The 65,071-nt window shown below is 56.2% G+C and overlaps 10 protein-coding genes across 16 annotated transcripts; 5 read left to right on the forward strand and 5 right to left on the reverse strand.

Annotated features, from left to right (window-relative positions):
* Positions 1-388: 388 nt before the first annotated feature.
* Positions 389-12,090, reverse strand: MMP25 (matrix metallopeptidase 25). The gene is made up of 10 exons (XM_036409862.2): positions 11,717-12,090; positions 11,220-11,352; positions 9,642-9,780; positions 9,256-9,548; positions 2,508-2,684; positions 2,304-2,388; positions 2,054-2,136; positions 1,261-1,413; positions 920-1,177; positions 389-680 (listed from the first exon to the last, which is right to left on the reverse strand). The coding sequence occupies exons 1-10, from the start codon at positions 11,834-11,836 to the stop codon at positions 409-411; spliced, it is 1,713 nt and encodes a 570-aa protein (XP_036265755.1). The 5' UTR covers positions 11,837-12,090; the 3' UTR covers positions 389-408.
* Positions 12,091-25,815: 13,725 nt separating this feature from the next.
* LOC118703184 (hsc70-interacting protein) lies at positions 25,816-27,269 on the reverse strand. The gene has a single exon (XM_036409926.2). It carries the CDS (start codon positions 27,166-27,168, stop codon positions 26,701-26,703), a length of 468 nt encoding a protein of 155 aa, XP_036265819.1. The 5' UTR covers positions 27,169-27,269; the 3' UTR covers positions 25,816-26,700.
* Positions 27,270-29,877: 2,608 nt separating this feature from the next.
* Positions 29,878-31,797, forward strand: LOC118703702 (ferritin heavy chain-like). The gene is made up of 2 exons (XM_036410793.2): positions 29,878-29,893; positions 30,957-31,797. Exons 1-2 carry the CDS (start codon positions 29,878-29,880, stop codon positions 31,631-31,633), a joined length of 693 nt encoding a protein of 230 aa, XP_036266686.1. The 3' UTR covers positions 31,634-31,797.
* A 1,980-nt stretch (positions 31,798-33,777) lies between these two features.
* LOC118703182 (prenylated Rab acceptor protein 1-like) lies at positions 33,778-34,553 on the forward strand. Its single transcript, XM_036409923.2, has one exon. The coding sequence runs from the start codon at positions 33,850-33,852 to the stop codon at positions 34,405-34,407; it is 558 nt and encodes a 185-aa protein (XP_036265816.1). The 5' UTR covers positions 33,778-33,849; the 3' UTR covers positions 34,408-34,553.
* Positions 34,554-35,797: 1,244 nt separating this feature from the next.
* Positions 35,798-44,245, forward strand: BICDL2 (BICD family like cargo adaptor 2). Of its 3 annotated transcripts, XM_036409877.2 has the most exons (10): positions 35,798-35,816; positions 36,998-37,284; positions 40,530-40,745; positions 40,905-41,021; positions 41,134-41,274; positions 42,035-42,226; positions 42,325-42,474; positions 43,166-43,296; positions 43,530-43,650; positions 43,748-44,245. In XM_036409877.2, exons 2-10 carry the CDS (start codon positions 37,003-37,005, stop codon positions 43,907-43,909), a joined length of 1,512 nt encoding a protein of 503 aa, XP_036265770.1. In that variant the 5' UTR covers positions 35,798-35,816; positions 36,998-37,002; the 3' UTR covers positions 43,910-44,245. The 3 variants fall into 3 exon arrangements, with proteins under 3 accessions (XP_036265770.1, XP_036265769.1, XP_036265771.1); XM_036409876.2 differs by lacking the exon at positions 35,798-35,816 and having other exon boundaries at positions 36,952-37,284; positions 41,128-41,274; XM_036409878.2 differs by lacking the exons at positions 35,798-35,816; positions 36,998-37,284 and adding an exon at positions 39,945-40,300 and having other exon boundaries at positions 41,128-41,274.
* A 36-nt stretch (positions 44,246-44,281) lies between these two features.
* Positions 44,282-47,629, reverse strand: THOC6 (THO complex 6). 4 transcript variants are annotated; one of them, XM_036409905.2, is made up of 13 exons: positions 47,496-47,629; positions 46,317-46,432; positions 46,146-46,210; positions 45,950-46,053; positions 45,825-45,862; positions 45,686-45,734; positions 45,504-45,575; positions 45,325-45,427; positions 45,185-45,234; positions 45,008-45,070; positions 44,816-44,926; positions 44,593-44,727; positions 44,282-44,515 (listed from the first exon to the last, which is right to left on the reverse strand). In XM_036409905.2, the coding sequence occupies exons 1-13, from the start codon at positions 47,532-47,534 to the stop codon at positions 44,435-44,437; spliced, it is 1,026 nt and encodes a 341-aa protein (XP_036265798.1). In that variant the 5' UTR covers positions 47,535-47,629; the 3' UTR covers positions 44,282-44,434. The 4 variants fall into 4 exon arrangements, with proteins under 4 accessions (XP_036265798.1, XP_036265797.1, XP_036265796.1 ...); XM_036409904.2 differs by having other exon boundaries at positions 44,282-44,727; XM_036409903.2 differs by lacking the exon at positions 47,496-47,629 and having other exon boundaries at positions 46,317-47,019.
* A 258-nt stretch (positions 47,630-47,887) lies between these two features.
* Positions 47,888-49,188, forward strand: HCFC1R1 (host cell factor C1 regulator 1). 2 transcript variants are annotated; one of them, XM_036409929.2, is made up of 4 exons: positions 47,888-48,023; positions 48,299-48,355; positions 48,471-48,599; positions 48,819-49,188. In XM_036409929.2, the coding sequence occupies exons 1-4, from the start codon at positions 47,941-47,943 to the stop codon at positions 48,952-48,954; spliced, it is 405 nt and encodes a 134-aa protein (XP_036265822.1). In that variant the 5' UTR covers positions 47,888-47,940; the 3' UTR covers positions 48,955-49,188. The 2 variants fall into 2 exon arrangements, with proteins under 2 accessions (XP_036265822.1, XP_036265823.1); XM_036409930.2 differs by lacking the exon at positions 48,299-48,355 and having other exon boundaries at positions 47,891-48,023.
* Positions 49,189-49,422: 234 nt separating this feature from the next.
* TNFRSF12A (TNF receptor superfamily member 12A) lies at positions 49,423-51,457 on the reverse strand. Its single transcript, XM_036409931.2, has 4 exons — positions 51,300-51,457; positions 50,467-50,571; positions 50,135-50,269; positions 49,423-50,023 (listed from the first exon to the last, which is right to left on the reverse strand). The coding sequence occupies exons 1-4, from the start codon at positions 51,391-51,393 to the stop codon at positions 49,968-49,970; spliced, it is 390 nt and encodes a 129-aa protein (XP_036265824.1). The 5' UTR covers positions 51,394-51,457; the 3' UTR covers positions 49,423-49,967.
* A 477-nt stretch (positions 51,458-51,934) lies between these two features.
* Positions 51,935-55,205, forward strand: CLDN6 (claudin 6). Its single transcript, XM_036409913.2, has 2 exons — positions 51,935-52,295; positions 53,844-55,205. Exon 2 carries the CDS (start codon positions 53,872-53,874, stop codon positions 54,535-54,537), a length of 666 nt encoding a protein of 221 aa, XP_036265806.2. The 5' UTR covers positions 51,935-52,295; positions 53,844-53,871; the 3' UTR covers positions 54,538-55,205.
* A 221-nt stretch (positions 55,206-55,426) lies between these two features.
* Positions 55,427-56,988, reverse strand: CLDN9 (claudin 9). Its single transcript, XM_036409920.2, has one exon. It carries the CDS (start codon positions 56,560-56,562, stop codon positions 55,909-55,911), a length of 654 nt encoding a protein of 217 aa, XP_036265813.1. The 5' UTR covers positions 56,563-56,988; the 3' UTR covers positions 55,427-55,908.
* Positions 56,989-65,071: the final 8,083 nt, after the last annotated feature.

Here is a 65,071-nt window from a genome sequence, read left to right on the forward strand (position 1 = left end):
CCCCTCAGCGGGAGGCGGTGTCCCCCCTCAGCGGGAGGAGGTGTCCCCCCTCAGCGGGAGGCGGTGTTCCCCTCAGCGGGGGGCGGTGTTCCCCTCAGTGGGGGATGATGGCCCCCCTCAGCGGGAGGAGGTGTCCCCCCTCAGCGGGAGGCGGTGTCTCCCCTCAGCGGGAGGCGGTGTCCCCCTCAGCGGGGGGCGGTGTTCCCCTCAGTGGGGGATGATGGCCCCCCTCAGCGGGAGGAGGTGTCCCCCCTCAGCGGGAGGAGGTGTCCCCCCTCAGCGGGAGGAGGTGTCCCCCCTCAGCGGGAGGCGGTGTCCCCCTCAGCGGGAGATGTCCCCCCTCAGCGGGAGGCGGTGTCCCCCTCAGCGGGAGGCGGTGTCCCCCTCAGCGGGAGGAGGTGTCCCCCCTCAGCGGGGGGCGATGCCCCCCACCAGCAGGGGCAGCAGGAGCAGCAGGAGGGACACGGACAGCCGCCCAGCCGCCCGGCTGATCTCACACTGACAGTCGCAGGGTTCGGACTGGATCGTGGCTCTGGGGGGCCTGGGGGGGCGGGGGCCGGCGCTGGGGGCCGGGCAGTCCAGCCACTGGGGGCCCATGGGCCGGGGGGAGTCCGGCTCGGCCTTGACGGTGCCCTTGGGGAAGCGCCAGTAGTGGGCGCCCTTGAAGAAGTAGGTGTCCCCTGCGGAGGAGGTGGGGGAGAGGGGGAGAGAGAGAGAGAGAGAGAGAGAGAGAGAGAGAGAGAGAGAGAGAGAGAGAGAGAGAGAGAGAGAGATGCTGGGCTGGTGCGGGCTGCCCGAGCCCTGCCCACCCGACGGCTCCTCGAGGTTCCCCCTTTTCCTCCCTACGCCCCCGGGGGTGACCTCTAGTCCCAGCCCCAGGGCCAGCCGCTTGCAAGCCGCCGGGCGCGGGCTCTCCTACCGTCGTTGCTGACGGCGACGTCGTCGGGGCTGGGAGGCGCGCCCTCCCAGAGACTCAGGTCGCGCGGGTAGCCCGGGTCCGGGCGCGCGGCCGCCTCGTCGAACCGCCAGTAGCGGTGGCCCCGGACCAGGTAGGTCTTGCCGTTGAGCGGCCACGAGAACACGGCGTCCACCTCCTCCCCCTGCGGCAGCCCCAGCTCGGCCAGCGGCCGCGCGGCGCCCTCTAGCTGCCGGTCCTTGAACACCCAGAACCAGGGGCCTGCGGGCAGGGAGCCTGGTGAGGGAGGGAGCTGGGTGCCCCTCCCCCTTGGCCCGGCCTCGCCCGTGGGGCGCCCCACTCACCACTGAAGAGCAGGATTCGGCCGTCCCGGTGCCGGGTGTAGGCAGCCTGGATGACATTCACCTTGGGGGGCAGACCCTCCCAGAAGCGGTGGAGCCGGGCAGGCCGGGGGGACACCAGCTGTCCTGAGGGTTGGAGGCGCCAGAACCAGGGGCCTGTGGGAGAAGGGGTGGGCCTGGAGCGAGAGATGGCAAATGGCCTTGTCCCCCAGGGTGTGCGGGCGGCTGGGACTTAGCGCTGGGTGAGAGGTCCATCTGGAAACCAAAGTGTCCAGTGGCTCTAGGTGATGAGACGTCCCGCTTTTCGTGCGACAAACTGTTAAAAATCGGGACTGTCCCGCCAAAAGCAGGATGTCTGGTCACCTTACTAGGGTGACCAGCTGGCCCGGGTCTTTCCTTCTACCGCCACCCCCAATGTGTGTGTGTGTTTGTCAAATACAAGCAAAAGTTTGTGTAGAAAGTCACACAGGTAGAAGAAGTGAGCCCTGGGATAAGGGAGCCAGCTGAGCTGGCTGGGTTCAGGAAGCAAGTTACAGAGGCAAAAGTAGGGCTTAGGAGAAACAGCAAGGCCACAGCCTGGGGGAGGTAGGGGCGGAAAGGCTCCGGGGAGCCTCAGAGAGTGTGCTCTGGGGAAAGAAAGGGGTTGGGGAAGGGCAGTGCCTGGTGTGCTCCACAGAGAGCCACTCCCACCCTCCTTGAAAGTCCGTGTCCTGGGAAACCCCACAGGCCTGGTGGGTCACCCTCAGTGGGCAGGAGACCAACTCTGTGGGGCCGAGGAATATCCCAAGTGACTCACCTTTGAAGAAGAAGGTTTCCCCACGGATGTTGGCGATAGCATCAAAATTGCCATCACATCGATCAGGGACAGGAAGGGAGGGGCTGAGGAGGAAAGGAGAGGTGAGGAGAAAGGGGTCAGGGCTCCTCCTCTCTGTACTTCACCTTGAGGACAGCCCTGGGGGGACTCTTACTGAGCCCCCGCACCAAAGAGGACACCCTGGGGAGGGGAGGCTGCTCACCCAAGATTGCAAAGCTGGAGGAGGACTCACCTTCCTGGGGGCTGGGCGGGGGGCAGAGGAGGAGGAGCCAGGGGTTTCCTTGTGGGCTCATCATATGGGGTTTGGGGTGCTTTCCCTGAGAGAGAGAGTCAGAGAGACATGTGTTCCCCGACCCTGCTGCAGATGCCACATGGGGAGCACCCTCCAACCCCCTCTCACCCCACACTCCCCCCCCCCACACACAACTCCCTGTACCATAGAGCTGCTGCAGGCCTTCACGGTCATCCTGGGACAGCCGGTACTTGGTGGGATCGCCGACAGGACCCTGGTAAAAGGGCCTCATGATGGAGTCAGGGGCAGAGGAGTGGCCCAGGCCCAGGGCGTGGCCAAACTCATGGACTGCCACTGCAAACAGGTCTGTCCCCTCACCATCTGGGGAGGAAGGGAGACTGGGCTGGAGCTGGAGCTGGAGCAGCCAGGAACAGGGCAGTGAGGAAGCCCCTGGGAGCGGGGCCTGCTGGCAGCCAGGAATAGCCAGGAGACCCTCAGAGGAGGAACAGCGTCCTCTGCCCAAAAGCCTCCCTGAGCCACTTCAGCCTTCCTGTAGGAGTTGACTTATTCAGACAGTATTTTTGCTCAGCAGTGCCAGACCCTGGGATCCTGGGCTTACATGGCCGTGGTCGGCAAATTACGGCTCTCGAGCCACATGCGGCTCTTTGGCCCCTCGAGTGTGGCTCTTCCAGGAAATACCACGGCCTGGGCGAGTCTATTTTGAAGAAGTGGCGTTAGAAGAAGTTTAAGTTTTAAAAAATTGAGCTCTCAAAAGACATTTCAATCGCTGTTGTACCATTGATATTTGGCTCTGTTGACTAATGAGTTTGCCGACCACTGGGTTAGGGAAAGGTCAGGAGGAGACAGTCTGGCCCAAGGAAGACTAGCCTCACTGACGTAGGCCTGACCAGAGAGAGATGGGGGAGGGGAAGCAGGAGACTGGGGTGCACACAGTTCCCTCAAGGAAAGTCCCAGCCCTTCCAGTTTCCCTCTCCCAGCTCCAGCCGGTGGTCAGAGGTCCCCCCCACCCCTCGACACCCTCCGCACTCCCACCCATGAGGAATGCTGCTCAGTCACCTTGGCCTCTGCTCCTGAGACCTTCAGAATCCTGCTCCCACCCCCATGGTCCTCCCCCCTCCCCTCCTCCCATCTCTGTGGCCCTTTCCCATCTCTCCCTCCCACAGCCTCTGCCGCTCCCCACCCCTCTGGGGTCCTGGCCTCTCCTCCCACCACTGCAGCCCCCATCCATCTCCTCAGAAGCCGCAGCCTCAGCATGCACTCTCTGACCACAGTCTGCTGGCCTGGGTGCTCAGCCTCACTCCCTGCCTCTCTCTGCACACGGAGGCCTCTTCCTTGGGGACCCAGCCCAGGCGCCAGAAGCAAGCCTCTCTACATTCCCAGCTGCTGGCCAAACCTCAGCTCCTCTTCCATGCGCAAGCTTCCTGCTGGCCCCCCGCTTCGCAGGTGAGAGGCCAAAAGAGACAGAGACAGTGAGAGGGGCGAGGAGCCCCCAGGAGGCATAGCTCCCCCCCCCCCATGTTGATTTACTTCATGGAAACCTCTAACCGGCATCGGCAGTGCTGAACATGGCTTAATTGGACGTGGCCTAGGAACTGAGAAGCAGTTTTCTCTCAGCTGCTAAGTGAGAGTCTAAGAGGGAAATGTGTAAGTCGTAAGAGGAGGAGCAAACACTTGTCCTCATTTACTCCTCACAAAACCCCCACCTCCCACCACCGTTTCCAGGCCAGGACACCGAGGCACTGAGAGGCTGAAGCGCAGGCTGTGCTGGCCCGCTCTCAGCAAGGACCTCCGATGGTCTTGTTCACACTCAGGGGTCCTGAGGAGGTCCTGTGCTGCCTGTGGTTCCCGTTGCTCTGGGTCCTTTTTCTGAGAAATGAGGAAGTTTGGTGGGTTTTTGTTGTTGTTGTTGCTGCTGCTGTTGTCCTCACATGAGGATATTTTTTCCATTGCTTTTCAGAGAGAGTGGAAAGGAAGGAGGGAGGGAAGGATAGAGGAAGAGAAGGAGGGAGAGAGAAAGAGAAGGGAGGGAAGGAGAGAGAGAGAGAGAGAGAGAGAGAGAGAGAGAGAGAGAGAGAGAGAGAGAGAGAGAGAGAGAGAGAGAGAGAGAGAGAGAGAAACATCGATGTGCATCGGCTGGTTGCCTCCCCGACTTGTCCTACTGGGCAAACCCCAAAACCTAGGTATGTCCCCTTGACTGGGAATCCATGCTTGGGCCAACACTCTAACCACCTAATAACACTGGCCAGGGCGAGTGAGGTGTCTTAATCATGTAGGACTCTTTCACCTTTCACTGCCCCCCCCCCCCCCCTTGCCTCTCCTTTGGCCACACCCCTTCCTTGCACTCTTCTCATGCTATGCAGCTGGGGGAAATTACCCAACAAAGTCAAACATCAACAGCACAACGATTGAAATTTCTTTTGAGAGCCAAATTTTTTAAACTTAAACTTTTTCTAATGCCACTTCTTCAAAATAGACTCGCCCAGGCCCTGGTATTTTGTGGAAGAGCCACACTCAAGGGGCCAAAGAGCTGCATAAGGTTCGAGAGCCGCGGTTTGCCGACCACAGGTCTATGGTCGTTCTCAATACCTTCTCTTAACCTTGCCCTGGGCCTCGGCTGGAAGCTGCTTTGCTCTCAGGCACTCAGCCTCAATTCCAAGCCCACCGCCCCTCAAGTTACCACCCAGGTCCAGCCCCCAGCTCTTAGGCGACAGATGCTGACAAATGCATTTCCTATTTCAAGACAGGCCGCCCTATGTAATTTCCTGTGTACCCAGAACGGATAGCTTCACCACTACCACCACCATCCCTGCTCCCCACCCCCGCTCACCTGCTGCCCTGCCCTGTTCCAGGACCCTGCCTTGCTCAACTCCTCAAGGACGAGAACAATGCCCCACCCATTCGTCCATGCCTGCACCCTCCCCTGCTTCCATCCATCCATCCGTCTGTTTATCCGTCCATCCACCAACCCTTCCTTCCTATTAACTCAGTCGGCATCCTGAGTGCTCTCAAGAGCCCCGCATCCTAAGACACTCCCTAGACCTGTCCGTCCACTCCCTCAGTTCCTCTCACGCCTACCCCTCCTGTGGTCTGGACTCTTCCCCCATCCACCAAGCCTACAGACACCAAGGTCACTTCATTCCCACATGGCCAAATCCAAGTCCATGTCACTCACGGGATCGGTTTGCCATGCTGGCCACTTCCGCTTTCAGTCTTGTTCTTGATCACCTTTTGGCCTGTTCTTTCTTTATTTCTTTGATTTCCCCTCCCCTGATGCCTTCCCCTTTACTATGGGGCTCTCCACAGCTCTATATTTGACCTTCAAATGCCACACTCTCCTCCTCACCAACCCTCCAGGACCTCCGACTCTCAAATCTGCCAGCAGGCTCAGACCAGACAGCAGCCGGCCATGAACAGAGCACGACTCTGTGTCAGGCCTTGTGCAGAGAGCAGGAGGCGAATTACTCACTTAATCCGTAAATCCACACTACCAACGGGTAATGTTATTCTCATTTCTCCGTGCAAAAACTAAGCACAAAAACTAAGCACACTGAAGTCAAGTAACTTACACACATAGCAAACAGAGGACTATAACCCAGCCTTGAGTTCTGCTTCAAGCTTGCAATCTTTTGTTGTGTTTTGTTTTTGAGAGGAAAAGAGAGAGAGAAAGAGAGGTAGGGAGAGAGAGAGAGAGAGAGAGAGAGAGAGAGAGAGAGAGAGAGAGAGAGAGAGAGAGAGACATTGATAGGCTGCCTCCTGCATATCCCCAACTGGGGATGGAGCCTGAAACCTAGGCATGTGCCTTGGGTATCAAACCTACAACCTTTCAGGGCAGGGGATGACACCAACCCACTGAACCACACAAGCCAGCAAGAACTTGTGTTGTTAGCTGAGGCCGGTTTAGCTCAATGGATAGAGCGCCTGCCTGAGGACTGAAGGGTCCCAGGTTCGATTCCAGTCAAGAGCATTGCTTGCGGGCACATCCCTGGTAGGGGGTGTGCAGGAGGCAGCTGGTCAATGTTTTTCTCTCATCGATGTTTCTAGCTCTCTATCCCTCTCCCTTCTTCTCTGTAAAAAATCAATTAAATATATATTTTTTAAAAAGAGCTTGTGTTCTTAAATGCTGTGTCACACAGTCTCGCTATTGTGGCTACTAGCTGTACCTTGCCCAAAACCTCTCTGAGCCGGTGTGCCGATGCCCTGGCTGCCCCCGCCTCAGAAAATGGCTCTCTCTCCCTCCCAGGCCACCTCTGCCCAGCAGGTCACAATGGCGGGCGGATGCAGGACGAGGAGAGCTGGGCACGTGGCCTCCAGGGAGGGCCAACTATGAGGCACCCCTAGTGCTCCAGAGCTCCGAGCCGGGTCAGGCTCCTCTGGCTGAGACCACATCCTTGCTCAGCTCTTTCCCCAGGCTCCTGCTTCCCGTTCCCCTGAGAACGTACCCCTGAGAAACTGCTTGCCTAAGAATTTACGTCGAGCTCCCATTCTGGGGAACCTAACCTAAGTCACAGGAGCCCAAGCTCATGAGCCACATGTGGCTCTTTGGCCCCTTGAGTGTGGCTCTTCCACAAAATACCACGAGCGGGTATTTGATTGAAACTTCATGGCCCATGTGCAGAAGTCGGTTTTCGGCTCTCAAAAGAAATGTCAATCCTTGCCGAAACTGGTTTGGCTCAGTGAATAGAGTGTCGGTCTGCGGACTGAAAGGTCCCAGGTTCGATTCCGGTCAAGGGCATGTACATTGGTTGCGGGCACATTCCCAGTAGGAGGTGTGCAAGAGGCAGCTGGTCGATGTTTCTCTCTCATCGACATTTCTGGCTCTCTATCCTTCTCCCTTCCTCTCTGTAAAAAATCAATAAAATATATTAAAAAGAAAAAAAGAAAAAAGAAAGAAATGTCAATCCTTATCCTGTGGATGTTTGGCTGTGTTGACTAATGAGTTTGCCGACCACTGCTCTAGAGCAATATTCTGAACCACCAAAGCATGCACTGGCTGCACCGACTGCCCATAGCTCTACAGACACATACCCACGTAAACTTACCCCTACCTTCCCGCAGCCTGCTGCTCCTGCCCCCACACTTCCCACCTGCATTACCAGGACTGTCCTCCAGAGGCCAGCACGCCAACCTCCTATACCCTTTGTCCCCAGGATCCAGTCAGACCCCAACCTTGACCCATCCTGATTAAACGTCCCTCAGAGCCACCCACTGCCCTCCATTCACCAACCCCCATCTCCCACCACCATCCTCGAGTTGGCTCTGTACCAACTGTCCGCCTGCCTGCCCTATCTTGCCCTGCACCTCAGCCAGTAGCACCTCTAGAATGCAAAACCTTCCACATCGATTCCTACAGAACCCTACAATTCAGATGCCTCCCAGTGCTCCCCAAGGCCCCTTTGTGTGATATGAAACCTCCCACCCCCCCTCCTGACACTGTGCTGTTTGCCTCCCAGCCCCCAATGTCCTTGGCCACCTCTCACCCCAGTGCTCTCATCCCTGACCACATGACCATCCTGCACTCGGCCAGCTCACTGGCTTGTGCTTCCATATTGAACCTCACCCCCTCCCTGTATACTCTAGGAGAGCAGGGCCTGGTGTGCTAGTTGGCACTCAGTGTGTGTGTGTGTGTGTGTGTGTGTGTGTGAGTGAGAGAGAGAGACAGAGAGAGAGAGACAGAGAGAGAGAGCAGAGTCACTGCTTCCAGGAAGTCTCCTGCAGCCCAAAGCCTCAAATCAGTCCTCTCTCTGAGCACCCGCAGGCTTGAGGACTTCCCTGTTGTAACTCCTTGTGGTTGTGTCATGATGTGTAGCAACCGCCTCTTACTCTTCTGACTCAGGGGCTGCACAGAACTGCGTTTTTGCCTTTTTAAGTTCTCGGCCCCAGCTCGGAGCTGGGCACTCACAGGCCTCTTGGATGGGTCGTTTTCTGTGTCAGAGTGGCCAGATGATGGCGCCCAGTTGCTTGGTCAAATGCTAGCCTCGATGCTGCTCTGGAGGTTATTTTGTAGGTGCAATTCTAAGTAAAGCAGATTACTCTCCATTCTGTGGGCAGGCCTCACCTAATGAGCTGAAGGGCTTAAGAGCAAAACACTGAGCTTTCCCGGAAAAAGAATCCTGCCTTCGGACTGCAACATAGAAAGCCTGCTTGGGTTTCCAGCCAGTTGGCTGGCCCTACAGATTTTTAAAAATATATATTTTATTGATTTTTTACAGAGAGGAAGAGAAAGGGATAGAAAGCTAGAAACACTGATGAGAGAGAATCATCGATCAGCTGCCTCCTGCACACCCCCTACTGGGGATGTGCCCACAACCAAGGTACATGCCCTTGACTGGAATCGAACCTGGGACCTTTCAGTCCACAGGTCGATGCTCTAGCCTAGGGGTGCCGAACTCAATCAGAGAAGGGGCCAAAATCTAAAATCCAGCCTAAATCGCGGGCCGAATGGTTTACTGAACAGTCATAAACTGTCATTGTGATGGAAACGCAGCGGAGTGCAGTGATGACAGCGCGGTGCGGGCCACATTGCAAGGCCTGGCGGGACGGATTTGGCCCGCGGGCCTTGTGTTTGACACAAGTGTCTAGCCACTGAGTCAAACCGGTTTCAGCTGGCCCTACAGATTTTGGACTCAAAATGGCAACATCAATTCTCATCTGAACTTCCAGCCTGGGGACTTGCCTTACCGATTTTGGACTTGCCAGGACCACAATTCCGTATACCAATGCCTTAAAATGAAGCACACCCATGTGCTTGCGCGCGCGCGCGCGCACACACACACACACACACACACACACACACACACATCGTATTGGTTCTGTTTTCCTGGAGAAGCCCAACGGATACCGCCTCCATCAACAAATGTAATTTAAACCTAATTCTTAAAGGACAGACAGACAGACCTGAGGAGAGGACTTCTCAGAAGAAGGGACATTGTACCTTTTGACCCAAAAGTCCAGATTTCTTCATCGTCGAAGTGAGTGTCCCCGGAGATGGAATGCTCCCCGGGGAAGAAGGCGTGGGCGAGGGTGCCCCCCTGCCCATCGAAGGGGTAGCTGTCCTGGTGGTAGGCCCGGACAAAGTCGATGAGGATGTCCGGCTCCGGTGAGCCCTGATGACCCACCTCCTGGAACTTGAGGCCGGACTCAATGCCCCAGGTGGTCAGGGCGTGGTGCATGAGAATCCGCACGGTCTCCTGGCTCAGCGCCGAGCTCCGGGGGAAGGAATCTATCCTGGGGAAAGAGGGATGGGGGTAAGGACAGCCGGGGAGACAGAGACCGGGGCCCAGCAGGCCAGCCCAGGGCGGGGCAGGCACCAGCACCTACCTCCATGTCAGGGTCTGCTTCTTCCAAGTACTGCCGCTCAGAGCATAGCGCCGGCGCCGCCGCCTGACCAGCTCCGCCACCCCCAGCACGTCAGGCAGAGAGCAGCGGGGCCTATGCATGGTGGCTATGGTGACTGGGTCTGTGGGACGGGTTGGGGGAGCGGGATCAGCAGGACAACCTGCCATAGCCATGATGCCAGCTAACTTCCCACATGGGAAACGGGTTCAGGGAGATTAAGACATGTGCCCCCACTTGGATTGGAACCCAGGCGGTCTGATTCTGTAAGCCAGCTCATACCAACGGGCACCTGGCCCTGGAGGGCCTGGCTGCCTCCAGTGGTGCTCAGAGCCTCAGGCGGGGAACTTCCCGGAGCCCTGTGGGTGCAGTGCAGACTCCTCTCTGAGGCTGGAAACCCCTAGGAGGGTGCCCACACCCACACCAGAGGCTCCAAGACCCTATCTTGTCTAGATAAAATCTGCCCAGAGTCCCCATGCCGGCTGGGCCTCTGGTTTCCTGTGACTAACCACCCGCTCCTGGGTGAGAGCTGCCTGGAACCCCCTTTTCCAGCTGAGCTCATTTTCCGGCAGACTCCTCCGCCTCCACAGACGGTCAGACCTCACCTCGATGGCGGAGGCCACGACGTGTCACTGAGCACGTGTGGATGCCAGCTCTGCTGGGCAGCGGCCAGGGCAGGGGAACACCCTGCCTTCCCTCACCGCCAGCCAGGAACCCACCACTTCTCTCTTCTTCCCCATTCAACCCGACAGATGAGCCTCTTAGCTCCGCCTCCAAAAGGCACTCTGGAGTCCACCGTGTCTCATCACACGTCCCGCCATCAGCCCTTGCCCGCACCCGGCACGACCTCCTTGCCGGCCTCCGTGCTCCCCACCCACCATTCTCCATCAGCAACCAAAGGAAATAAATGTAAAGCTGCAATACAGACCATGTTGCCTTCCTCCTTCAGACCCTTCCATGGCTTCTGGCCGTGCTTTGGAATCAAACCCAAACCCTTTGAAGCCCCCCCACCCCACCCCCAACCAGGCCTCTGCTTAGCTCCTTAGCCCTCTCTCCTCACAGGTGCACAGCCTGTGCCAGCCACAGAGCCTCTGCATTGGCCTGGTACCCTCTTCTCCCGCATCTTCCCCGCGGCTGGCTGCTCCTCGGGATGTCCTGTGAGTTCTCTGTGTCATAGGAATTCCTCTCGGCTCCCGTGACTCCTGTCAGAGGACCCTGACCTGGCCAGCCCAGCCCCTCAGCGCTATTAGCGTTTTATTTTCTTCGAAAACACCACTCTCTGAAATTGTCCTGCCTATTTCTGTTTCTGGCCTCCAGAATGTGTCTGTCTCCGGAAGGTTAGCTCTATGAGAGCAGGGACTTATCTACTTTGCTCACTCTGGGTCCAGGCCTGAAATGGCCTCTCACATAAGCGATTCTCATACATTTTTGGTATTTCTTGGGTGAGGGCCTGAGTTCAGCAGCGTCCTAACCCCCTTGACTCTGCACAGGCTGAGGTTTAGGAACAGCTGGGTAATGGTCAGGCTGGTGAGTGCGGAGGGAGGCAGGGCTGGGGGCACCTACCCAGTTGGCCGGTCTCGGGCAGCCCAGCAAACCTCTGCATCACCTTGATGGCATCCTGAAGCTTCTCAAGGCTCTGCAGCTGGGCCTGGGCTGGGTGGGGAGGTGGCAGGTAGCCATAGCGGGTCAGCCAGTCCTGGGCGGTAGGAGTGAGCAGGTGAGGCGGGCAGGGCGGGAGCGGTGGGACTCTGCTTTCTGCAAGCCTCGCCGCTCACCAGTCCGGAGCCGGGGCGCCCCTCTCCAGGCCCTGCCCTCCCGCCCTGGGTTGGCAGTCTTCTAGCCCCCGAGTCCTGGTGCCCAACTCCCCCGCCCCGTCCCATTCCAATCTTCAAACCCTGGTTCCAACCCCGACGCTTCCTAGAATCCGGGATCCCAGACCCCATCCGCACTCGGTCACTGCGGACACTGGAACCAGCGCTCAGCCTGACCTGGTGTCCGGCGCCAGCTCCCCTCTCCCCCCCCGCCCCTGCGGATCCCAGAGGCCGGGAGACCCCACTCACCAAGCCCAGGCTCACGTCCTGCGCCGCGGGCTCCGGGGCGAGCGCGGGCAGCGGCGGCGGGAGCAGCGCCAGGAGCAGCAGCGCCGGGAGCCGGCGCCCCCGGGGCCGGAGCCGGAGCATGGCGCGCTCCGGCCGGGGCAGCGCGGGGCTCCAGGGGGCCCGACCGAGCCGCCCGGGTCCGGGGAGGAGAGCGGAGAGTCTAGGGTGGGGCACCTGGTGCTGGGTAAGGGGGGTGGGAGGAGGATCGGGGACCGCTCAGGGGGCAGGGGTCCTAGGGAGCAGGGGGCAGGGGTATGTGGAGCCCAGCGGAGGGTCCAGGGGCGCTGGGCCTGTAGTGACGGATCCGAGGGGTCCCGGCCGGTCCAGTGCCGGCGGCGGCCCCTCCCTCGGCGGGGCGGCGCGGGGCGGGGCGGGCACACCCCGATTAGCGGTGAAAGCGCGGCGGGGAAATGGCCCAACTTTCTGACATCCAGCGAGACGGGGCGGGCCGGTGAACCCCCTCCAGCTCTGAGCCGGCCCGGGGGCAGGGCGAGGCGGGGCGGGGCAGGGTGAGGGGCTGGCGGGGGGAGGTTGGCAAGGAGCCCGGGCCGCAAGTTTCTCTTCCAGGTCCGAACGCCAGTGGGGCTCGGGGGCGCGGCTCACTTCTGCTTTCTCAGGGGACAGCCAGCTCGGCTGCACGGGAAGGAGCGGCTCCAGCCCCCTCCCCTCCCCCAGTCCCTCCCATCCCCCTCTCCTCCCCAGCCACAGCCCCCCAGACCCTACGCCAGGAGGAGGCGTCTCGCCTCCGCGGTCCGCGCGAGCCAGGCGGGTCGCAGCCGGTGCCCACTGTGTGCCCGGGGTGGGGGTGGGGGCGCCTGCTGGCCCGGTTCATCCCCCCAACCGCCTGGGCTGCGCGGGTCTCAGCCTCGGCGCGCGGGGTCCGGGCACCCCGAATCCCAGCCCTGGAGCTGCCCGGCGGGTGCGCTTCCCCCCTCCGCTAATCGGAGCTTCACAATCTAGTAACCGAACGACTGGAGCGCCTGGCCTGCAGCGTGCCGGGAGCGCGAGGGGAGCAGACCCTAGAGCAGGGATGGGACACACACACACACACACACACACACACACACACACACCCGCCTCGCCATGCCGCCGGGGAGCGCAGGGCTCGGAGGCCCGGCAGCTGGAGAAGGATTAGGAGGAACCACGGCACCTTGCGGGGAGGGACCGGAGAGCCGCACAGCTCTGTCTCTGGGCCGGGCAGCCACGGACCCAGGTGTGTTTTAGACAAAGAGCAGGCGGGACAGGAGCCAGAGGCACAGCCACAGCACCTGAGGTCCTGCACTGATCCTCCGGGCTGCCGTGACCAACTGCTGCAGACCGGGTGACGTCAGCCATGGAAATAAAGATTTTCTCGCAGTCTGGAAGCTGGAGGTCCAAGGTCAAGGAGCAGGCAGGGTGGGTTTCTCCTACCATCTCAAGGCCTCTCTGCTTCGCTTGAAATGGCCACTTCCCTGTGTCCTCGTGTGGTCTTTCCTCTGTAGCCCAGATGCCTCTGTGTGTGTCCACATGTCCTCTTCCTTAAAAACACACCTGTCCGCCCAGCCGCAAGAGCTCCGTGGTTGAGCATAAACCAGGAAGTCTCCGGTTTGATTCCCTGTCAGGGCACAGGCCCAGGTTGTGGGCTCTATCCCCAGTAAGCCGTGCAGAAGGCAACCAATCAGTGATTCTCTCTCATCATTGATGTTTCTGTCTCTCTCTCTCTCCCTCTCCCTGTCTCTCTCTGAATCCAATAAAAAATATATATTTTTTTATTTAAAAAAAGACACCAGTCAAGCCCTGGCGGATGTGGCTCAGTGCTTAGATCATGGGTTCAATGGGGGAAGGAGGGTGCATTCAGGTGGCAACCAATTAATGTGTCTCACATCAATGTTGTTGTTTTTTCTCTCTTCCTCCCTCCTTCCCTCCTTTCCACTCTGTCTGAAAATCGATGGGGGGAAAAAATATCCTTGGGTGAGGATTAACAACAACAAAAAAGACACCTTAATGTTAAAAAAAAAAAAAAGACACCAGTCAGTCAGATAAAGATCCACCCTAATGGCCTCATTTTGCCTTAATCACCTCTGTAAAAAGCCCTGCCTTCAAATACAGTCCCATTCTGAGGTCCCGGGATGGGAGTTGGGAGGCACAATTCAGTCTGCTACAGATCCCACACTCCTCCTGGGTGTTCCCCCTCCTCTCTCACTACAACTACCCTCACAGCACTCTGACAGCAGCTGTGTGGGTTTCTTCCCAAGCCCAGTAACTCTCTGACACCAGCTCAGTGTCACTGCCAACACTAACCAGAGTTAGCACCCCACACACAGGCTGAGGGCTCAGTCCCGGGAGACTTCCCCCATGTTCAGATGCCAATTGTAGTCAGTGGACCAAGTTTACCCACAATTACTACAGACTTGACTACGGAGCGTAGGTTCCTATGGCCACACGGATCATTTGCTAGAACAGCCGGCAGAATGCAGGGGAAGATAATAAAGGATACAGAACAACAGCCAGACACATCGGGGGAAATCTGGAAGGTTCCCAACCAAGCACAAGAGCTTCTGTCCATGTAGAGTTGGGGTGCCACCTCCCGAAAAGTTAATGTTCACCAACCGTGGAGCTCTCTGAACCCCATACTTTTGGGATTTTTATGGTCGGCATGACCAGCTACTAACTCAATCTCCAGTCCCTCTCCCCTTCCTGAAACATGAGCGGTGGGGCTCCAAGTTCCAAGATACTAACCATGGTCTTCTGGGTGACCAGCCCCCCTCCAGGAGGTACAGGAGCCCACTCAAAGTCGCCTTGTTAGAACAAAAGACACTCTATGACCCAAGAAGTCCTGAGGGGTTTAGAGCCCTGTGTCAGGAACTGGAGCAGAGACCAATACATATATTTTCTATTACTTCACAGCCCCCCACTGGCCTCTGGTCATAAAACACGTCTCAAAAGATATTGGCACATTACTAGAACCCCACACAGTCATTAGTATTCATTTCAGTCAATCATCATATATAAAAATGTCCCCCAGGCCATAGCCAGTTTGGGTCAGTGGATAGAGCGTCAGCCTGCAGACTCAAGGGTTCCAGGTTCGATTCCAGTCAAGGGAATATACTTTGGTTTAGGGCACATCCCCAGTAGGGATGTGCAGGAGGCAGCTGATTAATATTTCTCTCTTATCAATATTTCTTTTTTTTCCACTTTTTTTAAAATAAATTTTTATTGTTCATATTATTACAAATGTTCCTCCCCCCACCCCACCATTGCTCTCCTCCACCAGGTTCCCACCCCACCCTCTGCCCTTTCCCCACTCCCTGTTGTCCTCATCCATATGTGCATAGTTTATGTTCAGTTTATTCCCACATCCCCCTCTTCCCTTTTCCCCAAGAATCGTCAGTTCACTCCCCTTCCATACCTCTGATTCTATTATATTCAACAGTTAATATTGTTCATCAGATTTTTTTTTAATTTCCTTGGTTTTTAGATTCACTTGTTGATAGTTATGTATTTGTTGTTCATAATTTTTATCTTTATTTACTTTCTCTTCTGAAAGAACCCCCTTCAGCAATTCATATAATTCTGGTTTGGTGGTGATGAACTCCTTTAACTTTTTTTTATTAGTGAAGCTCTTTATCTGACCTTCGATTCTGAGTGATAGCTTTGCTGGATAGATTATCTTTGACTGTAGGTTCTTACTATTCATCACCTTGAATATTTCTTGCCATTCCCGTCTGGCCTGCATGGTTTCTGTTGAGAAATCAGCTGACAATCGTATAGGTGCTCCTTTATAGGAGCTCTTGCTGCTTTTAATATTCTCTCTTTGTCTTTTGCTCTTGGAATTTTAATTATGATTTGTCTTGGTGTGGTCCTCTTTGGATTCCTTTTGTTTGGAGTTCTGTGCGCTTTCTGGACTTGTAAGTCTAATTCTTTCACCAGGTGGGGAAAGTTTTCTGTCACTATTTCTTTCAGTATGTTTTCGATATCTTGCTCTCTCTCATCTTCTGGGACCCCCATAATTCTGATGTTGGTTCACTTGAAGTTGTCCCAGAGATTTCTTACATTGTCTTCAATTTTCTGGATTCTCTTGCCTTCTAGCTTCTGTGGAGGAGTGTCATCTGGCTCTTTATGTTCCAACTCTTTGACTTGATTCTTGCAATCTTCCATTCTGTTTTTAGGACTCTGTATAATATTTTTTATTTCAGACAATGTATTCTTTATTTCTTGTTGATCCCTTATCATTTCTTGTTGATCCCTTATCATTTCTTGCTGATCCCTTATCATTTCTTGTTGATTCCTTATTAATTCTAGTTGATCTCTTTTCATATCCTCATAGGTCTTATCCATCTTTTCTAGGAAATTCTTGAAAAACCTTATAAGCGTAGATTTGAACTCTATATCCAGTCGCTTTTTGTCCTCCATTTCTTTCCTTTGTGATCTATTTCCTTGTCGCATTTCGCAGCTACAGATGGGGCGGGGTTTCAGGGTGGAGCCTACAGCCTTGGCTTCTGTCAGCCCCGCCCTATGCGACTCCTGAGACTCAGGGTCCTTCAGTACTCGCTGCAAAGCGCCTCTGAGAGATAGGTGCCCTCGATTTTCGCCTGCTGCCAAACAGTCTATGCTCTCCCCCAATGAGTCTGGTATTGGGGTTCAGTTGGAAGTGGAGTTGGAGGTGGCATTCAGAGCAGACTGGAGCCCCTGTCTCCTTCCCACCGGGGCAATCCCACGGCACAGCCGCTGGGACCTCCTTTCGCCGCTTCCCAGCCCAGGGGTTCCGCCTCGCAGCCCAGCTCCCTATGGATGAGCCTGGGTCCCCCGGGTCTGGGCTAGAACTGGGGTTCAGAGCAGTCGGAAGTGGGGCCCAGCACAGTCGGAGTTTTATCTCCTTCCTGCTAGGGAACGCCAGCCAGGCACTGGGCCTCCCTCCTATCCGGCTCTGTCCTTTCCGCGCACCGCACGTTTCTCCGTACCTCAGGCTTTTCCAGCTCCTCCACACTTCCTTCTGGTTTTCTCCTTGCTTCTCGTTGTAGAATTTCCAGTCAGTCGACTTTCCTGTAGTTCTGGGTAATGTCCATTTTATATTTTAGTTGTGTTTTATTGAAATTGTTGTGTGCAGCTGCGGCTAGGTGTCTACCTGAGCAGCCATCTTGGATTCTCTCCTCTTATCAATATTTCTAACTCTTTTTCTCTCTCCCTTCTTCTCTGTAAAAATCAATAAAATATGATTTTTAAAAAAAGAAAAAGGAAAAGAAAATGTCCCCCAGAATGAGGCCACTCAGGTTTGCAGGCTTCCATTCAATCTTGCAAAAGCAGAGGTGGTCCCAGCAAACATGGACACACCCTTTCAGGTATCCTATCTAATGAAAGGGTGATATGCAAATTAACCATCACTCCACGTCAAAGGTAGTGGCGTCCATAGCACCAGAGTTGGACGCTAGCATTCCACACCCAGGACGTGGAGGGAGGGAGGGCTGCAGATAAAATGTGGGACTGCTGGGCTGGGGGTGAGCCCAGCGGGCAGAGCCCAGTGGGGCCTCTGACCTGGGCGTGTGCACCAGGCAGCTGCCACCGTGTGTCTAGGGACATGCCCCCAGCCAAGCGGCCATAAGCCCAGTGAACACAATGCAGGGGGTCCTCTGGGCATGAGCTGCAGAGGAAACACCTTTTCTGGTGGCTCATTGGCTAAGCTCCCTGTAAGCTGCCACTCACAGTGTTCTTGGTAACTTGGGTAATAAGAGTCCAAGAAGGTGATCTAGGGTTTTTCCACATCACTCCTGGAAGAAAAACTAAGGTCTGCTGCTGGAGGGGCTAAGAAATGTCTTATCCTGCCCTAGCCAGTTCAGCTCAGTGGATAGTGACTCAGCCTGCCGACTGCAGGATTCAGGTTTGATTCTGATTTAGGGCATGTACCTAGGTTGCAGGCTCCTCCCTGGCTGGGGCCCAGATCAGGGCTCATGCAGGAGGCAACCAATTGAAGTGTCCCTCTCACACCGATGTTTCTCTCTGTCTTTCCCTCTGTCTTCCATGCTCTCTAAAAATCAATGGAAACATATCCTCAAGTGAAGATAAGAAAAAAAAGAAAGAAAGAAGAAAGAAAGAAAGAAAGGTCATATCCTATGAACGACACTTCCTGAAAATGCCTAAAGAAAGTTGTCATTTTTTCATGGTGAAGGGACTGGAGTCCGTGTTGATGAAAACACCTTGGTGGCTGTGACAGTAGCAGCAGCAGGGTAAAGTGGCTGGCGCCTTCCCCTGATCAGCTCGGTCACCTCCTGCAGAGGGAGGCCAGACTGGGGCTTAGGCCCGCTCCCTGTCAGTAGGACATCCCCTGAGAATTCCCAGTCTGTGAAAGGGGGCAGGCTTGGCTGAGGGACTCCCCTCGCCCCCCCTCCAGTGCATGAATTTCGTGCACCGGGCCTCTAGTCTGATGTAATCATGCTAAGAGACGATATCATCTCTTGCTCTGAGCCTCTTTCGAGGTGTTAATGTAATATTGGTCTCTTGTTACATAACCCATTTGTTCATAATTTTTCCCTTAGCTGCTATTTCTCCTCTTATTTATCCCCAGACTCTTGCACTGTTGGAAGAGATGTTTTGGCCATTATGCTAGTCTAGATTGCAGGCAGCAACACTAGTCTATCAAGAAGGTAAGAACAGATCAGTAACCTCCCCTTCAGTCCACTCCGGTTCACAGGGTGAGGTTACACAGATGCAGAACTTGTGAGCTGTTCTTATCAGCAGGTATACAGCTGCAGTCACCATTAGCATCAATTTTGGCAGATGGAGCAGATGAATTCTGACATAAAGTTTAAAATGTAGTTGCAGAAAAATAAATTAATTAAATTAAATTAAATTTAATTTAATTTAATTTAAAAAAACCAAAACCAATTTGGCTCAGTGGATAGAGCATTGGCCTGTGGACTCAAGGGTCCCAGGTTCTATTCCTGTCAAGGGCATGTACCTTGGCTGTGGGCACATCCCCAGTAGGGGGTGTGCAAATCAAGCTGAACGATGATTCTCTCTCATACATGTTTCTAACTCTGTCCCTCTCTCTTCCTCTCTGTAAAAAAAAAAATCAATAAAATATATTTTAAAAAATAAAATGTAGTTACCAGAGCCAGCAGCAATGAGCGGGGCCCACAGGGCCGATGTCTGCAGTACCCCATCCCTGGGAGATGGAACCGGGCAGTGGGGTCCAGTCGTGGTGGAGTACCATGAACCCTGCAGCTTTGAGGCGACCCACCTGGAGCTGGCACGCACCGAGAAGGAGCAGTACCCTGGCATGGAGATCGAGTCTCGCCCGGGGGCCACAGGGAGATGGAGATCAATGGACAGCTGTGTTCCCCAAGCTGGAGAATGGGGCCTCCCTATGGGAAAGCTCTCACTGAGGCCATTCAAAGACCCAGTGACGGAGAACCCCCAGGAAAGATCACCAGCAGCTATCCTCCCTGCGTCACCCTGTGACTACATGGGATGCCAGGTTCCTGGTGTTCTGGGATACAAGCCCTGGTCCCCCCTTTGGTCCTGCTGAGGCTTCCCCACTGCCTCTTTCCCCTCACTTGGCTCCAGGTAGCTGAGACCCTGGCCTCCACTTTGCCCCTTTGGGTACCAGGAGGGAACAGAAACTGCTATTGGTCTGGAGGGTGGGAGAGCCTCTCCCCTGATATTGTCACAGCCACCTTGCTGGAAGCTAATTCCAGCAGGTCATCAACGCAAGAAGTGTCTTCAAAAGGTTGATGGAACTTGGGGATTCAGCAGGGTTGAATACATATTGCCTGCTGCTGTAATAGCTAAGGGCATTTCCCCACTGGATCTGGGGGAAGTGGGTGGAGAATTATGCTGGTTAGACACAACAATTCTTTCCAAGAGGAGAAGATGATGGTATAATGAGTCAGTCTTAAAGATGTGCATATATTATCACATGCTACCAGACAGCTGAGGATATTTTAATCTACATGTTATTGCCTACTGCTGGCCAAACACCTGAACAGCCGAAGGCAGTTCCCCAAACTTACAATTGCCTACTGTGTACCAGACTTACCTTTGATATGTATATCTACTTTGCTATAAAGCGAAATGTGGGAATAAAAGAGCCCTCGGCCTGGAGATAGGGAGAACTTGGTTCCTATAGCTAAGCTCCTCTGGCTCCCCCATGAATTATAAATTTATATTATATTTTTAGTCTCTTTATTAATTTACTCTCAGTGCCTTCTCCAGATTCCTGGACTCTTCCAGATGCTGGGAAAGAACCCCAGCATTACCACCTAGTACCCCTTCTGGGATCAGTGTCCACAAAAGCTTGCTCCCATCTCCAGCCTAGCTATACCTGTAAGAGGCCACTGTAGTTCTAATTTATTTTCTACTAGCCCCACGCAATGTCAGCTATTGGCAAAAAAAATTGGCATTACAAAAAAAAAAAAGTTGCTGAAACCGGTTTGGCTCAGTCGGCCTGTGGACTGGGGGGTGCCGGAGGCAGCTGATGCTTCTCTCTCATCGATGTTTCTAACTCTCTGTCCCTCTCCCTTCCTCTCTGTGAAAAATCAATAAAATAAAAAAAGTAATAAAATAAAATGTAGTTGCAAACTCTTTTATTTAGGAATCATTGCTGTTTCAGGCACTTGCATTTGCAGCCCTGGGTATAGGACCACTGAATCAGGTATGGAAAAACAATTGAGGTGATGTGAGGAAGAAGAAAGAAAAAGACTGAGTCATTATCTCAGTCTTGCACCATCTCCTCCGCTTGGGAAGAATTGCAGTATCTTACCAGCATAATTCTCCACCGCCTTCCCCCAGATCCAGTGGAGAAACTCCTTTAGCCCCACTCATGTTCCTGTTGAGTGTGAGCATACACTCATGAAGGTGTGTCAGCCTCTATCTCCTTTCATTTTAGACAATGTTTCTATTGCGCATTCCAATTCTCTACCAAATAAAACTCTGAGAAGGACATCTCTCTGCCCAGTGTTGGACATCATGGGCTATAAAGGGTGGTCCTTGGCCTGAAGAAATGACAATTGGCCATAATAATTGGTGCATTATCTTCTGTTCTGTTATTGCTTTTGTTTGTGTGTGTGTGTGTGTGTGTGTGTGTGTGTGTTTTATATATTTTATTGACTTTTTTACACAGAGGAAGAGAGAGGGATAGAGAGTTAGAAACATCAGTGAGAGAATCATCAACCAGCTGCCTTTTGCACACCCCCTGCTGGGGATGTGCCTGCAACCAAGGTACATGCCCTTGACCGGAATCGAACCCAGGACTCTTCAGTCCACAGCTGACACCCTACCCACTAAGCCAAACCAGCTAGGGCTGTTCTGGTGCATGTGGTTTTTTTTTTAATAGCATCTGAGCATTTGCATCTATTGCTGAGTAAGCAAAGCCCAGTCCAGATTCAGTGTCTGTACTCATCAGGGCCCATTTGTAGGCCACCAGCAGCAGTCTGACTTGCCAGCTATGATCAAAGCCTTTGCCCCGGGGAACCTGCCCCAGAGCCACTGCAGTCTTCCTGCACACTTAGTTTGTGGGCCCCGGTGGCCGCCTCCAGAGAGCACACAGACATATCTGCTGGTTGATTTTCATCATCTTCCAAATCTGGAGGGAGTTCTTCAGATGGACACCTGCGTGTCCTACTTTATTCATGCCTCAAGTTCCCATAGGGATTTCCACAGGGAGCGAGTTCCCACTGCCCTCCTGCCTGCTCAGATGGCCAGGCCATTGGTCACTACTGATGAGTTTGTAGGAACAAAAACATAGGGAATTTGACTGTTCAGTTCTTCCATCGCTGCTAGGAAAACAGCATGCAGTTCAGTCCACTGAACCGATCGGTCCTTACTTCTTTGATCAGCGTAGTGGCCACCTAACCACGATGTCATTTATTCACCATGGAACTGCCGTCCACAAACCAAGCAGCTCTTGTTGGTCAGTTAAGGGCTATTGATAGAGCACCGTCCGGTGACAACAGAAGCCAGGAGCTCCTCAGACCATTCCAAAGTTGGTTGTAGGGGAGAAAGGTTCCCTGCTTGTGAGCATGTATTTGTGTTCCCAGCAGCACGAGCCTGTATAAACCATTTCCATGTCATTATCCAACTCTTCCGGGCCCCGCAGTACCCATTAGAGCATTTTTCTGACATCACCCAACACACTGTGGATAGTTCAGGTTTCAAGATCATTTTATGTCCTTCAGCCTTATGAGTAGCTTCGATTTTTGACTGATAGCAAGGTAGGAAATACCCCAAAATGAAAATTCTCTTGTCCAACGTACCCGTAGTCGTCACTAGGTGGCGCTCACGGGATGTTGTAATAGTCCAGCCCGCACTCCATTGGGCTACTGCAGAGGAGCTATTCCAGCTTCCCTTCCACGCTTTGTGGGCTCAGGCAACTGCCCAGCTGCCCATTCAGCATGCCCAGTTAATGTGGCCAGACGGACGCATTTACATACCTGTTTTACACGACTAGGTAGGGAACCGTTCCCCAGTTAGAGACAATGTCCATCCCATAACACGGTGGTCCTCAACCTTTCTAATGCCTCAACCCTTCCATACAGCTCCTCATGTTGTGGTGACCCCCAACCATAAAATTATTTTCGCTGCTACTTCGTAACTGTCATTTTGCTACTGTTAATGAACTATAGTGTAAATATCTGTGTTTTCTGACAGTTGTAAGCTCTACAGCAGTGGTTCTCAACCTTGCAGCGTCGCCTAAGACCAGCATCCAAAACAATCTGCTTACTCTCAGAATCCCTTTCAGTGAAGGCTCTTCAGGAAACCGGTGATACCAATCTGCCCTCTGGTTTCTGTGGTTTCTTGATTTGGCCCTTCCCTGATGTCCACTACCTTCTTGGTGACCACAGATCTTAGAGATTCTTTCTGTGCTTCCTGCACCATTTTCACCTTGAGCAGCAGTTGGGAGGCCAGTGGCTGAAGCTCAACCTCACTGAAGTCGGAGTTTGTCCTAGCATCAAGGTCCAGCCCCAAACTCTATTTTTTTAAAATATATTTTATTGTTTTTTTACAGAGAGGAAGAGAGAGGGATAGAGAGTAAGAAACATCGATGAGAGATGTTCATTCTACTGGGGATGTGCCCACAACCAAGGCCCTTGACCGGAATCAAACCTGGGACCTTTCAGTCACAGGCCGCCGCTCTATCCACTGAGCCAAACTGGTTTTGGCCAGCCCCAAACTCTTTTTAAATTTTGCTTTAGTTATTCTAGCTAACAATAACAAAGAGATGGAGTGTTTTACTTTTTTAAAAATATATATATTTTTATTTATTTGAGAGAGAGAGGAGTGGGGGGAGGGGGGGGGGGAGAGAGAGAGAGAGAGAGAGAGAGAGAGAGAGAGAGAGAGAAAGAGAGAGAGAGAGAGAGACTGAATAGTTGCCCCCCATATGCATCCTGACTAGGGACTGAGCCCACAACCTGGGTATGTGCCCTGACCGGGAATTGAACCAACGACCTTTTGGTGCATGGGATGATCTACACCAGCCAGGGTTTACCTCTTTTTTATTTGTGGGTTTTTTTTAAATGTATTTTATTGATTTTTTTTACAGAGAGGAAGGGAGAGGGAGAGAGAGTTAGAAACATCGATGAGAGAGAAACATCAATCAGCTGCTTCCTGTACACCCCCTACTTGGGATGTGCCCACAACCAAGGTGCATGCCCTTCATCAGGAATCGAACCTGGGACCCTTAAGTCCTCAGGCCGACACTCTATCCACTGAGCCAAACCGGTTAGGACACCTCTTTTTTATTAGTTTGCATGTCTTTATCCACCCCCTGAACCAGCTCCTCAGGAGAAGACTCATTTCTAAATTCTGTTGGTAAATTTGCCTTTGACAACTGAGCACATCACAGCTGCGGCTCATCCATGGGTAACTATGTGACCAGTAGGAACCAAAGGCTCCTTCTCTTCATCCTTTCTCTCTCCCAACCGTATGTTTCTATGAGCCAGAGACATCCTAGCAAATCCCACTTTCCTCACACCAACGGTAAGGAGACCCTCGTTGCTTGTAGCACAGGTGTTTTCAGAGTCCTGTGCCAGGAAATGGTGTCAGATGCCAATATATACCAGTTTTTTCTCTATTAATCTGCAGCCATCCATGTGTGTCATCAGATTGACAAAAATTACAAAGCCTGATGATGCCAAGTATTGGGCAGGTGTGGGCTGGGCCAGAAGAAACTCACTTTGCTGACAGGAGTGCATTTTGTTGCTCCACAATGGAATCAACCCTCCCCACAAAATTTGGTTCAGATGTGGAGACGGATGAGGCCACTCACACCGAGAGAATATGATGAGAGGGATGAGGTTTTCGTGGGGAGCAGGGCATGTCTGAAATGTCTTGAAAAAGCAAAGAGGGCCCTGACTGGTTTGGCTCAGTGGATAGAGCGTTGGCCTGCGTACTCAGGTTCGATTCAGGTCAAGGGCATGTGCCTTGGTTGCGGGCACATCCCCAGTAGGGGGTGTGCAGGAGGCAGCTGATTGATGTTTCTCTCTCATCGATGTTCCTAACTCTCTATTCCTCTCCCTTCCTCTCTGTAAAAAATCAATAAAATATATTTAAAAGAAAAAGCAAAGAGGGACCTTTCTGGTGGTGAGGGATGAGGCTGCCCGAGGCCCCTACACACTGCCAGGGCTTTCCTGGTGTCCGTTTCCCTCGGCACCAAGGCCTCCTTGTCAGCCTGCCCTGCTGGGCAGCACAAGGCGAGGAAGGACGCACGGGGCTTTAAGTCTGCCAGCAATCAAACATCAAAAACGGAGCCAGACGGTTTATTACAGAGTGTAAATTAGTACCTGCATTTTGGGAACCAGTTTGGCAATATTTAATAAAGCTGAAGAGCGTAGCCTCTGTGGTAGATAAAAGATGGCTGCAGATTCTTTGCCATTCCTTCCAGTAAGAGATGAAATCTACCCTCTCCTCTGAGCCCCAGGTGGGTTCAGTGACTTGCTTGCCCAGTGGAATGCCCTGGGAGTGATGGTCCTGGGACCTTCAGGCTGCATCTGAAGACCTGCAGCTTCCTGGAACCTCTCTCTCGGGCAGGTCAGTTGCCATGTCAGGAGTCTGGGGTGGCCAAACTGTGAGGAAATCCACGAGGCCACAGGCAGGGGCTGCGGGGAGAGAGAAATGCTGTCTGGCCCCAGCTCACACAGCCATCCAGCCCAGGCATCAGACGTGAGAGCAGAGGAACCTACGGGTGACTCCAGCCCTGGCCACCGTTTACCTGCAACTGCATGAGGTCCCCCGCAGAACCAGCCAGGCCTCGGACATAATTGTAGTTTAAGCCTCTCGGTTGTGGGATGGTTATTACGCAGCAGGAGATCGTGGGAACAGCTCTCCCCACTGACTCCACCTCTAGACGGATGGAACACCCACCACTGTGCCCATGGAAACGTGTGCACAAAGGCTGTGCATTAGAATGTTGGAAATGTGCCAACAGTGTTCATTGATAGGAGCATGGAGGAATAAAGTAAAGATAAATATAGGGTGATACGCCATACAGCTATTAGGGACAGACAAAATCCAAATGCATCATCCTGGATAAATCTCAGAAATCTTCTGGAAAACAGCTGCCTGGATTCTTTTTTAAAATTATTATATCAATATATATATTGTATGTGTATATATATATATATATATATATATATGTATATGTATATGTATATGTATATGTATATGTATATGTATATGTATGTACACACACACACACACACACACACACATATATATATATATATATATATATATATATATATATATATATTTGATTTTTTTACAGAGAGGAACAGAGAGTTAGAAGCATCGATGAGAGAGAATCATTGATCAGCTGCCTCTTACACACCCCCCAACTGGGGATGTGCCTGCAACCAAGGTACATGCCCTTGACCAGAATCGAACCTGGGACCTTTCAGTCTGCAGGCCGATGCTCTATCCACTGAGCTAAACTGGTTTCGGCTGCCTGGATTCTTTAAAAATAAAAATAAAATTCAGTATCATAAAAGACACATAAAAAAACAAAGGAACTACTTTAGATTAAAAGAGACTAAAGAGAAATGACAGCTAGATGCAATATGTGATCTCTGAACTTCTCCTGGATTTATTTATTTTTTTTTAAAGAAAAATGTAGGGTTTAATACACCCTTTTAATTTGTTTTTAAGTATTTTTAAGATTTAAAGTGTTTAAACTTTGTAATTCCTAGTAGGAAAACATTATCTGAACGAATACCGCAATGGCAAACTGCTGTAAAATGTTACAGTTGTGTTTAGGACAGAGGGGTAGGGATTCTCCTCAAAGCACCCCAGCTTTCTTCATGAGAAGGTCAGAGGTACACTGGTTTGTATTAGTGTGACATCCATTGGGTGATCCAAGTTGCTTTTCCTTCAGCAAGGGCTCTATTTGTCAGAAGGGTATTATGCTTGACCTCTAAATTTGGCTGACAATTTACTGATGAGATTCATAACCTTTGGGTTGCTCTGATATTTTGACATATTTGCTGGGTTCTGAGCCACATCCTGGAAGGCCACCATAACTTCTGGATCCTGCATGGCTGCAAGGACCTCTGGATCACTAAGGATTTCGTTGAGCCCAGGCATTCCTGCCATCCCAGGCACGCCGCCCCCCATTCCAGGCATCCCCCCAGGAAAGCCACCTGGAAAAGAGCCAAACTGAGCTCCTGATTGTCGTCTGGCTTCTTCCTCCCTCTGGCTTTCTCATGTTCTTCCCGAGCCTTCTTGACCCTTTCCATCCTTTCTTTGATCTCTCGCTCTTCCCGTTTCCGCTCATACTTCCTCCGATGTTCTGTGGTTTTCTGGGCCTTTGGTTGAACTTCTTTCAGCATTGCACTGGCATCTTCATCATAGTCCAATTTACACGCAAGGACAAGATCATGGGCTGCTTCTTCCCAGTGGCCCAGGAGTCTGTGTGCTTTCCCTCGCCACTTGTAAGGCTGAGCTGAATCAGGATTTATTTCAATAGCTCTGTCACAGTCTCAGATAGCAGCATTTGGCTTCTGTAATTTGATGAAGACACTGGCTCTCTTGGCATACAGAATAGCCAAACGGGGATTCAGCTTGATGACATCTGTGAACAAGTCTATGGCTTTCTGTAGTTCACCATCATTTAGGGCATCAATGGCAGCCACTTTTTTATCATTTGCCTGATCCATCATCTCGTCAGTTATCTCTACATTTTCATCTCCCATTTCTTGAGGAGCGTCAGTGTCTGGTTCAATCACACCCTCATTGTCGATTTCTAGATCACTTTCCTCACTTGATGGTTCATCTGTCTTTATGTCTTCCTCCACCTTCTTACTATCTGTTTTTTCCGCCTTATTTTCTTCTGTTTTAGTTTTATGAGTAGCAGGTGGTATTTTACCTCCCATACTCTCCACCCACTCCCGCAGGAAGCGCATCTCCTCGGCGTGCAGCACGCTCGGGTCTTGCTTGCACATCTTCATGAAGGCGCGGAGCTCGCTCACTTTGCGGGGGGTCCATGGCGGGGCGGGCGGCGGGGCTGTGGCGGGCACAGGCGCTCCCTCGGCCGCACCGTGTGGAAGGAACTGAACTTCTCCTGGATTAAAAAAAAAAAAAAAATCATTTAAAGAAGGCATCTTGTGTGGCCGGTGTGGCTCAGTGGTTAAGCATCAACCTATGAACCAGGAGATCACTGGTTCGATTCCTGGTCAGGGTGCATGGCCCAGTTGTGAGCACAGTCCCCAGTAGAGGGTGTGCAGGATGCAGCTGATCAATGACTCTCTCTTATCATTGCTGTTTCTATCTCTCTCTCCCTCTCCCTTCCTCTCTGAAATAATTTTAAAAATCTAAAATTATAAATAATAAATAAAAGGGCATTCCTGTAATAAACAGAAAAAGGATTATTGCATCTACAGTATTTTATCAGATACTGCGTCCTCAGGAGATGCTGAGTAAGAAGCTGAAGCAGCCAATAGTAAACTTTAGCAAAACGTGTGCCTGTGTGTGCAGCGTGCGAGAGAGAGGAAGCAAATGTGGCAAAACGCTCACAACTGTGAGCCTTCGGGGAAGCTATTCATTGCATTGTTCCCGCAGCCTTTCTTTAGGTCTGGAGCTTCTCAAACCTCTCGATTCCACTGATTCACACAACATCGATGTATCTCAGAAGCATTATGCTTAGCTTATCAAAGAGGTTTATAGTACAGGCACAAAAGACCACACACTATACCCTGAGCGGCCAGATCATTATGATCGCTGAACGCATAATAATCTGGCCACTCAGTGTATATATATATTAGAGGCCCAGCGTATGAATTCGTGCATGGATGGGGTCGGGCCAGCCTGGCCAGAGGGAGGGGACATGGGTGGTTGGCCAGCCTGCCTGCTGGTCGAACTCCTGGCCAAGGAGGCAATTTGCATATTAGCCTTTTATTATATAGGACATACAGTGAGTGGCCAGATTATTATGCATTCAGGGATCATAGTAATCTGGCTGCTCAGTGTATCTGATTCTATTTAGGGAGCGTTCTGGAAAAGACAGAAGGACAGTGACAGAAAGCAGGTCAGGGATCACCGGAGGCTGGGGTGGGAGAGTGACTGGCTGCCGAGGGGGATGAGGAAGTTCGTGGTGACGAAAGCGCTCTGTGTCTCTCTGAGGAGGACGCAGTGGCCCCGGCAGCGAGCCCCACTCGCCCGCCCACTCCTGCTCCTGACTCACCTGTTTGCTCTCACCGAGAACAAGTGGGTCAGAAGCTGAAAGAGGTGGAAAGACACCACGGGACCAGAGGTGGTGATTCACCGAGTTAGATTACTCTCACCAGCCACAGTGTAACATCTTCGGCCTGATTGGAGGCGAAAAGGAAAAGGATCTCAAACTGTAAGGACCAGTGCGGATGTGTGCCAAGACTCGGGGAATCACCACGAGAAACACTCCCTGTGGGGAAGGTGCCAGCACGTGGGATTGTTTTCAGAGGGGGATCCACAAGTGGGTCATTGATTACACAGGCCCTCGCGATGGTCATCGGGTGACTTCCACCAGCATTGAGCCAGGAGTCCAGGTTAAAGTCACCATTGCAGATGTTCAAATCAACCTTGTAAATAAATTGACTATCAGCTGTTTTTAAAAATATGTATATTTTTATTGATTTCAGGGAGGAAGGGAGAGAGATAGGAACATCAATGATGAGAGAGCATCACCGATCAGCTGCCTCCTCCCTACTGGGGATCAAGCTCACAACCTGGGCAGGTGCCCTTGACCAGAATTGAACCCAGGTCCGCAGGCAACACTCTATCCCCTGAGCCAAACCAGCCAGGGCTATCAGCTGTGTTGTGTGTTTTTTTAAAGTGTTCCTTATCATGATTGTGGTGGCAGTTACGTTACTGCATATACTTCTCAAAAGCTCATCAAATGAAACACTTAAAATTGCTTAACTTTATTATACAAAAATTATTCCTTGGAGTAGGCTGAATTGTGTCTCCAAAAAACACAAGTCCCAGTCCTAACCTCCGGTCCCCGAGAAGTGACGCTGTTTCAAAGGAGGGTCTCTGCCATGGCGCCATCCCCCGCACTGAAAGGGCGCCGTTTGACGCTGGGTCAGGGCACATGCTGGGGTGCAAGCTCGATCCCCAGTAGGGGGCATGTCAGAGGCCGCTGACTGAAGTCTCATTCTCATAATGATGTTTCTCTTTCTCCCTTTCCCTTCCTCTCTCTAAAAAAAGAAAAAAATCAATAAAAAAAAATACTTTTTAGAAAGGGGTCTTTGCAGATATAAGTTAAGTCTCCAGATGACATCACCCTGGATTTAGGATGTGCCCTCAACCTAACCCCTGTGTCCTCAGGAGAGAAAGTAGGGAGCCCTGCCAGACCCAGGGACACAGAGAGGACCAAGGGGGTGGAAATGAGGCAGAGGTTGGAGTGATGTGCCTATGAGCCTAGAAGTGTCAGGTGCTGGCAGCACCGGAAACTGGGAGAGAGGCTCAGAATAGGTTTCCTCTTAGGAGCATCTGTAAGGAACCAACCCTGCCCGCACCCTAATTTTGGTTTGGCCTCCAGAAGTAAGAGACAGCAAGTTTTTGTTGTTTGGTAATTTGTTGCAGCAGGTCTAGAAAACAAATACCTACCTCAATAAAGCTGATTTTTTTTTTTTAAGTTGGGGGGGGGGGGGGGGGACAAACACTCGGAAACATCAGGTTAAATGCATCAGGAGCCAGGTAAGGGTCTACCATGTAGGCACAGGCCAACCACTCACCTCCCTGAGCTGGTTTCCTGTTTGAAGGGTGTGAACACATCAAAGTGTCAGGAGGATAAAACACACTCTAATGTGCGTGGTGAGTCACCTTTGTGGCTAGGCTGAGGATCACTAGCCTGGCCTTCACAGGCTTGTACTTCAACCTCATTTAATCCTCACACCTCTACGCGCTGGACTTTGTCACACCCATTTTACAGATGGTGAAACTGAGGGCTGCAGAGGTTAATGAGCTGAACGACACTGGTGTGCGCAGCTGAGAAGTGGCCAGACTGGGATCTGGATCTGGACTGAGGTTATTGGCTCATTTTTGGTTTATGGGTTCACACCTGTTCCAGCTCCGGGTGGACTGTGGATCTCTGGGGAGCCAGGCTTTGACCATTTCGTCTCCAGATGAGCCCAGCCCCCTGCCGGACAGGAGGAGGACTTGAGAAGTGTGGGTGTGTGTGAGAATGGGTGACCTGGCGTCTAGAGGGGGTCAGCCCTGCCAAGTCCCCTGGGTTGTTACCACAGATGCCAGGGGAGTGCAGGGCAGCCTTGCTGGGCAATAGAGCTCCCAGACCCCTTTGCAAAGAACTGGCTCTTCTCTCCATGGCGGCAGGAACCCCGTCCCAACGCCAGGGCCCAGGAGTTCCCGCACTAAAACACCCCTCCCAGGAGTCTGCACCCATTTCCCCACAAATCAGTAGTCCCAGCTCCCATCTTATTTTTTTTAAGATCCAGCCAGAGCTGAGACCGGTTTGGCTCAATGGATAGAGTGTCAGCTTGGAGATTGAAAGGTCCCAGGTTCGATTCCGGTCAAGGACATGTACCTTGGTTGCGGGCACATCCCCAGTGGGGGGTGTGCAGGAGGCAGCGGATCAATGACTCTCTCTCATCTATGTTTCTAACTCTCTATCTCTCTCCCTTCCTCTCTGTACAAAATCAATAAAATATATATATTTTTTAAAATAAATAAATAAATAAATAAATAAGAGATCCAGCCAGATAGAGTCTCCGCGGAGAGCGGCCAGGTTACCTGCTTCAAGAGTGCTTGGACGAACCGGCGCTCCCCGCCGCCTCCTCGCAGCGACTCGGGCCCCGGACCCGGACCCGGACGACCCCAGGCCCCCGCTGCCGCTCCGCTCCGCCGCCGCCGCCGCCGCCGCCGCCGCCGCCGTCCGCCGTGCCCGCCTCGCAGGAGCGCCAGAACTACCACCAGGACTCGGAGGCCGCCATCAACCGCCAGATCAACCTGGAGCTGTACGCCTCCTACGTCTACCTGTCCATGTCTTACTACTTTGACCGTGATGGTGTGGCTCTGAAGAACTTTGCCAAATATTTCCTTCACCAATCTCACGAGGAGAGGGACCATGCCGAGAAGCTGATGAAGCTGCAGAACCAGCGCGGCGGCCGAATCTTCCTTCAGGATATCAAGGAACCAGACCGTGACGACTGGGAGAACGGGCTGAATGCAATGGAGTGTGCTCTGCACTTGGAGAAAAGTGTGCATCAGTCACTACTGGACCTGCACAAGCTGGCCACTGACAAAAATGACCCCCATTTGTGTGACTTCCTGGAGACGCACTGCCTGACCGAGCAGGTGAAATCCATCAAAGAACTGGGTGACCACGTAACCAACTTGCGCAGGATGGGGGCCCCCGAAGCTGGCATGGCCGAGTATCTCTTTGACAAGCACACCCTGGGCAGCTGTGACGAGAGCTAAGCCTTGGCTGCTTCCGGTAGCCTCGGGGGTGATTTCCTGGTCACCACGTAGTATGCATGTTGGAGTTCCCTTTCCCTTTCCTATAACTTGTACCAAATCAGCCCTCATGCCTCTCATTTGTACCATCCTTCAAATAAAGGAATTTGGTACAAAAAAAAAAAAAAGATCCAGCAAGATAGATCTCTGTACCCCATGACCCGGCATCCTTACCCCCAGCCAGAGGGACACAGGACCCCCTGGACGGACAGACAGAGCTGGATATGCACACCTCCACCCACCTTCACCTCCAACCGTGTCATGTGGTAGCCTCACCTGAATTCAGCGGGGAGGGAGTCTTTACACCACAGAAATGGGCAAATGCAACAAATCCAGGTGTTCTTTTCCCCCAGACAGCCTGTTCTTAAATAGGTATCTTGCCCCAGCTGGTTTGGCCAGTGGATAGAGTGTCAGCCTGCAGACTGAAGGGTCCCGGGTTCGATTCTGGCTAAGGGCACATGCCCAGGTTGTGGGCTCGATCCCCCAGTAGGGGGTGTGCTGGAAGCAGACAATCAACAATTCTCTCTCATCATTGATGTTTCTGTCTCTCTATCTTTCTCCCTTCCTCTTGGAAATCAATAAAGAAATATATAAAATAGCCGAAACCGGTTTGGCTCAGTGGATAGAGTGTCAGCCTGCCGACTGAAGGGTCCCAGGTTCGATTCCGGTCAAGGGCATGTACCTGGGTTGCAGGCACATCCCCAGTAGGGGATGTGCAAGAGGCAGCTGATGGATGATTCTCTCTCATCAATGTTTCTAACTCTCTATCCCTCTCTCTTCCTCTCTGTAAAATAATCAATAAAATATATATATTTTTAAAAAGAAATATATAAAATAAAATAAATAGGTACCAGCACACCATTGCTCCCAGCTCTCCATTTGTCACTGCTCAGCAGACCAGGAGTCCCCGATACAGGAACCCAGGGGGCCCTGGAAGGTTGAGGAGATGAAACAAGCCACCAGGCCACAGCTGGGACATCACCTACATGCTCAGGCTGCATTGGGCTGGACCATGGAACTCAGCCCTGGATCCTCTGTCTCCATTCGAAGGCCTCCGTCCCTGACTAGAGAGCACCGCGCCCAGCTCGGTGCCGCTGGGGACTGAGAGCACTGAGCCGGGAATCACTCCAGCAAGTCACTTCAGCTGTCCTCCTCCGGGGCACGGGGAGCACCCACACCAAAGCCACACGTCTGCAGGGCACGTTCAAGGTCTGTCCATGGGACCCTCCCTGAGCCTCAGCATCCTAATCAATAAGATGGACGTAATAGCAGTTCCTGTTCCATTAGGATGTCATAAAAGTAAGTTGTGCACTTGTGCCTATAAAAGAGCTGACTTAGCAGAGTGCTTAGTATGTGTTAGATGTGTTGTTATAATTGTTAATAATTTCCCATCCCAAACCACAGTGAGATATCAACTCACACTGGTCAGAATGGCTATGATCAATAAATCAGAGAGCCCTGGCCGGTGTGGCTCAGTTGGTTGAGCATTGTCCCAGGGGGTCACTAATTCAATTCCCTGTCAGGGCACATGTCTAGGTTGCAGGATTGATTCTCAATGGCAGGTGTACAGGAGGCAGCTGATTGACATTTCTATCTCTCTCTCTCTTTTCTTCTCTCTCTAAAATCAATAAAAACAAACTTTTGATAATTTAAAAAAACATGCCCAGCGTGTGGCTCAGTGGTTGAGCGTTAACCCATGCACCGAGAGGTGGCAGGTTCAATTCCTGGTCAGGGCACGTGTCGGGGTTTTGGACTTGATTCCTGGCAGGGGGTGTGCAGGAGGCAACTGGTCAATCAACATTGATGTTTCTCTCTGCCTTTCCCTTCCTCTCTCTCTAAAATCAATTAAGAAAACACATTTATTTAAGAAAATATTTTTATTGATTTCAGAGAAGAAGGAAGGGGGAGGAAGAGAGAGAAACATCAACGATGAGATAGAATCATTGGTTGGCCACCTCCTGCATGTCCCATGCTGGGGACTGAGCCTAAAACCCGGGCATGTGCCCTGACTGGAAATCGGACCGTGACCTCCTGGCTCATAGGTCAACACTCCACCACTGAGCCACACTGGCTGGGGAAAACTTATGTTTTAAAATAATCATGGGAGGGATCCTGAGGGGCTGGCGGGGTCCGCAGGACCCAGGGCTCGTTACAGCGGTTCTACCCTTCACGACGCAGACATGGCAGCCGAGAAGGACCAGCAGAAGGATGGCGAGGCAGAAGGGCTGAGCGCCACGACGCTGCTGCCGAAACGGATCCCCTCCAGTGTGGGCCGTGAGTGGCTGGAGTGGCACCGCGCGGCCATCCGGCCCCGGGGCGTCTTCGTGGACCAGCGGTGCTTCTCGCGGCCCCGCAACCTGGGCGAGCTGTGCCAGCGCCTCGTACGCAACGTGGAATACTACCAGAGCAACTATGTGCTCGTGTTCCTGGGCCTCATCGTGTACTGCGTGGTTACATCTCCCATGCTGCTGGTGGCCCTGGCCGTCTTCTTTGGTGCCTGTTACATCCTCTATCTGCGCACACTGCAGTCCAAGCTTGTGCTTTTTGGCCGAGAGGTGAGCCCAGCCCATCAGTATGCTATGGCGGGAGCCGTCTCCCTTCCTTTCTTCTGGCTGGCTGGCGCAGGTTCGGCCGTCTTCTGGGTTCTGAGAGCCACCCCTGTGGTCATTGGCTCCCACGCCGCCTTCCACCAGATCGAGGCCGTGGACGGGGAAGAGCTGCAGATGGAGCCAGTGTGAGAGGTGTGCCAGCCTCCGGAGCCAGCTGCCCACCCCTGCCCCTGCCCGCACAGCTCTGCCCCTCCAGCCAGCAGCCGCCTTCCCATCATAAGCCCAGGGGACCAGCTTTGGAAATAAAGCTGTGGTAGTTGTCATTCAGCACAAAATAAATAAATAAATAAATAAATAAATAAATAAATAAATAATCATGGGAGCCCTAACCGGTTTGGCTCAGTAGATAGAGTGTCGGCCTGCAGACTGAAAGGTCCCAGGTTCAGTTCCAGTCAAGGGCATGTACCGGGGTTGCAGGCACGTACCCAGTGGGGTGTGTATAGGAGGCAGCTAATCGATGTTTCTCTCTCATCGATGTTTCTAACTCTCTCTCCCTTTCCCTTCCTCTCTGTAAAAATCAATAAAATCTATTTAAAAAAATAATAATGATCACGGGAGCTCTTGCCAGTTTGACTCAGTAGATAGAGCGTCAAGAGTCCTGGGTTCAATTCCAGTCAAGGGCATATACACAGGTTGTGGGCTCAGTCCCCAGTAGGGGGCATGCAGGAGACAGCCGATCAGTGATTCTCTCTCATCATGGATGTTTCTATCTCTCTCTATCCCTTCTTCTCTGAAATCAATATATATATGGGAGGCAACCAAATTGTTGGTGGCCTTGTTTAAAAATAATAATAATAAAATAAAAATAGTCATGAGGATGTAAGTAAAGTACAGCATAAGGGGCATAGTCAATAATATTGTAACTGCTATGAATGTTGCCAGGTGGGTAAGAGAATTACATACTGGAGTGAGCCAAAACTGGTTTGGCTCAGTGGATAGAGCGTCGGCCTGTGGACTGAGGGGTCCCGGGTTCGATTTCCGGTGAGGGGCATGTATCTTGGTTAGGGGCGCATCCCAGTGGGGGTGGGGGAGAGTGAGGCAACTGATCGATGTTTCTAGCTTTCTATCCCTCTCCCTTCCTCTCTGTAAAAAAAATCTATAAACTATACTTTTTAAAAAAAGAATTACTGGAGTGAACCCTTTGTAAGGTATCCAAATCACTATGGTGTACATTATTTGAAACTAATACAATAGTGTATGTCAGCTGTAATTGAAAAATAAAGAAAAATATATAAACAAATGAATTTATATCCCACAGGACAGTTGCGAGGGGAAAGGAGCTGACATGATGCCCAGCGCAGAGCCTGCACACAGTAGGCGCTCAGTTAATGGGCCTGTTGTTTCTGGCAGTAGCCAGGTGGCCAGTGCCTCGGACCTGGGCTGCGGTGACTTTCCTGCAGCCCCGCCTGGCCATTCCGGTCGCCAGGGGGCGCCCCGGCCCGCCCAGGGCACGCCCCGCACCTGTGCACCTGGCCCGCCTCCGGAAGACGGACCGGGCGGCGGGGACCTCGGCGGGACCCCGGCGGAGGCGTCGTGGGGTGAGAGCCTGGGGGCGCTGAGGACAGGCTCTCCCAGCTCCAGGCTGGACGGCGCCGGGCGGGCGGTGTGGTGGGCTCGGGGCTGGAGGCACCGGCAGGACCCCGGGCTGGAAGGAAGGCGGTGGCCGGGCTTCCCACACCTGGGCTGGGGGTTCGAGGGACTATGGGCCCCGAGGCCTGGGTGGAGGTACCAAATGGCAGCTCAGCTCCGGGAGGGGAAGAAGGGACACATCTCCAGAGCAGCCGGGCTGCGGGGGCCGTGCCAGGGAGACCCTGGGGCCAGTCTGACGGCAGCTGGACGGGGACTGCTGGGATCCCTGGGCTGGGCGCCTGGTGAGGGGAGTGGGGGAGGGACAGGTGTGTGAGCTGGGGGGTGCCCCAGGGAAGCCCCCTGCGTCCCCTTCCTCGGAGTCCCTGAGCTGTGGGCCCGGGAGGTCCTCGGGGAGTGCCGCCGGCTCCTGTCCCCAGCGGCCGGCTGGGGAGTAAACAGGAACCGGGATTGGCAGGCAGCGGCTGGCACAACCTGTTACCTCGCCCTGCCTGGGAAACTGGAGGGCTGGTGCCCACACTCCCGAGCGGGCACCTGCGTCCCGGGGTGAGGAACGGACACCTGAGTCCTGAGAAAACAGGAGGACGGGCCAGGGCGCCCGGGAGGGCGTCTGCGTGCCCGGGAGCCGGGCACTGGGCTCTGGAGGAGGAGGGGCTGAGGGTCAGGACACCCCAGTTCCCAAGGCCCTGTGTTCTTGGAGGGAAAGGGGTCTGGACTGGTCCCCAGTCCTCAGTCCCTCAGAACCCGGGTTCTGGGAAGCCCCCCAGACGGCGAGGGGCTGGGAACCGAATCCATCTGGGTTCCAGAAGGAGGGAGGCCGGGAGTGTCCGCACTGGGACACGTCTGGGGGCGGAGAATGTCTGCTAGAGGCGAAGGCACCCATTTATTTCCTGCTTCTCTCTGCCTCAGTTTACCCCGGGGGCAGTAACTGAGCTGAGTGGCCACGACACGGATCCTTAACCCTTCACGGTCCCGGTAGGCCCTGGCTGAAGGACCGGGAGGGCCAGTGGACGGGGGAAGAGTTAAGGGAGGGCCAGGTCTTGGTGGGGGTGGGGGCGGGGGCTGTCAAACCCCAGGCTGCAGAGTAGAGTGTCCCACAGACCCACCTGTCCGTCCCCCCCCCCCCCTGCAGGCGCCATGAGCTCCCCAGAAGGGCCAGGCTTCCCGCTGGGGCTGCTCTCGGGCGGCGCCTCCCCCAGCTGTGACGAGGGCTTCTTCCCCTTCGTGCTGGAGCGGCGGGACTCGTTCCTGGGAGGGGGCCCGGGGCCCCAGGAGCCCGAGGACCTGGCCCTGCAGCTGCAGCAGAAGGAGAAAGACCTGCTGCTGGCTGCGGAGCTCGGCAAGATGCTTCTGGAGCGCAACGAGGAGCTGCAGCGGCAGCTGGAGACGCTCAGCGCCCAGCACGCGGAGCGAGAGGAAGTGAGTGGGCCGCGGGGGTGCGGGCACGGGGCAGGGTGGGCGGATGGAGGGCAGGTGAGCAGGGGTGGAGAGCCAGACAGGGGGGTGCTTCTGGGATAGTTCGGGACGGGGCCCGGTCCCCCTGGCCGCGCTGTTTGAACAGGGGCTCTGGGGGCAAGTCAAGACCTGGGTTCAGACCCCCAGCCTGCCTGTGTGGCCCTGGCCAAGCCGCTGGTCCACCTCCTCATTAGTATAGTGGAACCCCAGCCAAGTGATTGGGAACCCCCTCCCTGCCTGGCTCTGGGCTAAGGACTTTCCATGCATCATCTCTGTCAGTTCTCGCTCAGCCAGTTCTCTAATCCTTCCTCTGCCCAGCTTCTGTGGTCAGCCACACTGTCGCCGAGGGTCACATCTGGCCTCTAAACACCCTGGGCACCTAATGGGCATCTCCACGGAAGTGCACTCTTCATTCTGCCCCACACCCCCTGTCCCCACCCCGCTTCCCACCGCAGCCCCAGACCCCGAGCATCTCCGTGACCTCCCTCCTCTGCCGCGCCTGCAAGCCCCATTGATTCTTCTTCTGAGCAGGACCCTGAGGCGGCCCCCACCTGGTCACCCGTCTCTGCCCCAGACACCGCAGCCACCTCTTCCCTGGTCCCCAGCTCCTGCTCTTGCTCCCTGGAGCCCACTGCCTATGGGGCCGCCAGAGGGGTCTTCAATATCACAGACCAGGTCATTCCGGTCCTTGCTCAGGGTCTCCCAAGGGTTCTTCGTCACACTTAGACTGAAATCGAAGCTCCTCGCCAGAGCCTACAAGTGCCCGTGGGCAGCTTCCCCAGCCTGAGCTCAGCTTCCCACCCCTCCTACTGGGGGGGGGGGGAGGAGAGGGGGAGAGGGAGGGCTTTTTCAGTTCCTTGAATAACTCAAGTTGGTTCCCTCAGGGCCTTTGCACTTACTGTTCCCTGCATTTAGCCCTCTTCCTTCTTGCCCTGCAGGGAGTCCATTCACACATCACTTCCTACTTAGGGAGCCTCCACCCTACCCTGCTCTTCATTCCTTTCCAGGGCTTCCTTACCGCCCGTACTGTCCCTCCGAAAGGACCTAGCTCAGTGGTCAGCAAACCGCGGCTCTCAAGCCACATGTGGCTATTTGGCCCCTTGAATGTGGCTCTTCCACATAATACCACGTTCGGGCACCCACGTACAGTGCAATTGAAACTTCGTGGCCCGTGCGCAGAAGTCAGCTTTCGGCCTGGGCCAGTCTATTTTTGTAGAAGTGGCGTTAGAAGGAGTGGGGGTGTCGGTTGCATGTGGCTCTCGAGCCGCCGTTTGCCGATCACTGACCTAGTTCAAGCTCGTGTCTATTTGCCTCAGACCTCTGGGCTCACGCTGTTTGAGGCAGGGAACCCTGTGCTCTCGCTTACTGCTGACAGCCAGACCCCAGAGCAGGAGGAGCTCAGGCAATGCTGGATGGGTGGGTGGATGGATGGGTGGATGGATGGGTGGGTGGATGGATGGATGGGTGAGTGAATGGATGGGTGGATGGATGGATGGGTGGATGGATGGATGGGTGGATGGATGGATGGGTGAGTGGATGGATGGGTGGATGGATGGATGGATGGATGGGTGGATGGATAGATGGATGGGTGGGTGGATGGATGGATGGGTGAGTGGATGGATGGGTGGATGGATGGATGGATGGATGGGTGGATGGATGGATGGGAGAGTGAATGGATGGATGGATGGATGGATGGATGGATGGATGGATGGATGGATGAGTGGATGGATGGATGGATGGATGGATGGGTGGGTGGATGGATGGGTGGGTGGGTGGATGGATGGGTGGATGGAAGGATGGGTGGATGGATGGATGGGTGGGTGGATGGATGGGTGGGTGGGTGGATGGATAGGTGGATGGATGGGTGGGTGGGTGGATGGATAGGTGGATGGATGGAACTTGATGATATTAAGGGACTTGCCTGACCACAAAGCAGCAGCAGAGCTGGGCACCAGCCAAGACAGTTGGACCCCAATCCTGTGGGCTTAATCCTAGAGATGGGCTGCCCCCCAGTATTTGGTTAAAAACCTGGCTGCCTGGGTTGGGATCGATGCTCCACTAATTCACTGTGTGTCCTTGGCAAGGCACTGCCTCTCTGAGCCTGCCCTCTCTGAGCCTGCCCTCTCTGATTCTGCCCTCTCTGATTCTGCCCTCTCTGATTCTGCCCTCTCTGAGCCTGCCCTCTCTGAGCCTGCCCTCTCTGAGCCTGTCCTCTCTGAGCCTGCCCTCTCTGATTCTGTTCTCTCTGATTCTGTTCTCTCTGAGCCTGCCCTCTCTGATCTGCCCTCTCTGATTCTGCCCTCTCTGATTCTGCCCTCTCTGATTCTGCCCTCTCTGAGCCTGCCCTCTCTGATTCTGCCCTCTCTGAGCCTGCCCTCTCTGATTCTGTTCTCTCTGATTCTGTTCTCTCTGAGCCTGCCCTCTCTGATTCTGCCCTCTCTGATTCTGCCCTCTCTGAGCCTGCCCTCTCTGATCTGCCCTCTCTGATCTGCCCTCTCTGATCTGCCCTCTCTGAGCCTGCCCTCTCTGAGCCTGTCTTCTCATTTGTAAAATGCGAACGTTAGTGGACTAAACGAGGTAGCCCAGGCCACACAGGGCCTGGCGGACTACGGCTAACAGCTGGGCTAACAGCTGTGGCCGCGATGGCTAGCATCACTTTCCCGCTTCGGTAATTAGAGAGTGGGGCCGGCTTGCCCGCCTCCCCACGCTGGGTATCTGGGTGTGCCAGGCTTGCCCGCCCACTGGTTGGACGGGTTTGGGAGGGCGGGCAGAGGCGCGGGGTCAGGAGGGGCGGGCAGGGTTAATTAGAGGGAGCTGGCTGGGAGGAGCTGGGGCAGAGGGGCCGAGCAGAGGCCGTGCAGCTCAGCCTCCAGAGCCCTCGCTGTGTGAGACGATGGGTCGGGGCTTACACTCGGCCAGACTCAGGCGCCAGAAACGGCGCCTGCGGCATCAGGCCCAGAAGCCCAGGCAGCAGCCAGAGGTGAGTGGGCATCAGGGAGCCCCACCCCATGGCCGGGGCGAGGGGGGGTGTCAGCCTGGAAACTTCTCTCTACTGGGCCCCACCCTGCTCTCTTTTTCTCTGAATCTGCGAGTTGCTCTCCGCCTGCTCCCTCCCTGTCTCAGACGCCCTCGAGTGCTTCAGGTCTGTTTCTCCCTCGGGCTCTGTGCCTCACCGCTCCCTCTCTCTGACCTCCCCTCCCGCCCCACAGCGGCTGCAGCAGGAGAACCACGAGCTCCGCCGGGGCCTGGCCGCACGGGGCGCGGAGTGGGAGGCCAGGGCGGTGGAGCTGGAGGGGGACCTGGAGGCCCTGCGGGCCCAGCTGGGCGAGCAGCGCTCAGAGCAGCAGGACAGCGGGCGCGAACGGGCCCAGGCCCTCGGCGAACTCAGCGAGCAGAACCTGCGGCTCAGCCAGCAACTGGCCCAGGTGGGACGCCTTCCCCCAGCCCGGTTCCTGGGTCCCAGTTGGGGGGAGGGTGCCCTGGGATTGGTGTTGAGGCTTTTTGGCCACCTGAGGGCTCCATGGTTCCCTTCTCGTCCCCTCCTCCCCCACCCCCCACCCCTCGCCCCCAACCACCTCCACCAGGCCTCCCAGACTGAGCAGGAGCTTCAGAAGGAGCTGGATGGCCTCCGGGGGCAGTGCCAGGCCCAGACCCTGGCCAGGGCAGAGCTGAGGTCACGGCTGGAAAGTCTGCAGGGGGAGGTGAGTGCGGGCTCGGGCTGGGGGCCTGTGGGGCCAGGAAAACTGGGCTGTGGGCAGTCTGGAGCTAGCCCAGCACCTGCCCTCCAGCTCTGAGGACTCTCCCTAGAACCAGATGCTGCAGAGCCGCCGGCAGGACCTGGAGGCCCAGATCCGGGGCCTGCGTGAGGAGGTGGAGAAGGGCCAGGGCAGGCTGCGGGCCGCCCACGAGGAGCTGCTGCTGCTGCGGAGGGAGAGGCGGGAGCACAGCTTGGAGGTGACAGTGGGGTTGGGGGGTGCGGGTGCCTCAGCTGGGGCCTTGGCCACTTGGCCTTCCTGGGAGATGAGGCCAGAGCTGGGGTGATGGGGGCCCAGCAGCTGGGCCACAAGAGCGTAAGCATTAGCCCAAGGCCACGTGGGGGCCACAGAAGGGAGCTATGCAAGGGTGGCACACGCTTAGAACCAAGCTGCTGGGAGGTCAGGGAGATGGCGGGGACACGGACGGGGTGTGAGGCAGCAGAGATGGAGAGAAGGGAATGAAGAGGCAGCGCTTCAGGGTCACCTTTTCTGGGCTCTTATCCCAGGACCTCTTCTTAGGTTGTGGAATAGCCAGCCTGTGGGCTGGCAGAGTGACGGTATAGAGCTGTGTTGGGGGGTTGAGGCATTGAGCCCAGCACTGCTGGCTTAGGAGGAAGGCTCGCTAAGTGCCCGGTGATAGCAGTTAGAAGACTGACTGGTCAAAGACAGGCAGGGCTCTCTGAGGAGTTACCTTATGGGGGTGTGGCTGGAGGGAAGGTGATGGAAAACTTTAAAGCCCAGGCTTCTATCCGCACCCTGCTTTATAGGCCAGGAAATTGGTGCTGGCTAAGGGGAAGTGCACAACCCGAGGCCTCTTGCGACCCAGGAGTTGTGGGGCGGGGACCAGGCACCTATAGCGGGGGGTGCGCAGACGCGGGCTGCCCGGTCCTCCGCGGCACGCCGGCGCCCTCTAGGGGCCAGCCGCGGGTGCACCTGGCTGACCGCCTGCGCTCTCTCAGCTGGAATGCGCGCGCTCCGAGGCCCGGGAGGCGCTGAGTGCCCTGCGGAGGCTGCAGCGGCAAGTTTCGGAGCTGGAGGAGGAGTCTCGCCTGCAGGGCGCTGACACCTCGGGGGCGTCGCTGCAGTCGGAGCTTGCCCACAGCCTGGACAGCGACTGGAACCAGAACGCAGACGGACACAGAGACGCCCCGGTGAGCCCACCACCAGCCCTCCGGGAGGCTGCAGACCCACCCCTCTTCCTTTCCCCGCGAGGTCCAACACCGCACTGACTAACTCCTTTGGTGAACAGACCACGCCGTCCCCGGAGACCCAGGAGGCATCCGGTCAGCAGCCTTCGCCCCAGGAGGAGAGCTCGGAGCCTCCCGTAAAGAGAGCGTCGCTGAGCCCAGGAGAGGTCCTGGAGGAGAAGGAGATGGAAGTGGCCCGGCTGCAGGATGAGGTGGGGAGCGGGGGCGGTGCTGGATGAGAGCCTTCCTCAGTGTTTCTCTTTTCCATCTACAACTCTGAGCCTCTCCCCACGAATGCCCCTCTGCCTGGATAATCCTTCATCCCAACCAACTTGCAGTTATGCTCCAAGAGCCTGCCTGGGCCTGGCCGGTTTTGCTCAGTGATTGCAGCGTCAGCCTGTGCACGGAAAGGTCATGGGTTCGATTCCAGGTCAAAGACATATATCTGGGTTGCAGGTTCGATCCCTTGCCCCTATCAGCATGCATGTGGGAGACAACCAGTCAATGTATCTCGCTCACACTGAAGTTTTTTTTTTCTCTCTCTCTCCCTCTCCCTCCTTAAAAAGGGGGGGAAGGAATATACTCGGTGAGTATTTTTTTAAAAATAAGGTCAGCCTGTTTGCCACCTCCTCTGGGGTGACTTCCTGGACTGCATTGCCCCCTTAGTCCCACCTCCCAATACTTCTCCATGCACCTTTCCTGCGGTTTATTCCATCCAAGTAGCCCCACGCCAGCCTGGGGGCTCAGAAGATGCATCTCCAGCACAGGGCCGCAGCTGCCCGGGGTGTCTGTGGAGCAGGCAAGGGAAGGGAGGTGGGAGAGCTGCAGCCCAGGCTGCCGAGGAGAGCAAGGGCTTGGAGACCCAGAGGCCTTCTTGCCTCTCACCTCCTTCCCCGTCTGCAGATGGAGCTTCAGCGGGTGGAGCTCCAGTCCCTGCGGGAGGAGCTGCAGAGGCAGAAGGAGCTGCGGGAACAGGAGGACCCCGAGGAGGCCCTAAGCTGCGCCCTCTCGGACAGGGAAAAGGCCGTGAACAAGTGAGCCTGCCTCTGCCGCCATCCACTAGCTCCCCGGCAGGGCTCTCGTCCCCCGGGGCACTCTGGTCCTCCTAGGTCTCACTGGTGACATGGCTTCCCATTCTCCCCACTCCCACCCAGGGGCCCTCCGATCTCCTTGGTTTTGGTGTTACGGGTCCCACTCCTACCCGGGCCCAGGGGCCCCCGTCCACCTGCTCGCCCTCTAGCTAGCTCTCTGCCCCGGCCGCCCGCAGGACCCTGGAGCTGTCCCTGGAGCTGAGCCGCGTCTCTCTGGAGCGGGACTCCCTCTCCCGGGAGCTGCTCCGCACCATCCGCCAGAAGGTGGCGCTCACACAAGAGCTGGAGGCCTGGCAGGTAAGGGGCGTGGCCTGAGCATGAGGGGCGGGGCCTGGGCCTGGGGGCGGGGCCGTGCGCTGACGCGCTCCCTCCGCCCGCTGACCTCCCGCATCAGGACGACATGCAAGTGGTGATTGGGCAGCAGCTGCGCTCCCAGCGCCAGAAGGAGCTGAGCGCGGCCAGATCCGCTCCGAGTCCGCCAGCATCACGCTTCTCACTGCGCGGGGGCCCTGGGCAGAACGGCGGCTTCTTCAGCAGCCTCTTCCGAAGGACCTGAGGGCCGCCGAGGGGGCCTGCCTGCCATCGCTGGCTCTCTCCTCTTCTGGCCAATGGAGCGACAGGGCCCAGACTGTCTTCCAGAGGGGGCTGGTACCCTCCCAGCTCAGGAAAGCTGGGCAGGGGCTCGTTGGGAGCAGGCCCGGGCACTGAGGGTCAGGGGTCCCAGGTCGGTGGTGGGCGCAGGTGGGGCAGAGCTGTCTATTTTTTGAATCTCTATGGGTCTTTTCTAAGCACGAGGGCACTAGGCCCCAGGGCCCTGGCCAGCTCCGGGGAAGGGGTGGGGGAGGTTATTTATGTGTCAGATCAGATAGTAATATATAATTCATTGCACCGACTTAAGTCTTCATTCTTGAAGAGAAAGCACAGGGAAGAAAAACTTGAAATTTTATTTTGTAAAAAGAAAAAAAAGAAAACAGTTCAGACCTCTGCTCGCTGAGGCCCAGGGGCCCTCTCCCTGTCCGAGAGGGTGGGCTCAGGGCCTCTTCCCGGTCCCCCTGCTCCGGGCCCTGCCAGCTGCCGGAGGTCAGAAGGACAGGGAGAAGGCCCGATAGCCCAGATTGGTGAAAACGTCCACCCGGCAGCTGTTGCCTGCCGCTGTCAGCACCTGGAGGCGAGAGGGGGCGACTGAGCCACCCACACGCCCGGCCTCCCAGGCCCCCCGCAGCCCCGGGCGGGACCCACCTTGCACTCGGGTGCCGCTGGCTGCTGGTTGAGGCTGAGGCTTAGCAGCCCCGGGGAGGAACCGGGCACCTGGGCCTTCAGCTCCCCACTCAGTTGCCACTGGTTGACGCAGGGGCCCTGGCCGGCTGACAGGATCTGTGGGGAGCGGGGAGAGGACTTAGGGGTCGGGAGCCGGGAGCCGGGAGCCGGGCAGGGGTCACAAAGCCAAGGGGGACAGCCTCACCAGGTCCTGGTAGAAGGTGACGTGCTTCTGCGGAGCCCACAGGGGGAAGATGGTGGTGGGCGTGGAGGATCGGAGGTGCCAGAGGGTGAGGGCGGGGCCTCCTCCGCAGACCTGGGCAGAAAGGCCATCAGCCGGGGGCTCTCAGCCGGCGGGGCCGGGGCTGCCACCCATCCTGCACTTTTCCTGGCTCACCATCCAGTCCGAGTCAGTCGCCAAACATCCGATCCAGCGCCCGTTGTGGGGCCTGGAGCACTCCTGGGAGGAAGGAGGGGAAGAGGGGAGGAGGTCAAGACACGGGAGATGCCCAGGGAGAAGGGAGAACCGGGTGTGTGTGTGGGGGGGGGGGGGGGGGGCGGCGCATGCCCTCACCTCATGCTTGTAGACCTCAATCGTCTGGACCTCGTTGGCCGTGCGAAGATCTGTGGGGGGAAACCATGAGAGGTACCCCACTTCCTCAACGCCCAGCCTTCCTCACCACCACCTTCCTCTCCAACGAGTCACTCCCTTACCCCAGAGCCGCACGGTTCCATCCTCGCCGCCGGACAGCACCTCGGGGTTCCGCTCCCGCAGGGCCAGGCAGTGGATGTAGTCTGTGTGGCCGCGGAGGGCCCGCTGCGGGGAGGGGGCAGGGTCAGGAGGGGTCCGGAAAGAAGGCCTCCGCCTGCCGCCCCGCTCCGGGCCCTCTCACCGTGAAGGTCCCCGTCTCCAGGTCCATCGTGTGCAGCTGGCAGTCTCCCCCGGCCAGGATGAGGGAATTCTCCTGGGGGGGGGGGGGCAGCATCAAGGTCAAACAAGGACAGGGCCCGGGGAAGCTATCAGTTTGGGCCAGAAACAGGGCAGGGCAGAGTCCTGGTCACAAAGGGCTCAGACCTTGGGGACGAGGAGAAGAGCGTTGATCTCAGGCACTTCCAGGCTGGTCCTGGAGGAGGGAAAGCGGGGTCAGATCTGGGGAGGCAGCGTCTGCCCCCTTACGTGCCCCCTCTCCTCCGCCCATGCGGCCCTGGCTTACCTGTAGGGGGGCTGACGGCACCATAGCTCCTTGCAGCCCTTCATGGAGAGAAACACGGGGTGGCCTCAAAGGTTCTCTCCGGGGCCGGGTGCCCGGGTGCCCCCGCCCCTCCGCTCCACACTCACCTTCTTGAGGATCTCTGCCCAAAGCCAGGCCTTCACCTCCCCGTCCCCGGCGCTGAACAGGTGTCGATCCGTGGAGACCATGCTGTAGACGGGCCCGTCGTGGGCTAAATGGAAACACAGAAACCTGTATGACTCTATCCTGCTCCCCTCCTTCACCTGGGGGTCCCCTAAGTCAGACTCAGTGGCTGCAACCCACCTTGGAAGGTCACTATAGGCTTCTTGCTTTCCTCTTTGGCCTCAGAGCTCAAAGCAGCGGACAAGCTGCAGGAAGAGGGGAGAGAGTGTCTGAGTCAGGAGCAGGGGGCATCAGTCCTGGGAAGGCCAGATGCCAGAGCCAACAGGTGTCGGTGCGCAGAGGCAGGGGTACCTGAAGATGGCGATCTGCCCGTAGTTGTTACCCGCCGCCAGGAACTTCCCGCAGGGTGAGAAGCTCTGGGAGAAAATGGTCATGTGCAACCGCTGCAGGGCCTGAAACACTTCCATCTGTGGGGAGAGGAGGGATGAAAGCTGTCTGGGAACCCCACTCCACAGACTTCCTTCCTGCTTCCCATACTTCTCATACCTCCACTGAGGCCCCCTAAGCAGGCATCTGCCCATAACGTCCCAGGGCTGGCTCCAAGAAGAGGGTGAGGAAGGACGGGGAGAGTTGATTCGAGGTGCCTAGAAGGACCTTGAGCAAGCACCTAGGCTCTCTTGCAAGTTTCCTTAACTGTTAAATGGAGCTCAGGGGAGATTCTGATAAGACTGTGTGAGCTATGGTATATAAAGAGCTTCACACTGGGCTGCCTCGTTGAAAGTGCACAAACTGGCTCTATCGCCCCAATAAAGAATAACGTACTACTTTCTAAGCCCTACCCTCTGCCTTTAATGTTAGGCCCACAAGGTATTTCTGGGTTACTTCTCTGCCCAGGGGTCAGAGTCCAAGTCCTACCCACAGCCCGCACAAAACAGGGTTCAGGACAATAGTGCAGTGAAGGCCTGGGAGGAGGTGAGCAGGTGCAGGGTGGAGGGAGTCAATGGGGAGAAAAAGGGAACATCTGGAATACAATACTTTCAATAATAAAGATAAATGTTTAAGTTTTGCTCTGGCCGGTGTGTTCGGTGGTTAGAACGTCGGGCCTGCGGACTAAAGGGTCCAGGGCTCAATTCCTGATCAAGGGCATATACCTGAGTTACAGGTTCCATCCCCTGCTTGGGCCACCTGCGGGAGACAACCAATTGATGTGTTTCTCTCGCATGGATGTTTGTTTCTCACCCCCTTCCCGCCCCATTCCTCTCCCCACCCCCCACCCCGCCTTCCACTCTCTCTAAGGAATCTATAGAAAAAATATCCTCGGGTGAGGACTAACAACAACAAAATTGAGTTGTCTTGTTGAGTTCTAAAAGTCCTTTCTATATTCCTCATTAAAGTACTTTAAGTAAAATATTAAAAATAAATAAATAAATAAAAAGGAAAACGGTTCAGGGAAGAACTCCTTGCCCTCCCCTTCTGAACTGGGCAGAGACTACAAACCCCAGAAGGCACCGCGCACCATGTCCGCCTCACCTGACCCAGAGGCACCGTGGGCGGCACAGCTCGCTCCATCTCGAGAACTACAAATCCCAGAGTGCTCCGCGCGACACAGCCTCAGGCCGGACGTGTTCTGGAGCGGCTTACCTTCCCGGCGTCCCACTGGCCCAAAACCGCCGGCAGACTCGGCGGAAGGCGATCGCCGCGCACCCCCAGAGCCCCAGGAACCGAGGTGAACGCCGCGAAGACCTCCCAGGCCCCTCGACCCTAAGAGGCGCCCACCGCAGCCCCGCTCCGCCAGATCCCTTCCCCCACCCCGCCAAGCAGACCCGCCTCCAGCCGCCCGCCACCCGTCCTCCGCGCCGCGCGGAATCTCGCTGCTGCGCGCGCCTAAGGCCACACCTCTCGCGTGTGGCCACGCCCTCGGAGCTCCGCCTCTGCCGCCCGGATCCCACCCTCTGCCCCCAGGACCCCAACCCCAATGATTCTTCAGCAGCCCCTGGAGCGTGGCTCCCCGAGACGGGCCCAACGCGACTCGGGGCTGCCTCGAAGCCTGAACGCGAGGTGTGTATGGGGGCCCTGGGTGGGCCCGGCCCAGGGGCGCAAGAGCTTTGGCCCGGGGCTCAGAGCTTGTCTGCAAGATGACACACAGTGGGACAAATCAGCAGGTCTCAGGCATGAGCTGAGTCAGGTTTGGAGACTTCCAGAGAGTGAGGGTGACTTAGGCGTCAGCTGAGATAGGGGCTGGGGGTTCCTGGCCGGCGTCCCAGGCTCAGGCTGGCAGATCTTGGGAATGGGGCCAAGAGGGTGGGGTGCACCTAGCTCTCTTTTCTCCCTAGCTCCCCTCTCCGAGGAGCTGTGCCCATGAGCACCAAACGGCGCCTGAAGGAGGAGCAGTGAGTCTGGGGACAGGGAGGGACTCCCAGCAAGACCTCTGTCAACTCAGGCCCCCATCGTCCTGCCTCCCCTCTGACCATCCCCGCTCACCTGCCTCCTGGTCTCTCTCCCCAGGGAGCCCCTGTGCAAGCAGTTCCTGTCCGAGGAGAACATGGCCACCCACTTCTCCCAGCTCAGCCTGCATAACGACCACCCTTACTGCAGCACCCCGCTGGCATTCTCCCCAGCTCTGCCCAGACTCAGGTAAGTACCGTCCACGAGCTGCTGACTGGGCCTTCTGGACGGTCACACCTCCTGGGAGCCAATCCCCGGGCCTTGCCTCATCCTGCTATTTTTAGCTTCTGGCCACCCCCTTGGCTCCTTAGAAGGTAGAGGCCGCCCAGGAGCCCCGGGGGACCTGAACCCGGTAGGAGGCGGCTCTGCCACGCCATCCTCAGCCCTAACTGTCGTTTCCTCTCCCAGGAGCCCTTGCTCTGAACTGCTTCTCTGGCGCTACCCTGGAAACCTGATCCCCGAGGCGCTGCGGCTGCTGAGGCTGGGGGACACGCCTGCCTCCCACTACCCTGCGCCCCCAGCTGGGGAAACAATGGAGCCCTGAGTGCCGGCAGGCAGGGTACCTGCCCACGCTCCTTCTCCCCCTCAACAGGGGGATCAACACCCTCGTGAAGGGAACAGCTGCCCCGCTTTTCCTCCAGACCAGGCCTTTGAGCATCAAGGCCTTCCCCCAACAGAGAAAGACAGAGCCTGGGGTAGGGGGGACAGGAGCTTGAAAAGGGAAGGCATTCTCCCCAGTTCCCCAGAAGAAATGAATGAATAAAGATTGCTGAGCAGACGATGGCTTCAGTCTGGAACCTGGGGCCTTTGGGAAGAAAGGGCAAGTCTGGGGCACCAGATGCTTCAGTTTCTCCTCAAGATCTTCCCTGGAAAACGGTCCTGGTCTGGCCAGGTCCTGGCAGGCTGGGCTCAGGCATTGAGAATGTGTGAGTCAGAGCCTCACCCCCGCCCCCGAGGCTGACTCACCCCTCCCTCCGGCTCAGGCTGGGGAATCATGCCACTCTCCAATCCATTTAAAGTTAAAGATTCTTTTATTAATAAATCCTCCCGCCCCTCCAAACTCTCTACCCAAAATAAATATCTCCCCTCCTTTGAGGGTTGGTGGGACAGTGTCTCAAGGCCAGCCCCCCTAGAGGGCCAGCCCCCTAGTGTTAGGAACAGGTCCCTAACCGCCCAGGCTAAGACCCCAGTGCTGGAATCTCAGCACACAGGAGCGGGTGGGACCCGGTGTTCTGTCTGTGCCTCACTTCAGCCTGACCCCCAAGCCATGGGGATAGGGGACCTTTGTGCAAATGTTGCAGTTCCTAGTGTCAGCCATGTGGTGTGTGAGCCAGCCTGGGTCTCCTTTTCTGTCCTGGAGCCAGAGACAGGGCAGTCCGATGCCTTGGCGGTTCTTCTGAAGCCTGGATCCAGGCCTCAGATAAGTGATTCACCTGTCCCCCATCCCTGCACACCCGTGACGGGAGCAGCGTGGCTCTGGTCTGGGAGGCAGGGGTTGGCTCCACATGAATGAATGACGAGTGGGCACAGTCTCCTGGTGACCAGGAGAGCTCATTGTCACTGGATCAGCGCTGCGCCAGGACAGCCCTCCCCGCCGGTCTCCTCGATGGGGGCTGCAAGATAAGAGGGGTCATCAAGAGCTGGGAAACGTTGAGGAGTGATGGGGGGACGGGGACGGGGGGGACGGGGGGGGGGGGAAGGCAAGGAGGACAGGGCACACTTACTGGTAAACTTCTCTCTCCTGCGGCACCGTCTCCAGACCAGGAAGCCAGAAAGCAGCCCCAGCACAAGGGCCAGGCTCAGGGCGCCCCCCAAGATGGGCCACAACAGGCCGAAGGAGGCCGAAGGAGCCCCAGCACCTGCAGCAGGACTCAGAGTCAGACCTCACCCCTATCCCGACCAGCCCCACCCCCTAGACCTGAGCCTCAAGTCTTCCCCCTTCCGGGACTGGAGCCCCCTCCCCATTCACCTCCCACGTTAATTCCCCAGATCTAAAGCCACCTGCTCCCCTCCCTCTCCTATTCTGGGGTCGCCCCCGGCCCCGCCCCCCACTCACATCCCCGGCAGAAGTCGCTGTGCGGCAGGGCTGGACATGACTCGCAGTTCATGCACTTGTCGAGGTCGTCGCTCCAGGAGCTGCCGCGCGAGCAGGGAGTGGTGCCTGGGGAAGGGGATCAGAGGCTGGGGGCGGGGTGCGGCTATTCTGGGGGCTGAGGTCTGGGTCGGCCGGCTCGTATAACGTGAGTCACCGGCGCCCGCTTCCCACATTCCTCACAGGTGACCGCACCGCCCGACCGGGACCCGGCAGCGCGGGTGGGGGGAGCCGTCGGGCAGGAGGCTTGGGGGGATGGGGGTGTCAGGTCCCTCCTACCCCCCCCCTCCGCCGGCGGCGGCGAGTGACTCATTCCTGGGCACTGGGCCCGACTCCGGTCCCTCCCCCCCCACATAGCTGGGCACTGAAGTCACCGGATGGAACGGGGCACCCCACATGGTATGGGGGACACAGACCCCCGTGTCTCTCGACACCCCACCCGGACGCCGGTCCCTGGGGCTGGGCAGGCCGGGTACTGACCAGGCTGGGGGCCTGCCCCGTTACCGGATGAGACATCCCGCCCTCAAACTTTCCCCACTTCCGAGTCCCGATGGCCGGGCAGGAAACTGAGGCCGGGCTGGGAAGGGGCTCGGAGCGGGATGGGACCTCCCCTGGCCGGGGAGGCGGCATCTGGAAACTGCCTGACGCCGATCCCGTGTCCCCCCCGTTCTGCCCGCTCCTCTACTTCCCCAAGCCGGCTCCCGCATCCCGGTGCGGGTTCCCGGTCCTCCCGCCCTCCCCAGCCCCGGCCCGGCCCCGGCCCCAGCCCGGCCCCGGCCGGCGTGGCGCCCGCGTACCTGACAGCGGCTCCGCGGCCGCCGCGCACAGCAGCGCCAGCCCCAGCGCCAGCGCCAGCGGCCGCGGCACAGCGCGCAGCCGGGCGGGACTCATCGTGGCGTCCGCGGCCGCTACGGTCTGAGCCCGCCGCTCGCCGCCGCCGGGACAGACAGCCTCAGCCGGTCCCGCCCCCGCCTTCCGGGGCGGAGCCCCCGCCCCCGCGGCCCGCCCCGCCCCGCCCCGCCGGCCCGCTACCCTCCGTCCGGAGCGCTAACCGCCCGCCGCGGGGACAGGCCGGGCTGCTCGCCCCGTGCTCAGGGCCGGGATGTGTGTGTGATGGGGGTCGGGGGACGGAGAATCCGACCTGAAACCACCCACCCCAGCTCTAAGGACGGCATAAGAACAATAATGCTAATGTGTCCTTTGGTTTATTTTTATTTCCAAATATATTTTATTGATTTTTTTTACAGAGGAAAGGAGAGGGATAGAGAGTTAGAAACATCCATGAGAGAGAGTCATCGATCAGCTGCCCCCTGCACCCCCCCGCCACCAGGGATGTGACCGCAACCAAGGTACATGTCCTTGACCGGAATCGAACCTGGGACCTTTCAGTCCGCAGGCGGACGCTCTATCCACTGAGCCAAACCGGTTTCAGTGTGTCCTTTGATTTTTATCTTAAGACATAATTACCCAGTAGCATGTGGGCTTGTCTCCATTTTGCAGAGCGTGAAACTGAGGCTGGGGAAGGTGGAGGAGCCGAGGCCCGAGTCCTGTTTGGCTGCACGCCCTGCGCCCTGACTCACGGAGGGCCCCCAGGTCCGCCCCCGAGGTCCCCTCGCCCGGCCAGGTGCGGGCGCAGCAGGGACGAAGTTTGAATTCTTGCCCCGCCGCGGTCCGGCCCGGGGTCTCTGCCCCTCCCCGGGGCGGCCCGGTGACGTCACCGCCCCTTTAAGACCCCCGCCTCCGCCCCGGCCCCGCACTCGCGGCTCCTCGGACCTGGCAGCGCCGCCTTCCAGGTGAGCCTGAGCCGGGGCGGTGCTGCGCTGCGGAGGGGATGGATGGGGGAGGAGGTGGGTGCCTGAGGGGCCCGGCGCAGGGTGCGGGCGGCATGGAGAGCCTGGACTGACCTTCTGGCGAGCCGCCGGCGGGGCCAGGTCGGCCCTTGGGCGGCTCGAACGTGGCCAAACGCCCCTCCCCGCTTCCCCTGGGACAAAGGCACCGAAACCCGCGCCCCTCCCCCACCTGCCGCGCGGCCGCCCCTCCCCCGCACCTGGAGGGACCCCGGGCCGCGCCGCCTTTCACTCTCCCGCGCGCGGCTCCCGGGAAGGCGGGGGGCTGAGGGCACCCACTTCGGAGCCGGACTCCGGAGGGGGGGTCGGGGGCGGTAAGGAGCGTCCTCGGACCAAATCGAGCCGATAGCCTGTGGAGAGGGAACGGAGTGGAGGGCAGGGGAGAGGCGCCAGGTGCCTGGGCTGAAGTGGCCAAGGCCGGGACAGGTAGACCGGGGACTGAAAGAGGGCTGGCCCACCCCATCCCGCCTCCCGCACCCCCAGCTCTTCAGCTCCGGCCTAGCAGGTGCAAATAAAAGTGAGTGGAGGGTCTGCTCTCTGGTCACACTGCTGGGCTGGTGCGGGGCTTAGGTCCATGCCGTGTCCCGGAACCTCTGGACGATGGAGAGCCATAACAAAGCCCTGCACAGAACTGACCTGGATGGAGGCCTGCAACACGAAATGACATGTGAGGGGAGGCAGGCGGAGGGGCTGCTGTGGAGGAGCTGGTTCACTCCATAGACCCCGAGGGTTTTAGCTCCTTTCAGAGAAGTTGTGTCTTGAGAGGATTGCGTTATGGGAAAGAACACACAAGAAAAAATGTCCCTGACCTTGGCAGTGTGCTCTGTGGCCCCAAAGGGAGGGCAGAAGAGTGGGACCCAGGGAGACAGCCAGTGGCCTTAGGGATGGAAGTGCTTTTGGATGAGAATCCAAACTCCCCCCCACAATCTCCGGCCCCTCCAGGGACTGGCTGAGGCTGTGATGGGGCAGGCCAGGTGGGGACTGGTGGGCCACTCGGCACAGAAGAAGATCTTTAAGATCAAGCTGGTAACCACCTGCCTGAGGTATCGGACCCTGTCGGACTCTTCTGCTGGGTGGTGGGAAGAAGGTTGGATCGCTCATCTTGATGGCTTTAAGAGTGAAACCCAATCGCCAGAGCCAACCTTCCATCTGTGCTCTCTGTGGAAACACCTGCAAACTTTGCCGTCACTTCATCCCCTCTTGTCACTTTGCTGTTTGATCAAATGTACCCATGGTGGCTGAGGCTTTATATTATCTTTCCTTTGTACTCAAAACAGACCATCACATCACTAGGGGAAAAGAAATATATGCTGAGGCATTAATGCTCATTTTGGATGAGAAAATGAGGCTCGGGACGAGACCTGGCACCCCGACTCTCAAGGCTTATACTCTTGGTGTTCTGTGTGGCCATGGCACATGGCCTGGGGAGTAGCACTCGCTGGAAATGAGGGATCCTGGCCAGCTAGTCTCAACATTGCTCCGTTCTGTCCCCAGGGAAGCTCCTTTCAACCTCCGCTTCGTCATGGCCTCCGCTGGTCTGCAGATCCTGGGCATCGTCCTGACGCTGCTGGGCTGGGTGAACGCCCTGGTGTCCTGCGCCCTGCCCCTGTGGAAGGTGACCGCCTTCATCGGCAGCAGCATCGTGGTGGCCCAGGTGATGTGGGAGGGGCTGTGGATGTCCTGCGTGGTGCAGAGCACCGGCCAGATGCAGTGCAAGGTGTACGACTCGATGCTGGCGCTGCCCCAGGACCTGCAGGCCGCCCGGGCCCTCTGCGTCGTCACCCTCCTCACCACCCTGCTGGGCCTGCTGGTCTACCTCGGCGGGGCCAAGTGCACCACCTGCGTGGAGGACAAGGACTCCAAGGCCCGCCTGGTGCTCACCTCCGGGATCATCTTCGTCATCTCGGGGGTCCTGACCCTGATCCCCATCTGCTGGACGGCCCACGCCATCATCCAGGACTTCTACAACCCCCTGGTAGCCGAGCCCCAGAAGCGGGAGCTGGGGGCCTCCCTCTACCTGGGCTGGGCGGCTTCTGGGCTTCTGTTGCTGGGCGGGGGGCTTCTGTGCTACACCTGCCCCGCTGGGGGGTCCCGGGGCTCCAGCCATTACCTGGCCCGATACTCAGCGTCTGCCCCTCGAGCCATCTCTCAGGGGCCCTCTGAATACCCCGCCAAGAATTACGTCTGATGGGCAGGAGGACGGGGCTCCCTTGACCCCTGAGCTGGAGTCATCAGGATGCATGACCGTTTCTGGGTTGCTTTTATCTTGTTTTTCCTTTTTATTGGGCAAAGGGGTGTTTGTTTGTTTTTAAGCCACTCGTTAAGCACCAAACCAAGAAGAAATTCAGTCTCTCACCTGGGCTGGGCTGTGCTGCTGGCTTTCCTCACCTTTGGATGATGAGACCAAGGAGGCAACCTTTCAGAGTGCCTCCATCTTCCTCCACCTCGGACATCCCCATCTTCGAGGCCAGCCTGGAGCAGTGACCCCTGAGGGAAGGCTGTGTGCTGGCCAGGTGCTTTGTGACAGCAGGGTGCTCTGATAGTCTGTCCCCAAGGGTTCCTGCTATGGTGGGGCAGGGCTTGCAGGGATAAGCCCCGCCTTGTCCGTCAGGCCTCTGTGACCCGGAGCTTTGAGCCTCAGGCGCCCTTGAGAAGACCAGGTGATACCCCAAACCACCTACCTCTGAGGATTCTGACCTCCGGCTCTTCCGTCCTTGTCTCAGAGTTGCTTCCCAACCACCCTGTAGCCTCCTGACCCTCTCACATGCAGGCCCTGCACACTTCTGCCCCTCGAGCCATCTCTCAGCGTGCACCCACACGCTAGTTTTTTACTAAATAAAGAGTGTTTTGTTTTGTTACTTGCCGTTGGGGTTGCTGGGGGGCTGTTGAGTTCCAGCCTGGAGTAAGGTGAGCGTGAGCGTGAGCGGCTCCCCGCCTTTGTTGCTCACGTCCGAGCACAGCCTTAGGTTACCGGCTCAGCACGACCTGGAGCGGACCTTGGCCTGACAGCCCGGCCACCTGGTCTCCCCCGCCCAATCACAGGTCAAGGCAGCAGAGGCACAAATACTCTTTATTCTGGGATCCGGTGGGGGTGGGGGTGGGGGCAGGGAGAGGGCTGGGCCCTGCTGGCCTGGAGGAGATTGGCTTCTCCCAGAGGGCCTGGCCTGGGTCCCTGAATGGAGGTGGTGGCCAGACTGGAGGGGACCGGCTCCAGGGCCTGCAGAGCATAATCCTCTCCTTGTTTGAGCCGGGAGCACTGCCCTTTGGGGGAGGCCCAGGTCCCAGGGGCAGGGGAGGCCTCAGGAAGGGGAGGAGAGCCAACCGAGGTCCAGGAAGCAGAAGAAAGCAACTGGTTGGGGGGCCAGGAGGTGGGGACCCATGGAGGAGGGTCTGGGCTCAGCCAAGCCACCTGAGACTAGCCCAGCGGCCAACCCCGGCTGGAACTCCTAGAGGGCAGGTTTTCCTTTCATCTGGGGAAGGGGTGAGGGTAGAAGGCAGGGCTTGGAGACGGCATCCAGCACAAAGTCCAGGCTCCGAGCAGCGGGCCTCTGGAGACGCCTCACACGTAGTCCCTCTTGTCCATCCCGGAGGTGCCGGAGCGCGAGGGGATGGAGTAGCCCAGCCGGGGCCCCCGGGGCCGGTCGATCTGGGGCGGGGGGCACGAGCAGCAGAGGAGGCCCCCGCCCAGCATGAGCAGGGCGGCTGCCGCCCAGCCCAGGTAGAGGGAGGCCCCCAGCTCCCGCTTGAGGGCCTCGGCCACCAGGGGGTTGTAGAAGTCCTGGATGATGGCGTGGGCCGTCCAGCAGATGGGGATGAGGACCAGGATGCCCGAGAGGAGGAGGATGACTCCGGCGGTGAGCACAATCCGGGCTTTCGCGCCCTCGTCCTCCACGCAGGTGGTGCACTGGGCTCCGGTGATGGCCACCAGCAGGCCGAGCAGGGAGAGCAGGAGGGCGACGACGCAGAGGGCGCGGGCGGCCTGCAGGTCCTGGGGCAGCGCCAGCATCGAGTCGTACACCTTGCACTGCAGCTGGCCGGTGCTCTGCACCACGCAGGACATCCACAGCCCCTCCCACATCACCTGGGCCACCACGATGCTGTTGCCGATGAAGGCGGTCACCTTCCACAGGGGCAGGGCGCAGGACACCAGGGTCCCCAGCCAGCCCAGCACGGCCAGCGTCATGCCCAGGAGCTCCAGGCCTGCTGAAGCCATCTGCCCCCTCGGTTAGATCTCGGCCCTGGGCGGCCCGGTTCACGGAGGGTGCGTCCGACGCTGCCAAAGCAGGGGTCTCGGTGCCGGCGGGAGCGGGCCGTCGGTGTCCTCCGGCTGAGACAGTCAGTCTTCACATCTGTGAGCCTCTCGCAGGTGCCTCCTCGCTCTGTGCCCCTCGCAGGTGTGTCCCTGGTCTCCAACACACACAATCGCACAGTCCTTCCCGCTCCGGTGAGTGGCTGGTGTCCCCTCGAGGTGCCTGCTGCCCCCCCGCCACTCTGCAGACGCGTTCCCGCCCCTGCCTGTCGGACCAGCTCCGCGAATCTCCCCTCGGACCCACCTTCAGGCTGGGGAGAGCCTCATCCCTCCGCTGGCGCGCAGGATCGCGTACGGGGAGCAGCCGTGCAGCCTCGCCCAGGGCACCGGGGGACTGCGCTCCTGGCCACGGACCCGGGGTTTTAAGGCCGAGGCAGGGGAGGAGCAACCAGACCGAGACTGGGAGGCTGTGCTGCGGGAGGAGGCGGGGGCTGGGCGGGTGTGCGGGGGCGTGTGTGTGTGTGTGTGTGTGTGTGTGTGTGTGTGTGTGCGCGCGCGCGAAGGTGTGGAGGGGCGGGGGAAAGAGCGTACCATGACCGGGAAGAAACGGGAGGAAAGAACATCCATGCCCGCAGGAACCCAGAGACAAAGCCATGGTCTGCAGTGGCCTGGTCGCTCACTTGGTTAGAGTGCCCTCCGCATATGCCATCCCCGGTCAGGCTACATATAATACAAGAATCAACCGATGAATGCATGAGTAAGTGGAGCCACGGATCTCTCTCTGGAAGAAGAAGGAAGGGAGAAGGAAAGAATGGTGAGCCGCAGGGAGGAGACAGGGAGCTCCAAATGTAACAGTTGGCTCAGAAGTGGGCGAGTCGGGGGCTCAGCTCCCAGGCACCCCTCCCTCGCCGTCTTTGCTCTTCTGGGCTGGCTCATTTCTTGACGATGCAAAGGCACCCCAGCTTTTCCAGTATCGAGAACCCCCTCTCGCCCCTCCCCTGCGCTAGGAGCTAGGACTCCCCGGAATTCGATCTGCCTCCGGCCTCAGCCCAGCGGCCCTGGCGGCTCCCGGGGGAGGGGCCCCGCCCGCACCGTCTCCCAGGCGACAGGTGCCTGGCGCCCAGCTCAGGTGGCATCGTCCCGGCAACGGCCTAGAAAACCACCCCCCTCGCTCCTACCTCAGCCCAGGTATGCCCTCCCGCCCCCTCCATGAAACCGGGGGCCCAGCTGCAGTCTCCGGAGCCGGGGCATAGAGGGCCCGTTGTGGAGCGAGCGGGGGAGGAGCACGCAGGCCGGAGCGAGGAGAGGAGCAGGGACAGGAGCACTGGGTGAGGTGACGCCCAGGACCCTCTCATGCCCAGGGGAGGTGAGTGATGATCTGGATGAGATACCACAAGAAAGGCCACAGGGGTCAGGCCCAGGTGACTCAGCTTTCTTTGAACCCTGCCTCGTCATCCTCAAGAAAGACGTTCTTGATAGAAACATCGATGATGGGGCCGAAACCGGTTAGAGCGTAGGCCTGCAGACTGAAGAGTCCTGGGTTCAATTCCGGTCAAGGGCATGTACCTTGGTTGCGGGCACATCCCCAGTAGGAGGTGTGCAGGAGGCAGCTGTCGATGATTCTCTTTCATCAATGTTTCTGACTCTCTATCCTTCTCTCTTCCTCTCTTTAAAAAATCAATAAAATATATATATTGGGGATCCAGCCCACAACCCAGGTCTGCGCCCTGACGGGAAATCAAACCGTGACCTCCTGGTTCATCCTCCTGATTCCTGGGTTGACACTCACCATTGAGCCACACCAGCCTGGCTGGAGGTAAATTAAAAATCACACACACATACACACACACACACAAAATACACAATAGCTCAACCCACTATTTTTGCTGGCAAAGGAAAGACAAAAGAAAAAAATTATAGCTCTTTACCTACAAATACCATATGTTAGTATTTTTTAAAATATATTTTTATTGATTTCTGAAAGGAGAAAAAAGCACCAATGATGAAAGAAAATCATTGATTGGCTGGCCCCTGCACGCCCGCTGCAGGGGTTCCAGCCCACAACAAAGGCATGTGTCCTTGACCAGAATCAAACCCAGGACCCTTCAGTCCGAAGGTCGATGTTTTAGCCACTAAGCCAAACCGCTAGGGCTGTTAGGATTTCTTTAAGCATGGTCAAATGATTTTTATATTAGTATCTCTCATAACATGTTATCTAGATTGGTGACATGAAGAACAAACCAGTACAAAAGCTGTGATATATTGTCTTTCTAGATTTTATGGAAGTTATGAGACCAGCTCTGTAGCACAAAGGGTACCATTATATGTCCACAAATAAACCAAAATATTGGTGTACAATTGATATTTGACAAGGATGCCAAGATCTTTTAATAAAAAAAAGAAAAGTCTCTTCAACAGATGGTGCTGAGAAAACTGGAGAACCACATGCAAAGGAATGAAGTTGGAACCCTATCTAACTCCATCTACAAAAATGAACTCAGGCTGGACCAACAACCTAAATGTAAGGGGTAAAACTATAACTTTCAGAAGAAAATATGGAGATAAATCTTAATGAATTCAAATTTGGCAATGGATGTGCAGATTTTACTCAAAACAAGAAAAAGAAAGGCCCTCTTCCTCAAACCCCTGGAGCCCTGGCTCTCCCGTGCGGAGGGCAGCCTGGGAGCCACACAGACCACGGCTCAAACCCTGCCCACCCCCCCCAGACAGGTCTTGGAAAGTCCAAGAGCCCTTTGAGAAACCTCCTGAGATCCTCCAACGTGAGCCCCTCATTGTGGGGAGGGGCTGGGGACTCTCCTAAGCCCCTCCCTGGGTGCTGAGAATTGAGAATTATTGTGTGAAGGAGGGGGAAGGGAGGGGATCTGATGAAAATTCCAACTTCCCAACATGGCTGTGAGGACTCTCCAAGGCAGCCCTCCCTGGGGAGCCGCTCGCCTCCACGCCTCCTGAGGGAGACCAAGGCCTGGCCACCCTGGGAGGAGGTGCCCTCCTGGCGCCCAGGGGGCTGGGAGAACCCCCCTCACACCGGTCACCGCACCACTCTGCAGCCCTGGGGGAGGGGAGGGCGCGCGGCGCTTCCCGTCTGCTCAGTGGGGCTCTATTTATAAATAATTATTTTAAAATTGTTCAATATATTTTATTGATTTTTTTTTTTTCAGAGAGGAAGAGAGAGGATAGAGAGTTAGAAACATCGAGGAGAGAGAAACATCGATCAGCTGCCTCTTGCACACCCCTACTGGGGATGTGCCCGCAACCAGGGTACATGCCCCTGACCGGAATCGAACCTGGGACCTTTCAGTCCGCAGGCCAACGCTCTATCCACTGAGCCAAACCAGTTTCGGCTTATTTTAAATTTTTAAAGTTCATTTTAGAGACAGGAAGAGAGAAACATCTACCACTGTTCCTCCCATTCACGCCTCATTGGCGACTCCTGTCTGCGCTCTGACTAGATATCAAACCCAAAGCCCTGGCCCATCTGGGCGGTGCTCCAACCCACTGAGCCACCCATCTGAATGATTCTGATTTCAGATCGGTGCGTTGCTCTTTAGGATATTTTAAGAGAGGTTCATACTTTCATCAGATTTTGCAAACGGATGGTTGATCCCAAAAAAACTTAAGAACCTCTAAAATGGGGAGACTGAGGCTGGAGCTAATCGGTGGGTCTGCAAGTGAGCTACTGTGGATGGTGTTAGGTCCTGGCAGGGGGGAAGTCCAGAGTCGATGCAAGCATCTTCAAGGTGGATGGTGACAAAGACAGCTGGCTAGCTGGGCCTTCCTAGGGCCTTCCTAGACCCCTGGCCCGAGGCAGGAATTCCACCCCTCTCATGCCCTCCTCCCTCCCCTCCCTAAACAGCTGTATAAAAGAAGTGCCTATGCCGCCTTTTGGCGCGAACTTCCCTGGCCCACCCTCGGACCAGCTCCCCCCTTTTAATCGCCTGGATTGCGTGTGCTGCAAACCTCTCAGCTGGGAGCTTACAGCTGGGGCTTCTCTAACCCTGGTACCTGCCTGGTGCCTCCCCTCAGGGCCTGGTGCCACCCAGAGGGCCATGGGGAAGTGCTGTCCAGTAAGTGGGGCTGGCTCCTGATGCCTGAGAACCGGGAGGGGAGTGCTGACGAGAGCAGGCTGTGATGGACACGGGGACCCGTGTGGGTGTGTCCAGCATCCTAGGCCTCCCAGTGCATGGAGAGGGGCCCTCTGAGAAGAAAGGCAGATAGGAGGAGGCCGAGCAGGCTCCCTCTAGGGTGCCTGCAGGGCTGCCAGGAATCCAGCCCCACAGGTTTGGGCAGGTGTCAGGTGGACTCACCAGCAGGGGTCTCGGAGGGGCCCACTGACCTGCCCACAGGCCTCCACCCTGGGCCGCCAGCATGGGCCTCTGTGGGCCCACACCCAGAGCAAGCCTGCCTCCTGCCTCGGCCATAAGGTTATAAGGTGACACTCGTCCTGATTGGCCTGGGGCGTTCTGGTGTGAGACTGAGTCCTGCGTCCTGGGGAAGCAGGGGCAGCTGGTCAGCCTCGCTGTGGCTCTCAATCCTTAAGGTTCCCTGGGCTGGTTTGGTTCAATGGATAGAGCATCAGCCAGCGGACTCAAGGGTCCCAGGTTCGATTCCGGTCAAGGGCATGTACCTTGGTTGTGGGCACATCTCCAGTGGGGGAGGGGGGGAGGGTGTGCAGGCTAGCTGATTGATGTTTCTCTCTAATCAATGTTTCTAACTCTCTCGTCTTCTCCCTTCCTCTCTGTAAAAAAAAAAAATCAATAAAAAAAAAATTTTTTTAAAAAGAGCTTGTGCACTGGTTGCAGGCTAGGTCCCCAGTAAGGGGCGTGCAGGAGGCAGCCAATCAATAGTTCTCTCTTGTCATTGATGTTTCTCTCTCCCTCTCCCTTCCTCTCTGAAATCAATAAAAATATATTAAAAACAAACAAACCCTACTGTTGTCCCGGGGCCGTGTGTGGGGCTGCCCACTCCGGGTAATGGTAGTGCCCCAAGAAGGCAATAAGAGGACCCTAATTTTTTCTAGATATTAGTTTTTTGGCCTCAAATCTCTACACTCAAGCAAGGCGAGACACCACACTGCGAAGGACTGGCCAGCCACATGGGAGTTGGGTGCTCAGAAGATAAAGATAACCCCGCCTCCAGAGACAGCCCCGCCAGAGGTACCTTCCCGGACCCGCCCATTCTGCCCTCTGTGATAAGGCGCCCGCCCAGAGGGAGAGGAAAAGTGGGAAAATTTGTCACGGAACTGGAGAGACCGCAGGGGGTGGGTGTGGCCGAGGACAGGTTCCTAGGGCTCACAGACAAGAATGCATTTCCTGCCCTGAGGCCTCCTGGGATAGAGTCCAGGAGGCCCGCCCAACCCCTCTCTCAGGTCCCCATCCACCGGGATTTGGTTGGATCTGGAAACTGAAGGGTTTTGTTTTTTTTTAATCAATCTTTATTGTTCATATTGTTACAAAAGTTCCTCATTTCTTCCCCCCTCCACCAGGTTCCCACCCCACCCTCCACCCCCTCCCCATCCCCCATTGTCCTCATCCATAGGTGCAGTTTATGTTCAGTCTCTTCCTCCCTCTCTTTCCCCAGTAGTAAATCCCTTTTCAGATAGTAAATCAGTTACTTAGCATTTTCTTATATCAATAATACCACCACATGCCCAATGATACATTTCACACAAAAGACATTTCCAAATAGGTCAACCAGCCTCATCCAGGGCCCACCCATGGCACTCACAGATCAACACCCCAGCCCTATACTAACTCAACACATCCAGATCTAAGCCTTCATCACTTGATTCAGCAGACCCTCAAGATCCCACAAAAGTTTCCAGCCGTGTCTGAGAGGCAGCCGTGGGGCAGGGGCAGGCGAGGAGCGAGCTGTTCCGGGCCTGGCTGCTCCGGGCCTGGCCTCTGTTGCTCTGGTTCGTTCCACAACCAGCTGCTCCGGGTCTGGTCACTGCCACTCCCGACCTAGTTGCTCTGGACCTGGCTACTGCTGTTCCAGGCCTGGCCACACCAGACCCGGCTGCTCCAGGTCTGGCCGCTCCCAGCCTGGCAGCTGCTGTTCCAGGCCTGGCCGCACCAGACCCGGCTGCTCTGGGCCTGGCCGCTCCCAGCCTGGCAGCTGCTGCTCTGGGCCTGGCCGCACCAGACCCGGCTGCTCTGGGCCCGGCTTCTCCGAGTCTGGCCGCTCCAAGCCTGGATGCTCCGGGCTTGGCTACTGCTGTTCTGGACCTGGCTGCTCCCAACCCGGCTGCTCTGGGCCCGGCTTCACCGGGCCCGGCCACTCCGGGTCTGGGTGTTCCTGGACTGGCCACCCTGGGCTTGGCTGCCTCCGCCTCAGGCCTGGCTGCCACTGCCCCAGGTCTGGCTGCTCCAGTGCTGGCTGTTGTTGCTCTGGTTCTGGCTGCTGCTGCTCTGGGGCCTGGCCGTTGCTGCTTTGTGCCTGGCCACTCTAGGCCTGGCCGCCGCTGTTCCAACATTCTGTCCTTTTTTTTTTTTTTTAAACGCAGTTATGTTGCAATGTTGGCTGGTGAGTTGAGTTCTGACTTAGTCTTTGATTTTTCAAGATCTCCTTTGTATTCTTTCTTAAGTAATTTTACTATCTTTTGCTCTCACTTGATTTCTTCACATTGAGAACTTTGGTTTCTTCCTCCTTGTCCTGGGAGCTCAGCAGGTTGGCCTGTGGCACCCCTTTGTTCTCTGCGGGCTCCTACGCTGCTTCAGCCTGTTGCCAGGGTCGGCGCCGCCCAGGAAGCAGCCCCCGGCCTTGGCTCCGTTGCTCGTGCTCAGAGGTCGATGGCTCAGGGGCACCCCCTCCCCTGGGGGCCCCGTCGCCCGGCTCCCTGCCGGCGCCCGGCTGGCTGGTGTCCGGCAGGGGCTCCTGCTCCCTGTTGCATTCCTCCAGTCTGAAGCTTTTTTTTTTTTTCTCCTTCCCGTTAGGGGAGTCTAGGATCAGAGTCAACAGACTGTCCTCTGCGCGCAGTGCGCGCGACTCTGGGGGCTCCTCTTTTCGCCACTCCCCTGGGATTCCGCCTCACAGCCCCGTCTCCCCCTGCCCGAGCCTGGGTCCCCAGGGTCTGGTCCAGGACTGGGGTTCAGAGCAGTCCGGACTGAGGCTCAGCGCCACCGGAGGCTTTGTTTCTTCCGGCTAGGGTAATCCAGCATTAGAGTCAACATTCAGTCCTCTGCGCGCAATGTGCCCGTGACTCTGGGGGCCCTGCTTTTCGCTGCTGGCTTGGGATTCCGCCTCACAGCCCCGTCTCCCCCGCCGGAGCCTGGGTCCCCAGGGTCTGGCTCATAACTGGGGGTCAGCGCTGCCGGTTCAGGGGTTCAGCCCAGGCTGGGGGTTTTATTTCCTTCCTGCTAGGGAACGCCAGGCAGCACCCAGCCCTCTCCTCCTCTTTGGCTGTGACCTCTCCGCGCGCGCGCGCGAGTGCGCAGCATGTCTCCGTACCTTAGGCTTTTTTTTCAGCTCCTCTGATTTTCCTTCTGTTTTTCTCTTTCCTTCTTGTAGAATTTTCAGTCAGTCGACTACCTATAGCTCTGGGCGATGTCCACTCTACATTTTAGTTGTATTCCATTGAAATTGTTGTGTGTGCTGGGGTTAGGTGTCTACCCGAGCAGCCATCTTGGATCCTCTCTCTGATAATCTTGACTCAATGTCCCTCTGAGTTGTCCATAGTTTATAATGACTTCTGCACCTTCTTTGTAGCCTTGATTGAAGCCTTGTTGAAGGGCAACTGCTTTGCCAGCCTGTAGTCCATCTCTATAGCCTTCCTGGACTCGTCTCTGCATCTGGCTCCGCCATTCCCGCTGCACCAGGAGCGACTCGTCTGCTTCCTCGTCAAACACTTCCCCCTCCTCGCCTCCAGCCTGGACCACCCAGGCTGCCTGGATCCAGGACATCCCTAGGCATGGAAACTGAAGGGTTAAAGTTGGAGCCTGAAGCAGGGACAGTGATGGGGCTGGAATGCCAGTGAGATGGAGACTCCCGCGCCCGCTGAGGCCTAGCATTTCACTGGCACGTTAACACTTCCTCTGGAATCCCTGCCCCCAGCTGCCTTCGCCCTGGAAAGAGGGGGATAGAACCTGCCCCGCCAGAGGGAGGAAACTCAGGAGGTGGCCTTGCCCTGCGCCCCCGTGCAGGAGGGACAGACCTGGACCCAGGCTTTGTTCTCCTTGGGAGGGCGCAGGGCTGGGCAGGCTCCAGTGGGCAGAGAATACAGAGCCCCATCTTCTAGCCCACTCCTTTTAAAGTTTATTTTATTTGTCCTCACCTGAGAATATGCTGTTTATTGGTTTTAAAAAGGGGAAATATCGATGTGAGAGAGACACTTATTCTTCGATTGCTTCCCATATGCACCCCAACCAACCTGGGGATCGAACCTGAACTCCGGTTATGTGTCCTGATTGGGTACCGAATCTGTTTTCTAAGATTTTTAAAAAAATACATTTTATTG

Source organism: Pipistrellus kuhlii, unplaced genomic scaffold (assembly GCF_014108245.1).
Source record: "Pipistrellus kuhlii isolate mPipKuh1 unplaced genomic scaffold, mPipKuh1.p scaffold_m20_p_4, whole genome shotgun sequence".
NCBI classification, from domain to species: Eukaryota; Metazoa; Chordata; class Mammalia; order Chiroptera; family Vespertilionidae; genus Pipistrellus; species Pipistrellus kuhlii.

Excerpts from the sequence above, each read along its gene's own strand:
- CLDN6 (XM_036409913.2), top strand. The coding sequence starts at position 53,872 with ATGGCCTCCGCTGGTCTGCAGATCCTGGGCATCGTCCTGACGCTGCTG.
- CLDN9 (XM_036409920.2), bottom strand. The coding sequence starts at position 56,562 with ATGGCTTCAGCAGGCCTGGAGCTCCTGGGCATGACGCTGGCCGTGCTG.
- BICDL2 (XM_036409876.2), top strand. The coding sequence starts at position 37,003 with ATGAGCTCCCCAGAAGGGCCAGGCTTCCCGCTGGGGCTGCTCTCGGGC. Across the intron at positions 42,227-42,324 it reads ACGGACACAGAGACGCCCCG|ACCACGCCGTCCCCGGAGAC; the intron begins GTGAGCCCACCA and ends TTTGGTGAACAG. Across the intron at positions 42,475-43,165 it reads TGGCCCGGCTGCAGGATGAG|ATGGAGCTTCAGCGGGTGGA; the intron begins GTGGGGAGCGGG and ends CCCCGTCTGCAG.
- TNFRSF12A (XM_036409931.2), bottom strand. The coding sequence starts at position 51,393 with ATGAGTCCCGCCCGGCTGCGCGCTGTGCCGCGGCCGCTGGCGCTGGCG. Across the intron at positions 50,572-51,299 it reads GGCCGCGGAGCCGCTGTCAG|GCACCACTCCCTGCTCGCGC; the intron begins GTACGCGGGCGC and ends CCCCTTCCCCAG. Across the intron at positions 50,270-50,466 it reads CAGCGACTTCTGCCGGGGAT|GTGCTGGGGCTCCTTCGGCC; the intron begins GTGAGTGGGGGG and ends GTCCTGCTGCAG.
- HCFC1R1 (XM_036409929.2), top strand. The coding sequence starts at position 47,941 with ATGATTCTTCAGCAGCCCCTGGAGCGTGGCTCCCCGAGACGGGCCCAA. Across the intron at positions 48,356-48,470 it reads CGGCGCCTGAAGGAGGAGCA|GGAGCCCCTGTGCAAGCAGT; the intron begins GTGAGTCTGGGG and ends CTCTCTCCCCAG. Across the intron at positions 48,600-48,818 it reads CCAGCTCTGCCCAGACTCAG|GAGCCCTTGCTCTGAACTGC; the intron begins GTAAGTACCGTC and ends TTCCTCTCCCAG.
- MMP25 (XM_036409862.2), bottom strand. The coding sequence starts at position 11,836 with ATGCTCCGGCTCCGGCCCCGGGGGCGCCGGCTCCCGGCGCTGCTGCTC. Across the intron at positions 9,781-11,219 it reads GCCCGAGACCGGCCAACTGG|ACCCAGTCACCATAGCCACC; the intron begins GTAGGTGCCCCC and ends CCCGTCCCACAG. Across the intron at positions 2,389-2,507 it reads AGGCCTGCAGCAGCTCTATG|GGAAAGCACCCCAAACCCCA; the intron begins GTACAGGGAGTT and ends TCTCTCTCTCAG.
- LOC118703184 (XM_036409926.2), bottom strand. The coding sequence starts at position 27,168 with ATGAAGATGTGCAAGCAAGACCCGAGCGTGCTGCACGCCGAGGAGATG.
- LOC118703182 (XM_036409923.2), top strand. The coding sequence starts at position 33,850 with ATGGCAGCCGAGAAGGACCAGCAGAAGGATGGCGAGGCAGAAGGGCTG.
- THOC6 (XM_036409902.2), bottom strand. The coding sequence starts at position 46,546 with ATGGGCAGATGCCTGCTTAGGGGGCCTCAGTGGAGGTATGAGAAGTAT. Across the intron at positions 46,211-46,316 it reads GGGCAGATCGCCATCTTCAG|CTTGTCCGCTGCTTTGAGCT; the intron begins GTACCCCTGCCT and ends CTCTTCCTGCAG. Across the intron at positions 46,054-46,145 it reads GCCTATAGTGACCTTCCAAG|CCCACGACGGGCCCGTCTAC; the intron begins GTGGGTTGCAGC and ends GTTTCCATTTAG.